Source organism: Chiloscyllium plagiosum, unplaced genomic scaffold (assembly GCF_037043375.1).
Source record: "Chiloscyllium plagiosum isolate Xiang-an unplaced genomic scaffold, Cpla_swu_hap1 HiC_scaffold_3, whole genome shotgun sequence".
Lineage (NCBI taxonomy): Eukaryota > Metazoa > Chordata > Chondrichthyes > Orectolobiformes > Hemiscylliidae > Chiloscyllium > Chiloscyllium plagiosum.
The window spans coordinates 1,968,053-2,040,141 of NW_028270141.1; positions in this window are offsets into that span (position 1 = coordinate 1,968,053).

The following is a 72,089-nucleotide window of genomic DNA, read 5'->3' on the forward strand; positions in this document are numbered from 1 at the left end:
TTAAATTCAGTTTTATTTTGTTTGTGTTTCATCCATAGTGTTTAAATAAATTCTGTCTTGTTTAAAGCTGAGTGGTTTGACCAGCTGCATCACTCCTGGAATATCCACTCTACACCTGCCTTTAAAAAAGTAATAAGCTAAGATCTGGGTTACCTTCTTGAAATGTTTTGAGGGGGTCTGACCTGGTCCATAACAAGCCTACTGTTGGATAACTCCACCTATGTATTGAATGGAAATGTTTGTTGACACAAAGTATTAATCACATACACAAAAATCTTTCCTTCAATAAATCCCTTACAAAATCAATTTCACTTCCTCAGATGTTTGTTTCATCTCAAATAGAAACAACAGGCTTATGCCAATAATGGCATAATCAACAGGCTAGCAACTTCATTTTCTGCATTATGCATCGTGATTAAAGCCCATGCTAGATAATAGTTGCTATGGAGAGGGACAGGTAAATAGCATTGGGAGATTTTGAGTTGACGTTGAGTTTCCATCGGATCTGTAAAGGGTCATTAGGATGACTGAGGACATATGAGACATTTGGAGACATGGGGTAGAAGCTGGGCAGATGGATATTAGTCAGCATGCTGTATTTGGGCCTCGGGATGGGCAGATAGGGATTGAGGACACAGGTGTAATGGGCCATGGGGTGGTTACAGGATTGTAGGTTGATATGGATGATGCATAAAAAGTAATGGGGTGAGGGCAATGAAGTGGAGAAGTATACTGATGATTTGTAGCTATTTAGTTCTCAGAACATAAATGTGAGCAGTGAATCACATGGTACTGAAGAATTATATATAATTCACATTATATTCTTGGTATTTACATGTGAATACTACAATAACAGACATTTGAGTGTCTGTAATTTAGCAAAGCAATGAAGTTATATTGTAGCACACATTCGTCCACATATCATGCTGCAAGAAGACAGAGGTCAGTAAGATGGAGTCTGAGAGCTGTGTACAATTGGGTCACATGCCAAAGTATGGTGCTGCCATCATGAGCATGTCTCTTAAAGGTATATTGTAGATCTGATGTGAGACATAATACATCAGGCAGGAGGAATGTTTTCAGAAGTAATGATTATTTTTAAAAGTTTGAATGCAGTCCCTAAGCCTACCTTTCACCCAGCTCTCCTTGAGAACTGGGCTGCCTGTTAGGCTCTTCCTGGGTGACCTGGGTCCACCTCCCAATCCAGCCATAAACCCCTTCAATATCTCAATCCACGCTGTTATTTTTAAAGACCTACTTCCGAGAAGCAGAGTTTTCCCAACTGTGTACCCAACCCAAGAAAGCAAATCAAAACTTACATCTTGCATGTTAAAGAAAAATAACGCTGATTACATGCCTATTATAGACTGCTTGTTAAACTTTAACAAGTTTATAGAAGTAAGAGAGATAATGAGGGAGAGACTGAAAATAGGGAAAGAATGAGAGAAGGAACTTGAGTACTGAGAGAGAGCTGGACAGAGAGAGAGTGCTTTGTTCATTTTAGTGTTTAACATCTTAAATTAAAATTGCCAATTAAATTAGTCGTCAACTTGGTAGTGGTCAAATGATTGTATTAACTGAACAGAATGGCTCAGTCCTAATTGATTATATGCATCCAACAGATTTTTTAAAAACACGTTCACTTAGGAAAGGAAACTGCCATCTTTTATTGGTTTGGTCTACATGTGACTCCAGACCCACAGTGATGTGTTTGACTCTTAACTGTCCTCCGAAATGGCCCAATGAGACTCTCTTTGGTTGGTATTGGGATCGTTGCTTTTCCGGATATACGTTAATGATTATAATCTCGGAGTGCATTGGACAATTCCAATATTTGCAGCATGATACAAAAATTGGAAGCATTGCAAACTATAACGAGGACTGTGTCAAACTTCAAACGGACATAGGCAAGTCTGTGGAGTGGGCAGAAAAATGGCAAATAAGGTTCAGTGTGAGGGTAGGAAGAACATGGACATTTTGGAAGGACAGACAACATAAATAGAGGTTACAGTACTTAAGGAGATGCAGAAACACTTGGAGCTCAGTGTATATGTGCAGAAGTAGGTCAGTGGAGGCAGCAGGGAAGGTGGAGAAAACAGTTAATAAAGTGGCAACCACATTCCGTGAAAGAACAAGTTTAACTTTTAAAAGTTCTTGAAGCAACCTTGCTCATGTGATGTATTGGCAAACAATACCGAGTAAGCCAAACTGACTAGTGCAGATTTGCCATTGTAAATTATCTCACACGAGATCAAGTCTGTGGCTCAGAGTGCAGTCACATGATAACTTCTACATGCTGTAAGCTTCTTTGGGCACCTTCCCAAAACAGTACTGATGATGTTAACATTGGGGGCTGTTCCAGACATCAACCTGTATCCTTGTGAAATCATTCCACTTAGGGCAGAATCATGCAGCCACTTTTATCTCAAGTGAATCTTCTGATCAGTGCACAGCTAAGCTATCACTTATTTTAAAAGCTCCAGTTTTTATTCATCAGTGTAACTTTTAATTCCCACGTGGCAGTTTTATTTAGTGATCAGCCATGAGTCTTTTTGGAGCATTACAGAATGGCTATTTTGTCAAATTAAATCAGTCAATGATAGAACAGCAGGTATTGACTTGAAATGCTGAATTACCCAGATGATTAATTTGGTAAATGAATATTGACAATGAACCTGGCTTGTTCTGTGAAAGATGGTGAAATGCTCAAACATACATATTGTTCATATACTCAGCTGCCAGGAGGCATCTGTCCTGCTGTGGTTCTGCTTTCTGCCACTCACACAGTGAAGAGACAATCGCTCTTGGGTGGATGACAGAAAATATTGGAAACAATATTATATGAGCATCTCAAAAATGCTTCACTCAAATGGAGCAAGACATTTCAGAAACCAATCATGTAACCAATTTGTGGTTCAACTTAAATTGACTTTCATTTGAAGGTCAATGTGCAACATGAGTGTATTGTAGTTCCTCGGAAGCTGTTGACACTATTAAAGGGCTATTTTCTGAACCGTCATAACAGTTACCCAAAATTTGGAAATCAAGTTGTTTCTATGACATGACGTTTGTACAATATTAAATGGTGTCTCAGAATAGATTGAGAAAGCAAATTGTACGAATTATTCATTGAAGAGACTTGACTCTCAAAGTGACTGTTTTTAGGCATTAGGAATAGAATGGTACTTACCTCTGAACCCTTACCCACCTGAGAACTGTAGCATTGATTGGCTCAGGAATCAGTTTAGGAGACAAGCTGGTGTAGGAAGGGGAAATAGATTGAGGGAAGGCCAGGCATAATTCATACACTCAGAACAACTTGGCAAGAGTCTACAATTGGCAACTTTAGCACTACCATAAGACACAGGAGCAGAAGTAGGCCATTCAGCCCATCAAGTCTGCTGTACCATTCAGTGAGCTTATGGCAAACCTAATAATCTTCAACTCCATTTTCCTGCATTTTCTGTAAAACCTTTGATTTCCTTTCTGATTAAAAATCTTAATCAGCCTTGAATATATACTTAAAACCCACCATCTATAGCCCTCTGCAGTATGATTCCTTGAGTTCATTACCAAAAATGTTAATTGATTACACGTGCTTTGGAGGTTTCCAGTGACCTCTAACAATTCAGCTGCCATGCATGTTGCCACTATTTGCAATCACTTCACTGATTTAAGGGCTGGTGAAGTCACTTCAGGTATTGGGTGTTAACTATAATTCGGGTTAGAATACCACATCTATCTATGCTCAGCAGAATGTAGGTATCCTATTCTAAGTTGGAGCTAGGTTTGTTTTCAGAAATTTATAGTGAGGTGATCAAATGGCACAATACCTTTGTGTTAAGGGTTCTGAATGTAACTTCAGTGGTAGGAGACTTTTAGAATTATTCAGCATTGAATTAGTAGTCATGTTGAAAAAGGTGGGTTGTTTAGGAAGAGCTAGTATAGATTTCTGAAAGGGAAATTGTGTTAAGTGAGCCTTCTGTAAGTCTTCTGAAGTAGTAACGAAGGGCTGACGAGGGTACTGTCATGGATGTAGTGTATACATGGACCTTTGAAAACAAGTTTGATATACTACCACCAAAGTGTGAGAAAAGGTTTAGCTCCTGGAATAAAAGGGTGAGTAGCAATGTGGTTACAAAACTGACTGATTTGGCTATAGAACTAGTCAACAGATTCTTTGGGCTGGAGGAGGGGTTGAATAATTTCTTCGGAATTGGTATTGATAATTCTGCTTTTCCTGATTGTAAGTTAATGATTCAGATCCTGGTCTACAGGGAACAATTTCACAAGTATATTATGAAATGTGGTAGAATTTGAAACTGTGAGGATGAAAATTGACGTGTTTGATAAAGTTCAATACAGTGACATAAGAGGTGATGCATTTTAGGGTGAATGAGGATATACAATCTAAAGTAGGGGTATGATACTGAGAGGGTGTAGAAACAAAAGGACCTGGGTGTATATGTGCATAGATCACTGAACATGGCAATTAATAAAGCTAACAGTAGCCTGGCATTTATTAAGAGGCATAGAATTAGGAGTAAGGAGGTTTTACTCAACTTATACAAACCCCTGTCAGAGCTTAGCTTAAGTATTGTATATAATTCAGGGTGCCACACTAAAGGAAATATGTGAATATATTGTAAAGAATACAAAAGGAGTTTACAAAAACTATTCTAGCGATGAGAAGATACAGTCATGAGGATGTCTTGAAGGGGTTTTCCTTGGGGAGAAGGCTAAAAGGAGAACTGATGGAAGTTTTCAAAATAGAGATGACTAGGAGGAACTACTCCCACACAAAATGATCAAAGACAAGAGGACACAAATTTAGTAATGTGAGAAAATGCTCTTTTGTGCAATGAGTGAATCAGGTCTAAAGGAAACTGTCTGGAAGTGTGACAGAGGTAGAGTCAGATGAGATATTCAAAAGGCAGTTGGATGACTCATTGTTGAGAAATGATATGCAGGGGGATCAGGAGAATAGCACCAAACCGTGTAGCTCAGTGGGAAGCCATTACAGGCATAATGGGCTGAATAGCCTCCTGTGTGTGCAGTAACAGTTTTGATTCTGTGATGGAGTTGGCTATTCTCACTGAACAAGAATTAAGAAAGAAATTGTAAGATTGCTTCACTGAACATGTCTAGTACTGCCTGATATGCCCTTGTGATGATTGCTACATTTTCCCAGTTAACTCAGGATCTGCTTTATCCCAATTAACATAAAAAGACTTAAATTTCAAATCACCTCCCTTTGAAACTATTGTAGACTTGTGACCTTTGCTATACAAATAACAACACTTAGATAATCAAATTGAAACTTTTGTTGCCTTCATGTTTTAGACCGAATAAGAATCACACTGAAGAAAATGCTCCATATCTAATCTGAGCCTAATCCCAGACTAAAGCAGAGCAATCAACCCAACTTTTATTATGTGAAAATGACAGAAAAAGGAATTGTTTGGAAAGAGAACCAATAAAGTGCAAGTTAAATACCTGTTGCAAATTTATAAGGGCAGCTTGTTCAATTTCGATTTGCTGCTGCTGTGCTGATGTCTTGAGTTCACCAACAGCCAAGTCATTGGGTGAAATGTTCTCTTATCCTTGCCCCTACTAAAATGTCTTTTTGGCAGATTGTTACACATTTCCCTTGGCTTCAACACTGTAGGTCAGTCTTGTGATTTAGTTCTTTTCATTGTGCTGTAGAATGGCATTGTTTGGATTGACCTGTGGAGAGGGATTGTGATAGTGATCGGCTGAATGGCTGCCATATGATGACTCTGATGCTGTATTTAATCATGCACTCCTGTCTGTCTGATTCTGCAGAAGGTCAGCCCATGGGAGTGAAAATAGAACCTCTTATACTCTGAACTGAATCCCATGTCTTTGAAGTGTGCCTGCACATGCATCTTTCCAATCTTTAATTTGATGAACTTAAAAACAGTTTTGTAAGACAAGAACAAACATGAATTGTCAAGCTGTTTTACAGACCGCAGGAGTTTAGTTGGAACATTGTAATCAAAGCTCGCTCACTTTATTGATCTTCAAATGCTTCCTTACAAGTATGCCCAATAATATACTGGCTTGTCCTGCATACAGTTCTGTGTGGAACTAGCTTAGATTCTCTAACATTGAACTGGTCCTAGCTTATACTGGTTTGATTGGTAACTAGATACCTCCTTTTACATATTTTTTCCTCTGTTGGCTTCTTCTAATGACCTGTCAGAGGTCATTCCTATTTCTGACATAGCAATTGTGTGATCAGGCAGCATCCAAGGAGCAGGAGAGTCGAACTTTTCGGGTATAAGGCGTTCATCAGGAATGAGGTGAAACTCACAAAGAACTTGTACCTGAAACGTCGATTCTCCTGCTGCTCGGATGCTGCCTGATCTGCTGTGCTTTTCCAGCAACACACTCTTTGACTCTGATTCCCAGTATCTGCAGCCCTCACTTTTTCCCAAGTTGTGTGATCAGTTTTAATGCTTCCCAATCAATAATTCGCCTTTTGGGTTCCAGACCAAATTTTTAAAAAAACTTTTACTGACCACAATACCAACAATAAAATGGGCATAAGCTTTGGCTTAACTTTAGTCCACAACTTTTGATGAGATTTCTGTTTGTAACTACAGGATGCAGCTGGAAGGAAAAAGAAAAAGCCAATGTGAATTAATTTTAATCGAAAGTCCACCACCTGCATGCAAATCATTTCCAAATCCTTTTATAGGAAAATGGCAAAAAAAGTCCTGAAAGGTGATAGTAGGCCTCGATTTTATGTGAAGTATGAGAATGTGGGCGCTTCACTTACAATGTACAATTGTACACTTTTCTGACCAAGTGGCGCATCATTTGGTTTCCCAGCCAACCATATGGTGCTATCTCCACGAGAAGGTCTGGCCATTTGTAAACATGTAGCTGCACCACACCCCTTCCCAGGAAGCTGCACTCCATCAGGGCTCTGATTCAGTGGTGGAGAATAGCTCTTGCTCTCTGTACATGCCTACAAGTCTATTATCATGCTCCTTTATTAATAGAGAGAATGTGAGGACTGCAGATGATGAAGATCAGACTCGAAAAGTGTGACACTGGAAAAGCACAGCAGGTCAGGCAGCATCTGAGAAGCAGGAGAATTGATGTTTCACACATAAGCCCTTCATTAGGAATGTGTAGGGGGAAGGGGGCTGAGAGATAAATAGGGGGTTGGGGGGGGCGGAGCGTAGCTGGGAAGGCGATAGATGCAGATGAGTGATTGTGAAAGGTCGGTGAGGAGGGTAGAGCGTATATGTGGGGAGGAAGACTGACAGGTAAGAGTTCAAGAGGGCAGTGCCACGCTGGAGGATTGGATCTGAGATGAGCTGGAGATTTGGAAACTAGTGAAGTCAATGATGCCGTGTGGTTGGAGAGTCCCTCCTGTTCTGATGGAGACTTGTTTGTCCAACTTGCCATCTTCACCTCGTCCCTCATGTACTCCTGCATAGTGTAGCATGGAAGGAATGAGGCTCAAACAGATGATATAGTATAATCATTACTTTGGGGCAACCTAATGTTTGGGCTCTTGGTTGGTATGTCAGTATTAATGTCCTAAATTCCTTACTTGAGCCATAAATAGTGAAAATCAATTTGTGGCTATCAGTAATCAATCCTGTTTAAACTCAAAGGTAGGCCCTCAGCTGTCTACTCCAGAGAAGATAGGGCAGGGCTGCCTGTAAGTATAGAGCAAATTCAGAAGTGGGCTCGAATACTCAATACAAACAATTACAAATTGGAACACTGCGCAGGAGGCCAAACAGCAAATGCAGATGCATTGAACTGGGTCCCAGTAGGGGGAGTACTGCTGTTGGAAGACTCTGTAATGGTTTTCAATTTTACAGATATACTTCCACTCATAGCTGGCCATGTTGTGGACAAAGAAAAATCTGGTCCTGGCAGAACTGAAACAGCTGGTGGTGGTGATGGGGGAAATGCTGTCACAACCAGAATCGAAACCATTTTGGATCGAGAGAGCCCATTGAGGATGGCATATTATTATTATGAGCCTCTCTCATTATCCTGAGCAAAGGTCACTGCCAGATACTGGCTGAATTTCTACCAGGGTCAACCACGTAGAATTTGCTGAGACATTATGTCTGGTGGCCAGGATTGGATGGAAATGTAGATGTGTTGTTGGGGCAATGCCCAGAATGCCAACACGGACAGAAATTACTGCCAGAAGCTCCCCCACATTGTGGGAATGGCCCGGTAAATCCTGGAATCGGTTCATGTGCAGGTCCTTTCATGGGCTCAATCTTCTTATTCGTTATGGATGACCAATCAAAGTGACTGGACATTCTCCCTCTCTTGGGCCCTTCGGCCCAACAAGTCCACACCGACCCTCTGAAGAGTAACCCACCCAGACCCATTTCCCTCTGACTAACGCACCTAACCTATGGGCAATTTAGCATGGCCAATTCACCTGACCTGCACATCTTTGGACTGTGGGAGGAAACCGGAGCACCCGGAGGAAACCCACGCAGACACGGGGAGAATGTGCAAACTCCACACAGACAGTTGCCTGAGGCTGGAATCAAACCTGGAACCCTGGTGCTGTGAGGCAGTAGTGGTAACCACTGAGCCACCATGCCGCCCTCTTGGAATCTGAGATGGGTGTGCCAGATGTCACCACCTTGATGCCTTTGCCACCTGAAGAGGAGAATTAATTTCTTCTGAGATGCTCCGGGTGCAAGAGGTGAGCTACTGTGTGTTGTACACGTGCCTGTATCAGAGGCAGGGTTGGAGGAATATGACCTGCTGCTAAAATGCTCCAGGAGGAGCTACAAAACAAAACATCCTCTGTCCTTGGACTCTGGGGGGATGTAGTGAATATAACGACATTATCCAGATGGACCTCCACAGAATATGAGCTTCCTGATTTGAACCAGATTAACTAATCAGGGAGCCCTGGCTGACAGATATTAGATTAGATTCCCTACAGTGTGGAAACAGGCCCTTCGGCCCAACAAGTCCACACTGACCCTCCAAAGACTAACCCACCCAGACCCATTGCCCTCTGACTAATGCGCCTAACACTATGGGCAATTTAGCGTGGCCAATTCACTTAACCTGCACATCTTTGGACTGTGGGAGGAAACAAGAGCACCCGGGGAAACCCACGCAGACACAGGGAGAATATACAAACTCTACACAGACAGTTGCCTGAGGCTGGAATTGAACCTAGGTCCCTGGTGCTGTGAGGCAGCAGTGATAACCACTGAGCCACAGTGCTACCCCAATATGCACATGAGTTTTGGACATCCTGTTCACTTGGAGGGAACTGGATCAGTGTCAAGGACTCTCCATGTGTAAATAAAGGGGGACTTGGTAATGTCTCTGGAGTTATTTCAGCAACCTCTTAACACTTGAGTCAATCAAGTGTTCTGTTGTCCTGGCTATATTCATAACTACAAGAGATCTTGAAATATGATGGTGTTTAGTTACAAGTCTGCCAGTAAAATTTAATATGTGGCACTCTGGAACAAATAAATATTTACACATTATTTTAATTTTTGTTGTTACCCCATATTTTCCTGCCTTAACATTCCCTACCTTCACCCTGCAAATGGGTTTCTGGGATTCTGGACAATGACTTCCAACAATAATGGGGAAGGCATTTAGAATTATTTCCTTTATTGATCAGAGCATCGTGTAGAGGAGTTGGGACATCATTGGTTAGGCCACTTTTGGAATATTGCACATAGTTCTGGTCTCCTTCCTATCAGAAGGACATTGTGAAACTTGAAAGGATTCAGAAAAGATTTACAAGGACGTTGCCAGGGTTGGAGGATTTGAACCATAGGGAGAGGTGGAATAGGCTGGGGCTGTTTTCCCTGGAGCATCGGGGGCTGAGGGGTGACCTTCTAGAGGTTTATAAAATCATGATGGGCATGGATAGGGTAAACAAGATCTTTCCTTGGGGTGGGGAAGTCCAGAACTAGAGGGTATAGGTTTAGTGTGAGAGGGAAAAGATATAAAAGGGACCCAAAGGGGCAATGCTTTCATGCAGGGAAGTGTGTGTGTGTGTGTGTGTGTGTGTGTGTGTGTGTGTGTGTGTGTGTGTGTGTGTGTGTGTGTGTGTGTGTGTGTAATGAGCAGCCAGACAAAGTGATGGAGGCTGGGACAATTATAGCATTTAAAAGGCGCTGGATGGGTACATGAATAGAAAGGGTTTAGAGGGATATGAGCCAAGTGCTGGCAAATAGGACTAGATTAGGTTAGGCTATCTGGTCAGCATTGATGAGTTGGACTGAAGGGCCTGTTTCCCTGTTGTACATCTCTGACTCTCTGATTCTAATTCTTTTTGGAATTTTGCAAATAATTGAAGGTCATTGATCACAGCACTGAGATAAAAAATATAAGGCTAGTGATAAAGTTTACTGGGGCATGTGTATTAAATATATAATTAAAATTAACCTTGTCAGGCAGAGAGGCGTAGACTAGAATATGAGAGTGAGAGTCATGTTTCCTTTACGCAGCTGAAGTCTGTCCGTACACTTGGTTTGTATTCTTCACAGAAACGTTGGCACATATTTCCATTGATTGTCTTCAGAAATAGAATATGATCAGCTGTGTGAAAGACTTTGACCAACCTGCGAAGGAAAGGTATTGGGTGGAAATTGTTAAAACAAAACATTTGGAACCAGTAAAAACCGAAAGGACTGAGTTTTTCCCAGCAATTTCTATTTTCTGATTTGGAACCAGGAGTTTTCCAAAACATACTCGTATTGTGCCACAGCTGATCTAATTCCCACAACCTTGCAGACTTTTGACTTATTTAATCAGCTCTAAACAATTCATTTTCTAAAGTTACCAGTTCGTTTATATCCCTTACATAACTAAGTGCTACTGGAGAGAACCAAAACACTTTGCAACCAAGAGTTTTTCAATGATGCTGATGTTCAGAACAGTGTGTGCTTTGTTATTTTTGTCATTTTGTTCAGTCTAAAGAGAGAGCAATAAATGGGCTTCTCTGCTTTTAGAACCCATTACTACATTGAACATGCAAAGATAAAAGCAAACTGACTGCAGAGTAGACCATTTTTACTGTCGCCCACTGGGTACCTTATGCCTCCCATTATTCCACTTTTCCGCACCAGCCACCACATCTCCTCGCATTTTGTACTTAATTGCAAGTACTTTTGTGAAGTGAGCTCACATAATATCAGAGAGGCAGCAGTGAAGAGTTGAATACCAATGATTTGACAATGACCCCATGTGTGAGTTACAAGGATCATATCGAACACTCTGCCACTAAGGCTGTTGTTTGGAGTTTCTGGTGAAACTGTTATTTGAAAAGTTCTTCAATTTAAGAGTTTGTAAGAACCTGTATTGTGGAAATTCAAGCTGCCTATGCCTCACCGAGGATGAAAATAGAATCAACTGAGAAGAATCTTCATATGCCATGAGCAGTGGAGATATTTCATTGCTCCTGGCAAAGACTGAGATCAAAAAAAACATTGAACTGATTTATTAGGAGGAATTGTACTCTCCACTGAAATGGCAGATATAAGTGTGTGCTGATTACAATTTCTTTTTGCCCTGGGATCATTTGCAGTTTACTATGGAGCATATCATTGATAAAATATTTTGTGCAAACAAGGAGAAGTATTCATTATAAGTTAGATTCACATTTTTGATTCCTTTGTGCTCTGGTGTTGTAATGTTGCTTGGAGCATACCTTTGCTGTTGGGCATTATTCCACCTGTACCATGTAGTTACATTGCTGTAGGCTGTACCTTCTGTTTCTGACCTGTGATAAGACTGATATTCAAACCTGTCCCAAGTTTAAAATTACTGTGATGTCCGTTAACATAATTTCTATCAAATGCAAATTGACTAGATCATCAGTTCCCCTTGGGAGTAGAGGGCATCTTTTCAATAGTGGTCTAAAGTGGGCATCTTTTTTCTAATAAAGGAAGGCTTCTGTATGAATATGCATTTGGATTTTTGCTGAGCCAATATTTTTGCCCTGCCTCTGATCATCATCTGGCAGTGACCTATAGTTTTGTCATAGCTGAGCACTGCTTGTGTCTGTGAGGCTACGGTTTTTCAGAATGTTGACTCTGACCCTTCTGTATCTGTTAATTTACCTAATTTGTGTATTGACTTGTCCTGTGTCTACAGAGAGATTGTATCTTAAAATGCAGATTGTATTGCTGTGCTCTGGTGGTGTGTCCTTCTCATTGTTGGATATCCTTGGATAGGAAGACTCTCAAATGTCAATGGTCCCTCAGATTATAATTTAATCTGACAAAGGCACCTCAATTATCCCAACAAGTGTTCTGTCTCTCATGAATACTGATTCCCCAATTGTATAGTCATAGTTCTTTACTAATTTGAAAAGACCATTAATGAAATTATCCATGGATTTCCTCTGAATGTTGAACTCTTCTCTTTAAATATTGTCCATCCAAGATTTCTTTTGTTCTCTGAATTAAAATAATCCAGTCAAAAGTTGTTAGAAGTATTTGCCCTTTTTTAATATTGTGGGGATTTATGACATCACCTGTTCCTATTAAATGCAATATTGTATTTACTGCATCAGCTTAAGATCAAGTATTTAGAACATAGAACATAGAACATAGAACATAGAACATAGAACAATACAGCACAGAACAGGCCCTTCGGCCCACGATGTTGTGCCGAACTTCTAACCTAGATTAAGTACCCATCCATGTACCTATCCAAATGCCGCTTAAAGGTCGCCAATGATTCCGACTCTACCACTCCCACGGGCAGCGCATTCCATGCCCCCACCACTCTCTGGGTAAAGAACCCACCCCTGACATCTCCCCTATACCTTCCACCCTTCACCTTAAATTTATGTCCCCTTGTAACACTCTGTTGTACCCGGGGAAAAAGTTTCTGACTGTCTACTCTATCTATTCCTCTGATCATCTTATAAACCTCTATCAAGTCACCCCTCATCCTTCGCCGTTCCAACGAGAAAAGGCCGAGAACTCTCAACCGATCCTCGTACGACTTCCTCTCCATTCCAGGCAACATCCTGGTAAATCTTCTCTGCACCCTCTCCAAAGCTTCCACATCTTTCCTAAAGTGAGGCGACCAGAACTGCACACAGTACTCCAACTGTGGCCTAACCAAAGTCCTGTACAGCTGCAACATCACTTCACGACTCTTGAATTCAATCCCTCTGCTAATGAACGATAATACTCCATAGGCCTTCTTACAAACTCTATCCACCTGAGTGGCAACCTTCAAAGATCTATGTACATAGACCCCAAGATCCCTCTGTTCCTCCACCTGACTAAGAACCCTACCATTAACCCTGTATTCCGCATTCTTATTTGTTCTTCCAAAATGGACAACCTCACACTTGGCAGGGTTGAACTCCATCTGCCACTCCTCAGCCCAGCCCTGCATCACATCTAAGTCCCTCTGCAGCCGACAACAGCCCTCCTCACTGTCCACAACTCCACCTATCTTCGTATCATCTGCAAATTTACTGACCCACCCTTCGACTCCCTCATCTAAGTCATTAATAAAAATTACAAACAGCAGAGGACCCAGAACTGATCCCTGCGGAACTCCACTTGTAACTGGGCTCCAGGCTGAATATTTACCATCTACCACCACTCTCTGCCTTCGACCGGTTAGCCAGTTTTCTATCCAATTGGCCAAATTTCCCTCTATCCCATGCCTCCTGACTTTCTGCATAAGCCTACCATGGGGAACCTTATCAAATGCTTTACTAAAATCCATGTACACTACATCCACTGCTCTACCCTCATCCACATGCTTGGTCACCTCCTCGAAGAATTCAATAAGACTTGTAAGGCAAGACCTACCCTTCACAAATCAGTGCTGGCTGTCCCTAATCAAGCAGTGTCTTTCCAGATACTCATAAATCCTATCCCTCAGTACCCTTTCCATTACTTTGCCTACCACAGAAGTAAGACTAACAGGCCTGTAATTCCCGGGGTTATCCCTATTCCCTTTTTTGAACAGGGGCACAACATTCGCTACTCTCCAGTCCCCTGGTACCACCCCCGTTGCCAGTGAAGTCGAGAAGATCATTGCCAACGGTACTGCAATTTCCTCTCTTGCTTCCCACATAATCCTAGGATATATCCCGTCAGGCCCGGGGGACTTGTCTATCCTCAAGTTGTTCAAAATGTCCAATACATCTTCCTTCCTAACAGGTATCTCTTCTAGCTTACCAGTCCATTTCACACTCTCCTCTTCTACAATACGGTCCCTCTCGTTCGTAAATACTGAAGAGAAGTACTTGTTCAAGACCTCTCCTATCTCTTCCGACTCAATACACAGTCTCCCACTACTGTCCTTGATCGGACCTACCCTCGTTCTCATCATTCTCAGGTTTCTCACATACGCATAAAATGCCTTGGGGTTATCCTTGATCCTATCCGCCAACGATTTTTCATGCCTTCTCTTAGCTCTCCTAATCCCTTTCTTCAGGTCCCTTCTGGCTATCCTGTATCCCTCCACTGCTCTGTCTGAATCCTGTTTCCTCAACCTTATGTAAGCCTCCTTCTTCCTCTTTACCAGACATTCAACCTCTCTCGTCAACCAAGGCTCCCTCACACGACCATTTCTTTCCTGCCTGATAGGTACATACATATCATGGACACGTCGTATCTGCTCTTTGAAAAAGTTCCACATTTCCACCACATCCTTCCCTGACAGCCTATGCTCCCAACGTATGCTCCTCAAATCCTGCCTTACAGCATCGTAATTTCCCTTCCCCCAATTATAAAATCTACCTTGTTGTGCGCACCTATCTCTCTCCATAACCAAGGTGAAAGTCACAGAATTGTGGTCACCATCACCAAAATGTTCACCCACTAACAAGCCCACCACTTGTCCCGGTTCATTACCGAGTACCAAATCCAATATGGCCTCCCCTCTGGTTGGACAATCTACATACTGCGTTAGAAAAGCTTCCTGGACACACTGCACAAACACCGCCCCATCCAATCTACTTGATCTAAAGAGCTTCCAATCAATATTTGGGAAGTTGAAGTCGCCCATGACTACGACCCTGTGGCTTCTGCACCTTTCCAAAATCTGTTTCCCAATCTGTTTCTCCACATCTCTGCTGCTATTGGGGGGCCTATAGTAAACACCCAACAAGGTGACTGCACCTTTCCTATTTCTGACTTCAGCCCATACTACCTCCAAAGGCAGATCCCCCTCAAACTTCCTTTCTGCAGCCGTTATACCATTTCTAATTAGCAATGCCACCCCCCCTCCTTTTTTCCCACCCTCCGTAATCTTACTGAAACACCTGTAACCAGGAACCTCCAACAGCCATTCCTGTCCCTCATCTATCCACGTTTCCGTGATGGCCACAACATCGTAGTCCCAGGTACCGATCCACGCCTTACGTTCACCCACCTTATTTCTGATACTCCTTGCGTTGAAGTATACGCACTTGAGCCCATCTCTGTGTCCGCAAGTAGTCCCTGTCAGTGCTACCTTCTCCACAGCCTCCCTACAGTCTTGGGCATCCTGACACACAGCTAGCTTACTTGCTGGACTACCAGTCCGGATCCCATCCCCCTGCCAAATTAGTTTAAACCCCCCCGAAGAGTGCTAGCAAACCTACCCCCCAGGATATTGGTGCCCTTCTGGTTCAGGTTTTGATTTTGAAACAATTCCATATTTTAAATATTATTTTCTCTTGGGATGTCCACTCCTTCGTCTTGTTTGGCCCAACTGACATTAAATCTTGATGGCAATATATGTTTCCTGTCATTCTTTTTTTAGTTCTTTTTGTACTTTTATTATCACTGCGAAGACATTTTAAAATCTTTAGTATCTCGATGCTTTGCTTTATTTAAACAAATTTAATGGTTCTGCAATGCTGATGACATTAAAGTTTATAATTTTGCATTAAAACAATGATAATTTAATCCCCTTTCCATAAATCATCACAGGACTATTGCACATCCTTGCCTGAAAATCTTTTGAACTATATTGCAGCAATATTCTTGCAACGAATATTTTAATTCTTTTTTGTGTAACAATGTATTTTGATTTTGTTAACTGGGGATTTTTCCAATTTCTATCCAATCAGAATAGTAGGTTCCTGCTTTCTGAATATGCTCTGACCTTTTGCAACGATACTGGAAGTTTCTCTTTTGTGGGCAAAATGAATGTTTTCCAACTTTTCCTGATCTAAATTGCAATGCTAATTCTTTGCACAATATTTAAAATGAATGTGTGTAGTTGTGGTCTTAACAAATATTTTTTGCAAAAATTGTGGTGTAAATTATGTATGTTGGCATCAGAATCCCAAAATTCTCTAATTACTCTCTTCCCTTTGACTCGAGGTGGTTAGGGTGGAGTTCTCCTACTGCTCCTTTAAAAACAAATTGTTTGGTGATGCTAAGTTATGGGGGGGGCTTTAAACTTGGACCTTCTGACCAAGAGGCATGGACACTTTTACTGTGCCACAGGAACCCCATGGAAACCTCCTTTTCTAAAAATATTTTTAATCCTCTTGTTTGGATATGTTATTATGCATTCTGAGGCAGGTGGAACTTGAATTTTTGACCTAGATGGATGGATATTAGGATTGTGCCGCCAGATCAAAAAATAATTTTGAAGAACCTGTTTCAACATGTTATGACAGATCTAGTTGGCAGGTGGAACCTCATCACTGACCTAATGGGCCAGAGGTAGGGGCACTACCACTGTATTACAAGAGCCCCATGGAATCCTACCTGTGATTAAGTCGAAGGGTTTACCTAATCAGCACTGGTGGGGGGTGAACCCCTCTTGAATCTTAACAAGAAAAGGCATTTGTCTTACACTACGTACACTCTTTTGTTATACGGTAGCTGGGGACACCAGTTACGTTGATTAGTCAGATATAATTACAAAGACTCTCGGGATCCAGAAATGATGCATCTGTCTTTACTGGGACCTTTTATGTTAGATGACTTCTTCTCCACCAAAGTATCATCAAACTGACAGGAGCTTAATGCGGTGTCCGTATCAACCATACCATAGACAACTCCCACTTTCCTTATTCAGTTGGTGAAATTTTGTCAACAATGTCAACATTTCTTTTGCAGTCTGCATCTTTAAGGATATTTATTAGAAAAATCCAAATACACATAAGGATTTTTATAGCACCTTTAGCATTGCAAATGATCTCAAAGCCTGATATTCAAAAGAGCAGCTAGCTTATGGACAGTTACAAGAAGTAGGAAACCACTCCTGAATTGTATTTAATCTTAAAACCAAAATTTGACTCCTCCATTTTTCTTACTCTGGTCTACTTTGTATCTCCTACTGTACCACTAGGGGTGAAGTTTACAGAAAATGTAAAACTCAGACATATCATAGCAATTACACAAACATGGCTCAGGGATGGGCAGGATTGGCAGCTTAATGTTCCATGATACAATTGCTACAGGAAGGATAGAAAGGGAGGCAAGAGAGGAGGGGGAGTGGCATTTTTGATAAGGGATAGCATTACAGCTGTGCTGAGGGAGGATATTCCTGGAAATACATCCAGGGAAGTTATTTGGGGGGAACTGAGAAATAAGAAAGGGATGATCACCTTATTGGGATTGTATTATAGATCCCCGAATAGTCAATAGACAATAGACAATAGACAATAGGTGCAAGAGTAGGCCATTCAGCCCTTCGAGCCTGCACCGCCATTCAATATAATCATGGCTGATCATTCCTAATCAGTATCCTGTTCCTGCCTTATCTCCATAACCCTTGATTCCACTATCTTTGAGAGCTCTATCCAACTCTTTCTTAAATGAATCCAGAGAGTGGGCCTCCACTGCCCCCTGTGGCAGAGCATTCCACACAGTCACCACTCTCTGGGTGAAGAAGTTTCTCCTGAGCTCTGTCCTAAATGGTCTACCCCGTATTTTTAAGCTGTGTCCTCTGGTTCGGCACTCACCCATCAGCGGAAATATGTTTCCTACTGCCAGAGTGTCCAATCCTTTCATAATCTTATACGTCTCAATCAGATCCCCTCTCAATCTTCGAAACTCAAGGGTATACAAGCCCAGTCGCTTCAGTCTTTCAGTGTATGGTCATCCTGCCATTCCAGGAATTGACCTCGTGAACCGACACTGCACTCCCTCAATAGCCAGAATGTCTTTTCTCAAATTTGGAGACAAGAACTGCACACAGTACTCCAGGTGTGGTCTCACCAGGGCCCTGTACAGCTGCAGAAGCACCTCTTTGCTTCTATACTCAATTCCTCTTGTTATGAAGGCCAGCATGCTATTAGCCTTCTTCACTACCTGCTGTACCTGCATGCTTGCCTTCATTGACTGGTGTACAAGAACACCCAGATCTCTCTGTACTGCCCCTTTACATAAATTGATTCCATTGAGGTAGTAGTCTGCCTTCCTGTTCTTGCTACCAAAGTGGATAACCATACATTTATCCATATTAAACTGCCTCTGCCATGCATCTGCCCACTTACCTAACTTGTCCAGGTCACCCTGTAATCTCCTAACATCCTCATCACTTTTCACCCTGCCACCCAGCTTTGTATCATCAGCAAATTTGCTAATGTTATTGCTGATACGATCTTCTATATCATTAACATATATTGTAAAAAGCTGTGGTCCCAGCACGGATCCCTGCGGTACCCCACTGGTCACTGCCTGCCATTCCGAAATGGAGCCGTTTATCACTACCCTTTGTTTCCTATTAGCCAACCAATTTTCAATCCAATCTAGTACTTTGCCCCCAATACCATGCACCCTAATTTTACTCACTAACCTCCTGTGTGGGACTTTATCAAAAGCTTTCTGAAAGTCCAGATACACTACATCTACTGGATTTCCCTCGTCCAACTTCATAGTTATATCCTCAAAAAATTCAAGAAGATTAGTCAAGCATGATTTCCCCTTCATAAAACCATGCTGACTCTGTCCTATCCTGTTACTACTATCCAGATGTGCAGTAATTTCATCCTTTATAATAGACTCCAGCATCTTTCCCACCACTGAGGTCAGACTAACTGGTGTATAATTTCCTGCTTTCTCTCGCCCACCTTTCTTAAAAAGTGGTATAACATTAGCCACCCTCCAATCCTCAGGAACCGACCCCGAATCTATTGAACTCTGGAAAATAATCACCAACGCATCCACGATTTCCCGAGCCACCTCCTTCAGTACCCTGGGATGCAGACCATCAGGCCCCGGAGACTTATCAATCTTCAGACCTAACAGCTTCTCCAACACCAAATCCTGGCAAATATAAATTCCCTTAAGTTCAGGTCCTTCAGCCACTGTTACCTCAGGGAGATTGCTTGTGTCTTCCCCAGTGAACACAGATCTGAAGTACCTATTTAATTCCTCTGCCATTTCTTTGTTCCTAGTTATATATTCCCCTGTTTCTGTCTTCAAGGGCTCAATTTTTGTCCTAACCATTTTTTTGCCTTGCACATACCTAAAAAAGCTTTTACTATCCTCCTTAATATTCTTGGCCAGTTTACCTTCGTACCTCATTTTTCCTCTGCGTATTTCCTTCTTAGTAATCCTCTGTTGCTCTTTAAAAGCTTCCCAGTCCTCAGTTTTCCCACTTATCTTAGCTATGTTATACTTTTCTCTTTTAACTTTATATGTTTCTTTACTTCCCTCGTCAGCCACGGCCGCCCATGCCTCCTCCTGGGATCTTTCTTCCTTTTAGGAATGAACTGATCCTGCAACTTCTGCATTATACACAGAAATATCTGCCATTGTTCCTCCACAGTCATCTCTGCTAAGGTATTGCACCATTGAACTTTGGCCAGCTCCTCCCTCATAGCTCCATAATTCCCTTTATTCAACAGAAGTACTGTCACTTCCGACTGTACCCTCTCCCTCTCAAATTGCAGATTGAAGCTTATTGTATTATGGTCACTACTTCCCAATGGCTCCTTCACTTCGAGGTCTCTGACCAATTCTGGTTCGTTACACAATACCAGATCCAGAATTGCCTTCTCCCTGGTCGGCTCCAGCACCAGCTGCTCTAAGAATCCATCTCTGAGGCACTCCACAAAGTCTCTTTCTTGAGGCCCAATACCATCCTGATTCTCCCAGTCTACTTGCATGTTAAAATCCCCCATAACAACTGTAGTGACATCTTTGCGACAGGCCAATTTCAGCTCCTGATTTAACTTACATCCGACATCCAGACTACTGTTTGGGGGCCTGTAGATAACTCCCAAGAGGGTCTTTTTACCCTTGGTATTTCGCAGCTCTATCCACACTGACTCTACATCTCCTGACTCTAGGTCCCCCCGCGCAAGGGACTGAATATCAAACCCTTACTAACAAGGCCACCCCACCCCCTCTGCCCGTCAGTCTGTCCTTACGATAGCACGTGTAGCCTTGAATATTCATTTCCCAGGCCCTGTCCACTTGAAGCCACGTCTCAGTTATCCCCACAATATCGTATCTGCCAATTTCCAAAAGAGCCTCAAGCTCATCCATCTTATGTCTAATGCTTCGTGCATTCATGTATAGTATTTTTAATTTGTTACTGCTCTCACCCTTCCCATCAACCCCTATTTCACTCAACCTTACAGCATGATGCCTTTCCGAGTTTTCTGCCTCATTAATACAGTTGTCTTTCTTGACTTCTCTTGTTCTAACTTTCCCTTCAATTTCCTTTTTAAACATCCAGCTTGTCCCCTCCCCCCCTCTACTTAGGGTGTTGCAGTCAGAGGGAAATTGAGAAACAAATTTGTAAGGAGATCTTAGCTATCTGTAAGAATAATAGGGTGGTCATGTTAGGAGATTTTAACTTCCCAAGGATAGACTGGGACTGCCATAATGTTAAGGGTTTAGATGGAGAGGAATTTGTTAAGTGTGTCACAAGAAACATTTCTGATTCAGTATGTGGATGTACCTACTAGAGAAGGTGCAAAACTTGACCTACTCTTGGGAAATAAGGAAGGGCAGGTGACTGAGGTGTCAGTGGGGGAGCACTTAGATTTAAAATAGTGGTGGAAACGGATAGACCAGATCTAAAAGTTGAAGTTCTAAATTGGAGAAAGGCCAATTTTGACAGTATTAGGCAAGAACTTTCGAAAGCTGATTGGAGGCAGATGTTCGCAGGTAAAGGGACAGCTGGAAAACGGGCAGCCTTCAGAAATGAGATAACAAGAATCCAGAGAAAGTATATTCCTGTTAGGTTGAAAGGGAAGGCTGGTAGGTATAGGGAATGCTGGATGACTAAAGAAATTGAGGGTTTGGTTAAGAAAAAGAAGGAAGCATATGTCAAGTATAGACAGGAGAGATCGAGTGAATCCTTAGAGTATAAAGGAAGTAAGAGTATACTTAAGAGGGAAATCAGGAAGGCAAAAAGGGGACATGAGATGGCTTTGGCAAATAGAATTAAGGAGAATCCAAAAGGTTTTTACAAATACATTAAGGATAAAAGGTAACTAGGGAGAGAATCAGGCTCCTCAAAGATCAAAGAACATGGAGTGCAGGTTCATAGCTCCTTGAGAGTGGAGTCACAGGTAGATAGGATAGGATAGGTATGCTTTCCTTTATTGGTCAGAGTATTGAGTACAGGAGTTGGGAGGTCATATTGCGGCTGTACAGGACATTGGTTACGCCACTGTTGGAATATTGCGTGCAATTCTGGTCTCCTTCCTATCAGAAAGATGTGAAACTTGAAAGGGTTCAGAAAAGATTTAACAAGAAAGTTGCCAGTGTTGGAGGATCTGAGCTACAGGGAGAGGCTGAACAGGTTGGGGCTGTTTTCCCTGGAGCGTCATGGCTAAGGGGTGACCTTATAGAGATTTACAAAATTATGAGGGGCATGGATAGGATAAATAGACAGTCTTTTCTCTGGGGGTGGGGGAGTCCAGAACTAGAGGGCATAGGTTTAGGGTGAGAGGGGAAAGATATAAAAGAGACATAAGGGGCAACGTTTTCACAGAGTGTGGTACGTGTATGGAATGAGCTGCCAGAGGATGTGGTGGAGGCTGGAACAATTGCAACATTTAAGAGGCATTTGGATGGGTATATGAATAGGAAGGGTTTGGAGGGATATGGGCTGGGTGCTGGCAGGTGGGACTAGATTGGGTTGGGATATCTGGTCGGCATGGACAGGTTGGACCGAAGGGTCTGTTTCCATGCTGTACATCTCTATGATTGTATGACTCTATAACTGCAATTGCTGGAAAAACTTACTAGGTCTGCCAGTGTGTGTGGAGAGAAAGGTAGGTAAAAACAATGACTGCCGATGCTGGAAACCAGAGTCTAGATTAGAGTGGTGCTGGAAAAAGCGCAGCAGTTCCGGCAGCATCCGAGGAGCAGTAAAATTGACGTTTCGGGCAAAAGCCCTGTGTGGAGAGAAAGCAGAGTTAACGGTTCAGATTCACTGACCCTACAGAACTTTTTAAAAAAATTTGTTATAGAACTTCCCTCTGGAATTCTCCTCTTATTCTCTCTGCCAAGCTGGGACAGCATGATGCATGATTGTGGTACAGAGGATTCAGAACAGGAATATCTTATTTAATCACATGATTCCACCAAAATTGTGGATTGTGTCCTCGTTATGAAGGTTTTGCTTGTGGAAGATCAATATGTATGTTTTTGGGTACTTAGACCATAAGACCATAAGACATAGGAGTGGAAGTAAGGCCATTCGGCCCATCGAGTCCACTCCGCCATTCAATCATGGCTGATGGGCATTTCAACTCCACTTACCCGCATTCTCCCCGCAGCCCTTAATTCCTTGTGACATCAAGAATTTATCAATTTCTGCCTTGAAGACATTTAGCATCCCGGCCTCCACTGCACTCTGTGGCAATGAATTCCACAGGCCCACCACTCTCTGGCTGAAGAAATGTCTCCGCATTTCTGTTCTGAATTTACCTCCCCTAATTATAAGGCTGTGTCCACGGGTCCTAGTCTCCTCGCCTAACGGAAAAATTTCCTAGCGTCCACCCTCTCCAAGCCATGTACTATCTTGTAAGTTTCTATTAGATCTCCCCTTAATCTTCTAAACTCCAATGAATACTTGGTTTATTCAGAGCTAAGGTTGTTTAATTAATATCTGGAACACATAAGATGCTTCGAATTTTATCTATTGTACTTATTTTGTGCACACTAAAATTATAACTTGTCACATAAGCTTCTTCTGACTGGGTGATGACCCGCTGTCATTTTGGAAATGAGTTCAATCAGAGAAGCAGATCTAGAGAAACCCCAAACAAAAACACAAGTTATTGGAAAAGCTCAGTAGGTCTGGCAGCATCTGTGAAGATAAATCACAGTTAATGTTTCAGGTCCAGTGACCCTTCCTCAGCAGTGGAGAAACCCCCTTGATTCCAGGGTGCCAGTTACTTGAGGTTGAAAGTTTCTGCTGCGTCTGTCTATTCTTTATATCCAGTTAGGCTGTTGCTTTACAATTTGATTCAACATGAATTACAATGTAAATATTGATGATGCAAGATTAATCAGAATGCTTGTGACATAAACTTTTACAATCCTGCACACTTTAGGAAACTTGGCAAAATTGAACTGTTTAAATGAAGATTTGAGGCCAGGTTTTAATATTTCTTTTAAGTCAGGGAAAAATACTCCACAAAATAAGTGGCTTAATTTAATGTCAAAGGGAGGAATATGAATGATTTGTAATTTTAATAATACACTAGAATATCTTGCTGTTTGACATTATTCATTTTAAAGTTGGATGCTCTGGCTGGTCTTCACACCTTCAAAGAGCTTTGTCTGTTATTGATTCCACCTGAGAGCAGCTTTTTCTGGGTGAGAATTAAGATCAAAGCTGGTTGGACTGCACTTTGTGTACAGAGCGTAGTGGATGCTCAAGGGTGGGTGAATGGTCATTACCAAACCAGGTTACTTGTTTTAGTCAATTTTATGATTGTTTCATTCGCAAACAACATGTCAAATGCACATCACCATCGAGAGGGTACCTCAAAGGACGGGGTTGGTTGGCAGAACAGTGCGGTGTATAGACTAGACCCGGGGAAAGACAGTGAGAGTACAGAGCAGTACGAAGCAGTGGGAGAGTCAGGGGAGACCAGAAAGAACTTCTCACAATAAAAGTGTGAGCTGGAGGAGAGATGTTGAGACAGATTTGCAGACAGTTTCAAAGAAAACAAAGCCATGGCATCATATGGATGAAAATAAATTATGATTAGTGAATATTTTTGTCTTTCTCCAAGGGTTTTAATTTCAAATTTATGTTGGAATTAGTAAGTGAATTAAAAACAGCATAAGCACAAACAGGTCCAGAGGTATTATTAAAATTAACAGTTTAAACAGGCACTAACCAGGTTGTTAAAGAGGGAACAGGGTGGTTTTAGTTCCATCATTTAGCTGATAGGAGATTAAGTCATTTTGTTCTGAATGCTGCTCAGAGAGGAGGCAGCAATTTTAACAAAAGTGGAGAACGAGACTGTGTCCCAAACAAACATATCAAGCTGCACACGTCTGATCTCTGGGTTTCGGACCTTGAGCAGTGACTGGGATTGCTGTTGAGCATCCAAGAGGCAGGGGATCCTGCAGAAAGGGAGCTGACCACACTGCAGGTTCAAAGCATATTGGCACAGAGGAAATGGGTGACTGTCAGGCAGTTCAAGAAAAACCAGACAGCTAATGCAGGAGACTCCTGAGTCTATTGTGACTGTTAATCGATATTCCACTTTGGAAATGAACAAAGGCTGTATGTGCTCAATGGGGGTGGCTGCAGCCAGAGACTAGTCCATGGGGAAGACAGGAAGAAGAATGGCCCATCAATAGTATCAGGCAATTCCATAGGCAGGGATCAGACAGTGTTGCTGCAGCATGAAATGTCCATGCCACACACTGGTGTGTTGTTTCCTGGTGGCAGGGTCGAAAATGTCACCAAATGGGCTGCAAGACATCCCTCCAGAGGAGCGAGAATCAGTCTGAACTTATCAGTCTGAACGTTGATATCAATGATGTAAGTAAGGTAAAGAGGGATGAAGTTCTGAGAACATTTCTGGAAAATGGGAAGGTAATTAAAAAGCAAGATCTTCACAATAATCTCAGAATTTTTCCTGGTGTCACGTGCTAGTCAGCATTCAAACAGGATTGAAGATCTGGCTAGTGAGCTGGTGTAGGAAGGAAAGCATCAGATGTTTGAATCATTGGTACAGTTTCTGGGGTATGTATGACCTGCATAAACTCGATAACTATATCTTAAGGGGAAAGGGACGAATATCCTTACAAGAAGATTTACTTGGGGTAGATTTAAACTGGGAACCTGAGGGCTAGCCCAAATTGGAAAGGAGCTAACCTTCAACCAAGAAATAAAAAAGCTATGAGGGAGAACAGAAGATCGGAGAAACAAGATTGAGCATTGAGTATGCCTCGAATACAGTATGATGTCAAAAAGAGAAGGTCAAAGGCATTCAGCCTGAAGGTATGCAGCATTTGAGATTGATGATAGAAAGGCCCTTGAGGTAATTGGCATTATTGAAACATGGCTGCACGGTGACCAGGATTGTGACCTCGAAGATCTAAGGCTATCTGAAGTTTTTGGAAGGACAGCAGGAAGGAAAAAGAGATGGAGTTATGAGATGGGATCAATTCCTTAGTAAGACAGAATCTCCAATTAGACAATGTGTGCAGTATGTTTACAATTGTCTAAGAGCTTGATTGGACCCACCTAGAGTGCTATGTGTGGGTTTAGCTCAGAAACGATATTATTGTTACAGAGAGTATGCAATGAGTTTATCTGACTTCCCCTCTGGGATGGTGGGACTGCCCAATGAAATGAGCTTGAGAAAACTTGGTGTGGATTCTCTGGAGTTTCAGAAAATGAGAGATGATCTCCTCAAGACATACCAAATCCTGGAAAGGGTAGAGAGGGTCATTGCAGGTCGGATCTGTTCCTTGGGTTGGGGAGTCTCAGGAAGCAGAATTTAGAAAGAATGGGGATGTAATTTCAGACCAGGAGGAGGAGAAAACATTTGACTTGCAGGGTGATGAATCTCTACCCCAGAGGATGGTTGGTGCTTAGACTCTGACAATATGTAAAGTGGAAGATAAGCAAAACTTTATCACCAATGGTATAAAGGATTTGGGTAGAAGTCATTGAGTGTTCAATCAGTCATGATCATATAAAATGTTGGAGCATGCTCAATGGACTGAATAATTAAGGATGACATTGTAGGTTTGGACAAAGAGGATTTTCTTGAGTGGGCAAGGACAGAGACGTTTTGGCAAGAGCTGAGAAGCAAGATAAAAGTCACGCTATTTGGGATATTCCATTGATAAGAGAAAGTGAGGACTGCAGATGTTGGAGAGTCACAGGCAAAACGTGTGGTGCTGGAAAAGCACAGCAGGCCAGGCAGCATCTGAGGAGCAGGAGAATTGACATTTCAGGCATAAACCCTTTAGGATTTCTATTGCTATCCAAATAATAACAAATCTGCAGAAGAATTACAAATAGTGGTGAAGTGGGGCTAGGTCTGTCCCAGTTGAGTCAAGATTAGTGTAGTGCTGGAAAAGCACAGCAGGTCAGGCAGCATCCAAGGAGCAGGAAAATCGACATTTCAGGCAAAAGCCCTTCATCAGAAATGAGGCTGGGAGCCTTGGGAATGGAGAGATAAATGGGAGGGGGTGGGGCTAGGGGGAAGGTAGCAAAACATACAATAGCTGGGTGAGGGTGAAGGTGATAGGTTGGAGGGGAGGGTGGAGCAGATAGGTAGGAAGGAAGATTGACAGGTAGGACAGGTCATGAGGGCGGTACTCAGCTGGAAGGTTGGAACTGGGGTAAGGTAGGGAGAGGGGAAATGAGGAAACTGGTGAAGTCCACATTGATGTCCTGGGGTTGAAGGGTTCTGAGGCGGAAGATGAGACCTTCCTCCAGGCATCGGGTGGTGAGGGAGCGGCGGTGAAGGAGGCCCAGGACCTGCATGTCCTCAGCAGAGTGGGAAGGGGATTGATATGTTGGGCCATGGGCCAGTGGGGTTGATTGGTGCGGGTGTCCCAGAGATGTTCCCTAAAGTGCTCTGCTAGGAGGTGTCCAGTCTCCCCAATGTAGAGGAGACCACATCGGGAGCAACGGATACAATAAATGATATTGGTGGATGTTCAGGTGAAACTTTGGATGTGGAAGGCTCCTTTAGGGCCTTGGATAGAAGTGAGGGAGGAGGTGTGGGCACAGGTTTTGCAATTCCTGCGGCGGCAGGGGAAGGTGCCAGGACAGGATGGTTGGTTGTAGGGGGGCGTGGACCTGACCAGGTAGTCACAGAGGGAACGGTCTTTGCAGAAGGCGGAAAGGGGTGGGGAGGGAAATATATCCCTGGTGGGGGGGTCCATTTGGAGGTGGCGGAAATGTCAGCGGATGATGCAGTTTATGCGAAAGTTGGTAGGGTGGAAGGTGAGGACCGGGGGGGGTTCTGTCCTTGTTGCAGTTGGAGGGGTGATGTTCGAGGGGGGAGCTGCGGGATGTGGATAAGATGCACTGAAGGGCATTATTAACACATGGGAGGATAAATTGCAGTCTTTAAAGAAGGAGGCCATCTGGTGTGTTCTGTAGTGGAACTGGTCATCCTGGGAGCAGATATGGCAGAGGAATTAGGAGTACGGGATGGCATATTTGCAGGAGGTAGGGTGGGAAGGGGTGTAATCCAGGTAGCTGTGGGAGTCAGTAGGTTTTTAAAAAATGTCAGTGTTGAGTCAGTCATCATTGATGGAGAGGTCCGGGAAGTGGAGGGAGGTGTCAGAGATGGTCCATGTGAATTTAAGGTCGGGGTGGAATGTGTTGGTGAAGTTGATGAACTGTTCAAACCTCCTCGCAGGAGCACGAGGTGGCGCTGATCCAGTCATCAATGTAGCGGAGGAAGAGGTGAGGAGTGGTGCCAGTGTAATTACGGAAGATGGACTGTTCTACGTAGCCAACAAAGACAGGCATAGCTGGGGCCCATACGGGTGCCCATGGCTACCCCTTTCATCTGGAGGAAGTGGGAGGATTCGAAGGAGAAATTATTAAAGATGAGAACCAGTTCAGCCAAACAAATGAAAGTGTCAATGGAAGGGTATTGGTGGGGACATCGGCAGAGGAGGGCTTGGAAGCCCTGGTCATGGTGGATGGAGTTATATAGGGACTGGATATCCATGGTGAAGATGAGGTGTGGGGGTCAGGGAAACTGAAGTCTTGGAGGAAGTGGAGGGTATGGGTGGTGTCCTGAAAGTATGTGGGGAGCGTATCTTGACTCTAATTTCCACCAGTACCCATTTCTGCTGTTCTGTCCCCGTTGATACTTCTGTAATTAAGTTCAAAGTGAAGGGCACAGAGGGGGTTAGAATTTCTAAACTACGTTCATAAGAACTTCTTTAGTTAGCTTGTTCTCAGCCCAACTAGGAAAGAGGCCTTTGCTGAACCTGGTGCTTGGAAATGAACAGTACAGGCCCTTTGGCTGTCATTGTTGGACAATGAACCATGTGTCTGTGGGGGAGTATTGGGAATGGTGATCATTGTACCATTAGATTTAGGGTAGTAATAGAGATAAGCATAGGGCAGTCCATAAGGTCAATCCAATGAGGCAAGATGTAGTCAGGTAAAAATAGAAACAAAAACAGGAAATAAATAGTGGAACAGTGAGTGATACTTCAAGTATAGGCTAGGTACACTTCAATCAAGAGGGAATGGGCAGGAAACTAGAAATGTGGCATCTTAGATGATCAGATCATCAAAAGTATGATGAAACCAAAAAATAGAGAAAATGATGCATTTCTGAGGAATTGCGCAAACGAGAATGAAATCCCAAAATGACAAGTTGAGAGAGGGGGGTAAAGGAGGAAGTGAGATTGGCAGAGAGAGAGATGAGAATAGAAAAGTTGGTATAGAAGCAGAGGAGTGAGTTTGACTGGCTGGCAGGGATGCAATAAGCTGAAGCCTCTCTTTCTATCCCATGACTGTCTCTGTGATCCATTGTATAATATTGCTGCAACAGAAATGCATGTGTCTAATTTGATTTTTCTCACTCCAGAATGAGAGGAGGATTGTTAACGTGCCACCTTTAAGTTGCATATTGTGGTAAGATTTATATCAAAGCTGTTCTTTAAGTGTTGGGATGTGGTATTGCAAACAACTGTTAATAAGAAAGAAAATATAATGCCGATGTTTTAACGGTTTCATTATTAGCTTTGAATTTGAATCTTGCTGTATATCTACCTCCTTACAAAATGTGTGTAGGATTTATGTCACACTGAGAGATCTTGGAAAGAAAGAAGCAGTCTCTTATATACATGATTTTGCTTTCCCATCAACACAACCTTTTCCAAGAATATACTGAAATCATAAAATTTTTGAAATACTTGCCTAACAGTTGAATTTTGAGAACATAAGGTGCATTACAGATCAATACTTTCAATGCTATTCTTCAGTACCTAATTTGGGTTATATTTATAATATGCATTTTATGTCAGTAATGCAGTCTAAGATTTTATACAGGTTCGAGCTCCTTGGTTATACCAGAGAGCGAGAGAGAGAGAGAGAGAGAACATTAGACAGTGGTCTTTTTCCCCCTTTGAGACTTTGTGGTGCTGACCCAAGTTTTAATCGATTCTTTAACAAATGAATGTGCCAGCCTGCAATAGCCTCTTGCCTCAGGATTTGGGGTCGGCCATTTTGGACCAAGATGAGGAGAAATTTCTTTGCTCAGAAGATAATGAACCTGTGGAGTTCTGTGTCACAGAAGACCATGGAGGCCACGTCACTGAATGTTTAAGAAATAAATAGATTTCTGGAGGCTATTGCTAACAGGGATGGATGGATGGATGAAGTTGCGTGCTTTTCTCTGGCCGCAAAACTTGCACTGTTTTGCCTATTGATGCAGCTGCACTGCAAGAATCACGATGGTGCAAAGAGCCAATCACTGAATCAATTGTATTACCTCGCAATCCTTACAGTTGAGATTTGAATAAAATTATTTATTAATAATTTTGCATGTTTTGTCTGTCCACCAAGTCACATGGAAAGTTCTAGTATGTTCACTGGATATATCATTGTCGAGGAGTTGAGTGAAAAGAGTAAGACTCATAATCTCATTGTACTGTTCTTTTTTATATGACACTGAAACAATGTTTATGAGTTACTTCTTGAAATTCTCAGCAATTATGGCCAGTTAAGATGACCAGGTCTTGGAGAGGGACAAAAGTTTTGCTGGTATTGCTACAGTTTTGTGGATTTCCTAGTGGTATTATCACTAGACTATTAATCCAGAGAAGAAAGTGAGGGCTGCAGATGCTGGAGATCAGAGCTGAAAATGTGTTGCTGGAAAAGCGCAGCAGGTCAGGCAGCATCCAGGGAACAGGAGAATCGACGTTTCGGGCATAAGCCCTGAAGAAGGGCTTATGCCCGAAACGTCGATTCTCCTGTTCCCTGGATGCTGCCTGACCTGCTGCGCTTTTCCAGAAACACATATTCAGCTATTAATCCAGAGAGCCCAGTAATGATCTGGGGACTTTGGCTTGAATCCCACCATGGCAGGTGATAGAATTTGGATTCGATTTTAAAAATCTGGAACTAAGATTCTAATGATGATCATGAATCTATTGTTGGTCATTGGGAAAGTCCCACCTGGTTCACTAAGTATCCTTCACGGAAGGAAACTACCACCCTTACCTGGTCTGGCTTACTTATGACTGCAGACTCTCAGTAATGTGGTTGACTCTTAACTGCCCTCTGGGCAATGAGGGATGGGTCATAAATGCTGTCCTGGCCAGTTATAGCCAAATCCTTTGAACAGTTGTAAACTTATTGAAGCATTTCATTAATCTTGATTCTAGACAACTTTGAAAAATGTAAAAACTTGTTTTGCAATCATTTCCTCAATTTGTTAATTTGCGATGGATTTGCCTGCAGTGTATACTTGAGTGAATCTGTGGAGATGGTGTAATGAATAAACTGTATTTGACTGAATCCAGTAAGTGTGTCAGACATTGGAAGTGACATAGATTGAGTATGGGTTATAATTTGAAATGTGAAATACACATCTTTGTCAATTGTAAATGCACAGTCAATGCAAGAAATGTAATCGTGTATCATGATTTAGAGAAAATGTTTTCAGTGAAAGAGTGATTGCTGAATGGAATGAACTGACTGTGTAGACCACTGAAGAGACTAATGGTTATTAAATTTTGGAAGTGTCAGGTTGATTACAAAAACATGGAGTCAAAATGGAATGTTTGGTTCAAATGATTGAAAGGTGGGAATGAAAAGGGAAAAAACTTGCATTGATATAGTGCCTTTCACAATCTCACACTGTCTCAAAGTACTTTACAAGTAATGAATTTTCGATGTGATACACCCAGAAAGAATACTGGAGAAACTCAGTAGGTCTGGCAGCATCTGTGGAGGGAGAAACTGGTTCCAATCCTCTGGCACCTCTCTGGTGGCCATAGAAAGTTTGAGTAACATCTGAGCCACTGCAAGCTCCTCTCTTGGCTGTCACAGAAGCCTGGCAGTTGGAATATTGTGTTCACTGTTGTAATATAGAAAATGCAGCAGTCAATTTGTATACAGCAGGCTCCCACTAAAAACAATGCAATAGTGACAGGATCTAATGTCTTTTTCTGATGTTGATTTGAGGGTAAATATTAACCTTTTCTACTTGCTCATCATTCCTGGAGTTTCTAATTGGAACCCCAGCAATTTGGCTAACAGCAACTTGAATGCTAAAACTGCCCCAAGCCGAAGTCATGACTGACCATATCTGTGTAGCATGATATTTCTGGCTTTTATTCCTGCATTCTCCAGTATGTGAAATGTTCATTTCTGCTCTGTCTTCCATTGTGTAGATCAGTAGGATGGCTTATCCTTTTGACACCTCTTGACCACTTGACCATTTTCTCAATGTCAGATTGAGAACCAGTGTTGAGTCATAAAGCTGTCTTTCAGTTGTACATTGGGAATCCTGAAGCTGTCATTGTCTGAAAGACAGCAGTTCGGTTCCATTGCCACGGATTCAGTCCTCTCGGACAGCCACGCGATAAGGCTGAACTAGATCTTGTTAAATTGTTGTCTTGCTTATCTCAGAAACAAGCTGGAAATCCCACCATCTTCCCAAAATCAAGCCAGTTTATTTCCACCTCTACAATACTACCTGTCTCTGATTCCATTGCTCAGACTGCTAATATAGTTTGCCCATGCCTGGAATGTGCTGCCAAGGGAGGTGGTAGAAGCAGAGATTATAGCAAAGTTTAAGAAGCATTTAGACTGACACATGAGCAGGCAGAGAATTGAGGGATATTGACCATGTGCAGGCAGATGAGAAAAGTGTTTTTGTCAGCATGGACATGGTGGGTTGCAAGGCCTGTTCCTGTGTTGTACTGATCCATGCTCGATGTAGACTTGGTTTTCTTCTATTGTTCACTCTTTTAAAAACTTCAGGCTTCTTTTAAAACCCAGCTGTTTGTGTTCTTTATCTAAACTTTCACCTGCTCTCTTATTGTTCGTGCAGTCGCTAGCTTTTCAAATCTTCCCATAACCTTGCACTTCTCACTTCTACTCTCATCTTTTTCTTCCTGGGTTAAAGATGTTAAATTTGCAATTTACTTGAAAAAAGCTTTCATTAAATATCTTGTTGTGCCTCAAACATTTTGCAGTACCTGATAATGTTTTTGTATGAAGTAATTTGAAATGCAGGAATTATGTTACACACATGTGTAAACAAGACTTCCAGTAACACAGTAAGGTGAGTGAACTTTCAGTTATTATTTGTGACTGAGGAGATGAAAGAGCCAACCTTATCCAACGTACTAACCTTCAACATCCTTCAAATGGTTGCTATTAACTCAAATCAGCCTAAAATTTACAACAATGAATTTGACCATCTGCATTGACTCTAGATTATAGATGTGAAACTTGTAGTGGGTGACAGTGAAGAATGAATCAAAATAAGGCACCTAAAGATTTGAAAGAAATTTTGAAAAAAATCTGCAAACTGTTAGGATTGGGCAGATGAAGTTAGGATTGGGCAGATGAAGTTTGTTGCAGATACAGTAATGTGTTACGTATTGAAAAACATGTGGGCAACTTTCAATTATTGATATACTAAATCATTAAAGAGAGGATAGAAGTTGTTGGTAAATTTTCCACATAACAGGGCACGGGTGCAACAAACAGCAAGTCAAATGGAATAATTAAACTTGTTACCAGATCAGCACGGCGCAAGCCAATGGCGGTTACACTAAAACCATCATGTTTTCTCAGACTTTACCTTCAGTATTGCATCCTGTTTTATGTAACCAAGATACAGAACTAACACCTAGATTCCCAACATGAACTTTACTTTCCCTAATACACCCCAATAATTTAGAGTTATTCAGTCATGAAGATGACTGAACAGGGAGCTTGAAGAAATATGAAGCCATCTCAAAAAAGCTAGAATTTATTTATTATGACAGGCATAACATCAAGTGCCACTGATTTAGTGATTGAATAGTCACGTTTATTCTTTGTCAACTGGAAGGTTGACTTATTGTTTTGTGGATTGACTTCCATAATTTTTATCTCCACTATTTTTATAGATCAAAAATCCCATTCCTGACTTGGTCAAACGTCAACTCATAGCATTTTTCCAAAATAGTAATAAACCACAAGATTTTCCAGATACCTGCACCTTTTGTTTTAATTTCTGGGGGACCTATGGCATAAGAAACAGTGGAGAAACAGTGTAATTGGCTGTTGCTAGAGCTGTTAGTGAGAGGTCAGGGAATCCCTATGGAACTTGTATCACTTCATATTTAGCAGCATTACTGGAGACGTGAGCACTCTAGTCTTATTGGGATTGTGAGATGGTTCTTGGCTTTGGCAGCATTGGGGTTAAACAGTGCTGGATGGCAAGAGGAGAGGTCACTGTGTGCATTCAGCCTCCAGTATCTTCAGTGCAACAACGTGTAGGGGATTGGTCAGGGTGAAGAAATTCTATGACCAAGCTGGAGTATAAATGGAGACCTTGATTTGGTACAATTGGGGCTTCCTTATTAATTTTGGTTATTGTTGTACTACTGGCGTCTGTCAGAATCGATGGGCCTGACAACACAATATAGTGACAATCCTGTTTGGGAGCATTGGTTTGTGAGTTAAGGTCTTTCTGCAATAATGTGCATTTAGCTAATGCAAATTCGCTATAACACGAGTGACAAATTGGGGACACTGTTTCTACAGTGCAAAGTTTTAAAGCGTGTGTTAGTTATAATGTGATTCTGTCCCCCATTAGTTTAATTGGTGCTGCTATTATGTGATTTTCTTATAACACAAGTCTGCACGAGAGTGGGACTTCGGTGTTATAGCAGAACTGACCATATTGTGGGATCTCTGAATACTGAATATAATTACTGAACCTAACATTTTGTCATTCACTTTTAGATGTTGATCTGATCATAGCTTGAAAAAAAATCTAATGACGAGTGACTTGCATAACTCTGTGCATTGTACCCCACAGTCATCTCAAACAAATAGTGAGCTATAACTGCAGTTCTGGAGTACTAAGTAACTTTTTCAGCTGAAAGATCAGTATATGCTTTCTGTTCTGCAACAGCTATAGCAATAACAACCAATGTTTACATTTTTTGCTGATATTTGTATATCGCTGACATAGCCAGCTGTGGCCCATCTTCATTGCCTCTGATCTGCATTGTTAGTGTGGAGTTAAGTGTAGGCTTAACTGGGGAAGGATAGCAGATTTCCTTTTCCAAAGGACTTGAGTGAACCAAGTTGGCTTTATGACCATCGGCTATAGTTTATGGTTCTCATTACACACCACCCTTAACACAATAAGATGCTTCATAGGGCTGTTAAAAGGTAAAACACACCAAGTCATTAAAGGAATAGTGGCAATGCTGAGTGAAGGTATGGAGAACGTACTTTCTGCTTAAGCTCGTGGTGCCAGGTTAGATGTATAAATTGGAGCATTAGAAGACCTGGACTTTAGAAAGAGGTAGAAAATCTGGGGTCTGAAGGGATCTGGGTACCTTGAATTACAAAATGTTATTGTGCAGTAAGTGATTATAGAACATAGAAGAATACAGCGCAGTACAGGCCCTTCGGCCCTCGATGTTGCGCCGATCCAAGCCCACCTAACCTTCACTAGCCCACTATCCTCCATATGCCTATCCAATGCCCGCTTAAATGCCCATAATGAGGGAGAGTCCACCACTGCTACTGGCAGGGCATTCCATGAACTCACGACTCGCTGAGTAAAGAACCTACCCCTAACATCTGTCCTATACCTACCCCCCCTTAATTTAAAGCTATGCCCCCTTGTAATAGCTGACTCCATACGAGGAAAAAGATTCTCACTGTCGACCCTATCTAAACCCCTAATCATCTTATACACCTCTATCAAGTCACCCCTAAACCTTCTTTTCTCCAATGAAAACAACCCCAAGTGCCTCAGCCTTTCCTCATATGATCTTTCTACCATACCAGGCAACATCCTGGTAAACCTCCTCTGCACCCGTTCCAGTGCCTCCACATCCTTCCTATAGTATGGCGACCAAAACTGCACACAATACTCCAGATGTGGCCGCACCAGAGTCTTATACAACTGCAACATGACCTCAGTACTCCGGAACTCAATTCCTCTACCAATAAAAGCCAGTACGCCATATGCCTTCTTCACCGCACTATTTACCTGGGTGGCAACTTTCAAAGATTTGTGTACATGGACACCAAGATCCCTCTGCTCATCCACACTACCAAGTATCTGACCGTTAGCCCAGTACCCCATCTTTTTATTACTCTTACCAAAGTGAATCACCTCACACTTAGCTACATTGAACTCCATTTGCCACCTTTCTGCCCAGTTCTGCAGCTTATCTATATCCCGCTGTAACCTGCCACATCCTTCCTCACTGTCTACAACTCCTCCGACTTTCGTATCATCCGCAAACTTGCTCACCCAACTTTCTAACCCCTCCTCCAGGTCATTTATAAAAATGACAAACAGCAATGGTCCCAAAACAGATCCTTGTGGAACACCGCTAGTGACGGCACTCCAAGATGAACCTTTGCCATCAACTACTACCCTCTGTCTTCTTCCAGCCAGCCAACTCCTAATCCAAACCTCCAACTCACCCTCAATGCCATACCTCCGTATTTTTTGCAGTAGTCTACCATGGGGAACCTTATCAAACGCCTTACTAAAATTCATATACACCACATCTACTGCTTTCCCCTCGTCCACCTCCTTAGTCACCTTCTCAAAGAATTCAATAAGGTTTGTGAGGCACGAGCTGCCCTTCACAAAACCATGCTGACTATCCTTGATCACATTATTCCTATCCAGATGTTCATAAATCCTATCCCTTACAATTCTCTCTAAGATTTTGCCCACAACAGAAGTGAGACTCACCGGCCTATAGTTACTAGGGTTATCCCTACTCCCCTTCTTGAACAAGGGAACCACATTTGTTAGCCTCCAATCTTCTGGCACTACTCCTGTAGACAACGAGGACATAAAAATTAAGGCCAATGGCTCTGCAATCTCCTCCCTTGCTTCCCAGAGAATCCTAGGATAAATGCCATCAGGCCCAGGGGACTTATCTATTTTCACCCTTTCCAGAATTTCCAACACCTCTTCTCTACATACCTCAAAGCCATCCATTCTACTTGATTAGGAAAGCAAATGGAATATTGGTCTTTATTGCAAGGGGAATGGAGTCTAGAACTAGGAAAGTGTTGATGTAATCGCATCAGGAAATATTATTTACGACAGGCACTAGAAAGATTCCTAAGACGGGGGGCTTATCTTTGAGGAACAGGCTGGATCTCCATCCATTGGAGTTCAGAGGAATAAGAAAGTGTTTTACTTCCAGACATGTGATCTCAAGGGACATCTGCAGGGTGCATGCTGAAAGGATGTTTCTCTCTTGTGGGAGAAACTAGAACTTGGACTACCATGTGATAAATAAAGGGCCTTCCATTTAAGGTGGAGATGAGAGGAGTTCTTCTGTTTGAGGGCCATCAGTCTGTGGAACTTTCTTGCCTAAAGAGTGGTGTTTTATATATAGAAAGCAAAGGCAGGTAGGTTTTTGACGAACAGGGAGTTGAAGGGTATTGGAGTTCGGCAAGAATGTTGCCACAATCAATTCAGCCATGATCTCAGTAAATGGGAGAGCAGGCTTGAGGGGCTAAATGGCCTACTCCTGCTAACAGACATGTTGATATTTCCATATTGCATATTGTGTACTCAGTTAGTTTTGGATGAAACTGTGCTGGGTTTGATTTATAGAACATAGAACATTATAGCACTGTTCAGGCCCTTCAGCCCTCGATGGTTTCACAGGTTAGTGCAACAATCTGAAGCACATCTAACCTACACTATTCATTCTTATCTATAACCAAGGAACTCTTATTGACTTTCAGTGGGATGTTACTCATGCCGCCCCCCCCCCCTACCCACACATTAACAGTGCAGAGGTGGAACGAGTGGAGAGTGTCAAGCTCCTGGGAGTGGTCATCCACAACAAGCATTCTTGGATTCTTCATGTGGACGCACTAGTTACAAAGGCCCAACAACGTCTCTTCTTCCTCAGGCAGCTGAAGAAATTTGGCGTGATGGTGAATACCCTTGCCAACTTTTATAGGTGCGCCATCGCGAGCTTTCTGTCTGGATGTATCACTACCTGGTATGGCAACTGTACCATTCAAGATCAGAGACAGTTACAGAGAGTGGTGAATTCGCCCCGGACAATCACAAAAGGCCAACCTCCCATCTATAGAATCCATCTACCAGGCCCAAGTCAAGGAAAGGCCGCCAGCATTCTCAAAGATCCATTCCCCCCGGCAACGTTTTTCTACAACCTCTACCATCGGGGAGAAGGTACAGAAGCCTGAACACACGCACCAGCCGGTTTCGAAACAGTTTCTACCCTACTGTTAGAATACTGAATGGACTCACAAACTCTTAACATTCGCCTGTACCTGTGTTTTTGTTTTTGCTACTGTTTCCCTATTATTTACTATCTATGCTACTTAACTCTGTGATCTACCTGTATTGCTCACAAGACAAAGCTTTTCACTGTGCCTTGGTACACGTGACATGAATTCAATGCAATTTAATTCAGTTCAATATGCCTATCCAATGACCATTTAAATGCCCATAAAGTTGGTGAGTCTACTATTGTTGCAGCCAATGTGTTCCATGCACCTCCTGCTCAGAGTAAAGAAACTTCCTCTGACATCTGTCCTATATCTATCACCCCTCAATTTATACCTATATCTCCTCATGCTAGCCATCGCCATCCATTGAAAAAGGCTCTCCCTGTGCACCCTATCTCACCCTCTGATTATCTCAATTGTCTCAATTAAGTTACCTCTCAACCTTCTTCTCTCCAATGAAAACAACCTCAAGTCCCTCAGCCTTTCCTCATAAGACCTTCCCTCCATACTGGACAACATCCTAGTAAATCTCCAGAGCACCCTTTCCAAAGCTTCCACATCCTTCCTATAATGCAGTGACCAGAATTGTATGCAATACTCCAAATGCGGCCGCACCAGAGTTTTGTACAGCTGTAGCTCAATCCCTCTACCAATAAAAGCTAACACACTGTACACCTTCTTAACAACCCCATCAACCTGGGTGGCAACTTTCAGGGATCTAGGTACAAGGACACAGATCTCTCTGCTCATCTACACTACCAAGAATCTTACCATTAGCCCAATACTCTGTATACCTGTTGCTCCTGCCAAAGTGAATCGCCTCCCACTTTTCTACATTAAACTCCATTTGCCACCTCTTAGCCCAGCTCTGCAGCTTATCTTTGTCCCTCTAAATAATATCTTATAACCAATAATATCCTTCTGCACTATCCACAATTTTCCTGACATTAGTGTCAACTGCAAATTTACTAATCCACCCTTCTACGCTCTCATCCAAATCATTTATAAAAATGACAAACAGCAGTGGACCCATAACAGATCCTTGCGGTACACCACTTGTGACTGAACTCCTAGATGAACATTTCCCTTCAATGACCACCCTCTCTTCTTTCAGCTAGTCAATTTCTGATCCAAATCATTAAATCACCCTCAATCCCATGCCTCCGTATTTTGTGCAATAGTCTATCGTGGGGAACCTTATCAAATACATTACTGAAATCCATATACACCAAATTAACCGCTTTACCCTCATCTACCTGCTTGGTCACCTTCTCAAAGACTTCAATAAGGTTTATGAGGCATGATTTGTTTGCAATTTGTCTTTTATGTTACTTGAACTTGTAGCACCATGTGATGTAACAAAAATGTAACCATTATTATTGATGCAGGAATAAAGTATGTTGAACTGTGTAATGCTACCTCTTTCCAGTTTTCCTCTGGTAGATTAGAAAATAAATCTTTCTAATACGTCTTATCTACAAGATACTAGCTCAGAGACAGTAGCTTACTGATTAATAATCCAGCTGAGAATTCAAAGGATGTTGCATTCTATCTGAGTGGCGTTGAAGTGATTTCTGACATGAAAATTGAGAGTAGGTTACTGCCTATGATTCACAAACAGGTATACAGCTCTCCTTGTGTAAGTATAAAAAATGCTGCAGTATAATTTTTAAAATTTTAGGACATTTCAGGGTAGTCAGGTTGTGAGATAAACTCTGCAGGAAACTGACTATGTGGACAGTCCATTTGGGAACTGTCCCCTGTCCCAAGTGGACAGTTTGAGGTATTTTCTAATTCACAGACATCAGGGGCAGGTGGGAACTTGAACCCGGGTCTTCTGGCATGACTTCACCAGTGGAGCCCCATCTCTGTACTGGTATAAGCTGATCAATGCTTGATTTGATGACAGGGCTGCAATTAAGGGAGCTGGTGTATCAACAAATCGGAAATTGAAGTTTGACATGATTGAATTGCAAGCTTCACTTGCAGATGTTATATTTATTTAGCAATTGTTTTCACCACATAATCGCATAGTGGGTGGGTTGTGTGTGCAGTGGGTAGATGGGTTGGGCGTATCTGTGGGTTGTGTGTACTGGGAGGGTTCACACAAGCTGGTATACAACAAAACAATTTCTCTCTGATTGTGCTTTGAATGCAATCTTGTTTCCTGAGGTGATGCTTCATTCTGCGGTGGTGAAAGGTTCCTCTTTTCCTTAATCCACTTTTTGATTCATTTTAATTGCCCAAAGCTGAATTATAGGAATCAGTGATCCGATAACAGTAAATGAGGTTTGAGTGACTTAAATGCTTAGCAGAAGAATTGGCTCTATTTCTGCCTTCTTACTAAGCTCTAAGTTGATTTTACACGTAGTGTTTAGGGATACCCTTTCTTTCAAAAATCAGGCTCATTGCTAAACTCAAATTATTTCAAGTAACTTCATTCTTCGACTTCCCGTATTCTGAATGTCCTACCGAATCTCCTCATCTGTTGATTTCTTCCTCTCTTCATATCTTGCAGTACATAGTTCTCTCAATTCGTGCTCTTTCAGACATCTCTCTTCAGTACATTATTTATAGCAAACTGTACTCCTTCAACTTGAGTTATAATCAATAATTATTGAATTTTAATTTTTCTGTTTTTATTTTAATTTTAAAAAATTACGTGAGATTAATCATTTCAAAAGGAAATGGGATTGGCACTTGCAGGGAAATGGGCGTGCCTGGATTACTCTAGTGAAATCCAGCAAGTACATAACAGGTCAAATGGCTTTGTTCTGTGCCATAATGACATGAGATGGGTCTCGCTGGGGCTGCCACATTTATTACCCCTCCCCTTGAAATGTTTTAGTTAGTCCTACAGTGCTGTTTGGAAGAGCATTTTGACCAGTATAATGAAGTACTGATTTCATCAGAACAGTGTATGACTTGGATGAGATGAAGTTGTCTTGAGCCTATTGCCCATGTCCATCTCGATGGAATAGGTTGTGGGTTGGAAGGTGTTATTGAAAGTTGCTCAGTGGGTTGTCATGGGAAACAGGAGCAGGAGTGGACCATTCGACCCCTTGAGCCTGTTCCACCGTTAAATATGATTATGACTGATCAAGTTCAATACCCTACTCCTACCCTCCCCCATATCCCCTGATCCCTTTAGTCTTAAGAACTATATCTACCTCATTCTTGAAAACAATGTTTTGGCCTCAACCACTTTCTGTAGGAGCAAATTCCACAGGCTCCCCACTCTCTGCAGGAAGAAATATCTCTTCATCTCAGTCGTAAAATCTATGATTGCTGGTTCTTGTCTCCCCTACCCATTGGGATCATCTTTCCTGCATCCAACCTGTCTAGTTGTGTTAAAATTTTGTAGGATTCTGTGATATATCACCCACCCCCACCTTTCTAAACTCCAGTGAATACAATCGTAACCAACTCATACGAACATCCTGTTACCCAGAAATCTATTTGATGAACCTTCACTGCACACCCTCTGTAGCAAGAACACCCTTCCTCAGATAAGGAGATCAAAACTGCACACAGTATTCTAGATGTGGCCTCACCAATTCCCCTTGTAATTGCAGCTAGGCATCCCTGTTACCGTACTGGAATCATCCTCTTGCTATGAAGGCCAACGTACAGTGTACCACCTTTTACTGTCTGCTGCACCTGCATGCTATCAGTGACTGGAACATTTCCCTCTCAATTACATCCATTTAAATAATAATCCACCTTCCTATTTTTGCTCCCAAAGTGGGTAACTTTGATTTATTCACATTGTACTGCATCTGCCATGCATTAGTCCACTCAGTCAGCCTGTCCAAACCATACAACACAAGGTTATAGTCCAACAGGTTTAATTGGAAGCACACTTTTTAACTTTGTACACCTCAGTCCAAAACCGGCATCTCCAAATCATGTCCAAACCATGTTGCACTTGCGGATGGTGCACATTGCAGCCAGTGTATGCTGGTGGTGGAGGAAGTGAATGTTCAGTGTGATCAATTAGAGGAGCTGCTTTGTCCTGGATTGTATTGATCTTTCTGCATTGTTGGAGCTGTACTCAGCTGGGCAAGTCGACAGTATACCATCACACACTTCGTACTTGTAACAGGCTTTGGGGAGTTGAGACGTTTTTCTATAACAGTTACGTAACTGGTTGGGTTAGGTTTTACAAGCTCCCTAGTTGATAATGCTATTGAATATCAAAAGGACATTATTGTTCACAGGGTGAACATGCTCTTTCTCAGCAAAGAGGACATCACTTTTGCTCATTTCACTGATCTTATCTGAATATTAGGTACTGCTCTCGGTAATTATAAGTCTCCTATTAACTTGTGTTTTGTTTTGCATGACTGCTTCTGCTATGAGTCTGGATCCATTTCTATCCTGGCCCTGGGGAAAAATAAGCATAGTGGGAGTTCCTCCACCACATACTGCAACTCTTCATGACAATCCACTTCAAGATCATAGAGGAAGGCCAGTAGATCTTGGCTTTGCCATCATTACCCATATCTCACGAATGAATGAAGAATCCTCTGAATGGACATGATTTTATTTCATTCTCGTAGGTACAGGTACTTTGTCCCTAATCATTCTCTAGATATTGTTAATCAACTTAGGGATGTTATTTATACTCCTGCCCTCTGAGGAGATGGTACTTGAACCCCTGGTTCTAAGTACACTACCACTGCACCAGAAGAGTCCCCTCCCAATCAAACTCTAAACAACAGTAAATTACATTGCAATGTAGGTTGCTGCCTTGCATTTTAAACTAGACAAAATCAGCACAGAGTGACACAAGATCACTTAATTAATTGAAGTGATCTGTATTGGAATTGCTCCATTTGAGTTAGACTAACTTGTCGGGAAATGTATTGTATGACTTACAGGCAAAATACTTAACTTTAAAGTTTTCTAATATAGGAACGGTAAACATGTTAATGTGATTTTGAGTCTAATTTCTTTTTCATTGAAAGATGAAGTCACTTATTACCCAGTTCCTGGAATGTGCTAAATATTAGTCTAGAATAAAATCCGACATGCATTTCATCTTTCAATGTCATTGCAAAATGCCTTAATTCTTTATTTGGTTTTAGTATCAGTGAATTAGAGTTGGAAGCATCATACACTGCCTGAGTAAATGGTGAGGATGAACCTACTCATTGTTCTGTTATCTTAATGAATAGGGAAGGTGCTGACCAAATGGTACAATTGTGGGACTGTTAATCCAGAGACCCAGTAATGTTCTGAGGACCCAGGTTTGAATCTTGCCATGTCAGATACTGGAATTTGAAATCAATAAAAGATCAATTCAGTTAAGAGTTTAATAATGACCGTGAATCCATTGTTGATTACCAGAAACCCATCTGGCTCAGTAATGTCCTTTAGGGAAGGAAACTGCCACCTGGAGGGGGGGGGGGGGGTGGCGAGAAATGAGCCAGGCCAGGTGGTCGAAGTTGCAGTGGGGGATTTCTTTGGGAATAGTGACCACAATTCTGTACGTTTTAGAATACTTGTAGACAATGGTAAGAGTGGCCCTAAGGGAAGAAACTAGGCCAAGGCCAATTATATCAAAATTCAGCAGGAGCCGGGAAATGTGGATTGGGGCAGCTATTTAAAGGGAAGCCCACATTTTGATATGTGGGAGGTTTTCAAAGATAGGTTGGAGATGGTGCAGGATAGGCATGTATCTTTGAAAACCAGGGATAGGAAAGACAAGATTCGTAAACCATGGGTTACGGAAGAAATTGTGTGACTATCCAAGAGGAAAAGGGAAGCTTACATAAGGTCCAGGCAGCTAAGAACAGAACAGGCCCTGGAGGAATATCAGGAGAGGAGGACCAGTCTTAAGCGAGGAATCAAGTGAGCTAAAAGGGGTCAGAAAATAGCTTTGGTAAGCAGAATTAAGGCTAATCCCAAGGCCTTTTATTCAAATATAAGAAGCAAGAGGGTAACTAGAGAAAGGGTTGGTCCACTAAAAGATAAGGAAGGAAGGTTGTATGACGAACCTGAGAAAATGGGTGAGATTCTCGATGTTCACTGAGGAGAGGGACATGATGAATGTTGAGACTAGAGATAGAAGTTTGATTAGTCTAGATCACATTGACATAAGGAGGGAAGGTGTGTTGGGTAGGCTAGAGGATAATAAGGTGGACAAATCCCCAGGACCAGATGAGAAGTATCCCAGGTTGCTGAGGGAGGTGAGACAGGAAATGGCTGAGGCCCTGACCCATACCTTTGTAGCATCCTCAAACACAGGTGAGGTGTCGGAGGACTGGAGGGTTGCTCATGTTGACCCCCTGTACAAGGAGGGTAGTAGGGATATTCCAGGTAACTACAGACCAGTGAGCCTGATGTCAGTGGTGGGAAAGTTGCTGGAGAAAGTACTGAGGGAAAAAATCTATTTATATTTGGAAAAGAATGGGCTTATTAGTGATAGGAAACATGGTTTTGTGTGGGGGAGATCGTGCCTTACCAACTTAATAGAGTTCTTTGAGGAAGTGACCAAGTTAATAGATGAAGGAAGGGCTGTTGATGTCATATACATGGACTTTAGTAAGGTGTTTGATAAGGTTCCCCATGGTAGACTAATGGAGAAAGTGAAGTCACATGGTGTGCAGGGTGTTCTAGCTAGGTGGATAAAGAACTGGTTGAGCAACAGGAGACAGAGAGTAGTAGTTGAAGGGAGTTTCTCGAAGTGGAGAAAGGTGACCAGTGGTGTTCCACAGGGGTCAGTGCTGGGCCACTGTTGTTTGTGATATACATAAATGATCTGGAAGAGGCCACTGTTGGTATGATCAGCAAGTTTGTAGCTGACACGAAGGTTGGTGGAGTAGCAAAAAACATAGGTGACTGTCAAAGAATACAGGAGGATATAGACAGACTGGAGAGTTGGGTGGAGACGTGGCAGATGGAGTTCAATCCAGGCAAATGTGAGGTGATGCATTTTGGGAAATCTAATTCTAGAGCGAACTATACAGTAAATTGAAGAGCCTTGGGAAAAGTGGATGAGCAGAGAGATCTGGGAGTTCAGGTCCATTGTACCCTGAAGGTGGCTGCACAGGTGGATAGAGTGATCAAGAAGCCATATAGTATGCTTGTCTTCAGCGGACCGGGTATTGAGTATAAGAGCTGGCAAGTCATGTTAACATTGTACAAGACATTGGTTTGGCCACATTTAGAATACTGTGTACAGTTCTGGTCGCCACATTACCAAAAGGATGTGGAAGCTTTGGAGAGGGTGCAGAGAAGGTTTACGAGGATGTTGCCTGGTATGGAAGGTGCTAGCTATGAAGAGAGGTTGAGTAGGTTAGGTTTGTTTTCATTAGAAAAAAGGAGATTGAGGGGGGAACCTGATTGAGGTTTATAAAATCATGAAGGGTATAAACAGGGTGGATAGAGACAAGCTTTTTCCCAGGGTGAAGGATTCAATAACGAGAGGTCACACATTCAAGGTGAGAGGTGTAAAGTTTAAGGGGGATACACATGGCAATTACTTTCCACACAGGGTGGTGGGCGTTGCCAGCTGAGGTAGTAGAGGCAGGCACGGTAGATTCATTTAAGGTGCCTCTGGACAGATGCATGAGTAGGTGGGGAGCAGAGGGATACAGATCCTTAGGAATTGGGTGATAGGTTTCGACAGATGGATTTGGATTGGCTTAGGCTTGGAGGGCTGAAGGGCCTGTTCCTGTATAAATTTGTTCTTTGTTCTTCACTTGGTGTGACCTACATGTGACACCAGATCCACAGCAATGTGGTTGTCTCTTAAATTGCCCTCTGGGCAATTAGGGATAGGCAATAAATGCTGGCCTAGCCAGTGACACCGGGTCCTGTGAATGAACAACAGAAAGGATTGTTTGAAGAGAGTGAATCCAATTTCTTGTCTCCTGGATTACAGTAAAGTTTGAATATGTTATCAACCTTTAAGCGCAGAAGAAAAGACCATGTGATCTTGGCTTTCACCACAATTCTGTTCTAAAGATGGTGATGAGCATCTTCCTTTTGTGTAGCTGAGTGTATGCAAATTACTGGAAAAGGTTACTAAACTAAATGTGCTTAAAATACTCAGCAAGTCTGGCCACATCTGTCAAGAGACCTTTTTTTTTCTCTGCAGTTTATGCTGCCCGACATAAGTTTTCCAGCAGATCCTGTTTTATTTGTGATATTGAATATCTGCACTCTCCTCTTCATTTCGTAAACAAAATACTGCCTTGGATTTTCTGCTTGGAGTTGGAATGAGTTTGAGCTCCTTAAGTAGCAACAGTACATCAAAATAAAACACACAAATCCAGCCAAAAGAAAAGAGTAAAAACAAATGGTTGTGATTGCTACAAATCTGAACTTTAAAATACAAGTCAAATAACCAATGAAAAGGAGTGAGCAGTATTCTTGTGGAAAGTGAATCTAGAAATTAATAATGAAAAATAAGGAGATGGCAGATGAATTGAACATATATTTTGTATATACCTTCATTGTGGAAAATACAAGTAACATCCCAGATAAACATGTAAATCAGGAAAGTAAAAGGAGATAGGAACTTGAGGAAATGTTATAATCACCATGGAAGAGGTCCTGAGCAAAATGTTGGATCCATGGGCTTATAGGTCTCCAGTTTGTGATAGATTTCATCTTTAAAGTCTTGAAAGAAGTGACTTGTTCTGAAGAAGGGTCACTGACTCTGTTTTCTCTTCACAGATGCTGTCAGACCTGCTGAATTTCTCCAGCAATTTCTGTTTTTGTTTGTGACTTCCAGTAGCTTTGTTTTCTAACTAGTGAGATAGCTGATGAATCAGCTTTTCATTTTCCAATGCTTCCCAGATTCTGGGAAAGTTGCGCTTGTCTGAAAATTGATGAACGTGACTCCTTTATTCAAAAAGGGATGGTGAAAGAAGGTAAGAAATTACAAGTTTGTTAGCTTATTACAGGGAAGATGTTGTTAAATACATTATGGTATGGTATGAAATATTGCAGGTGATCAAGCAGGTTTTGTGAAAGGGAAGTTGTTTGATCAGTCTATTGAAGTTCTCTAAGGTGGTAACGTGCTGTGATGAAGGAGATCCAGTGAAGGTACTTAACTTAGATTTCCAGAAGGTATTTGATAAAGTGCCACATTAATGGTTATGCTGTAAAATAAACGCTCCTGTTGTAACAGAAAATAGTTTGTCATTGCTGTAAGATTTCCTGGCTGACAGAAAACTAAGAGAAGGGATAAATGAGTTATTTTATGTTTGGCAAGATATAACAAGTTGGTGTGCTACACGTGTCAATGTTGGGACCACAATGTTTTATAACTGATACCAATGATTTGGATAAATGCACCAGTGGTGCAGTTGCTAAATTTATTGGGGCATAAAGATTAGTGGAAAGTAAGTTGTGGAAAGGACATGAGAAAACTACAAAAGGATGGAGACCAATTGAGTGAGTGGGCAAAGATCTGGCAAGTAGAGAGTTATTTAGGAAAATGTGAAATTGTTCATGTTGGCTGGAAAAATAAAGACACATTCGTTAAATGAGAAGAAATTGCAGGACTCTGAGATGCAGAGGAATCTGGATATTTTAGACTGAATCACAAATGATTAGTATGCAGGTACAGCAAGTAATCAGGAAAGCTAACAGATTCTTACCGTCTATGGTGGGAGGGGTGCTGAATACAGGAGTAGGAGGGTTATGCTTCAGATATACAGTTGATGTAACTATATCTGAAGTATTGTTTATGATACTGATCTCCTTATGTAAGGAAGGATTCAAATGTGTTGCAAGCAATTCAGAGAACTGGACTGATTCTTGAAATGGGCAGGTTGTCTTATGAGGAAAAGTTGGGGGTAGCTTTCCATCTACTGAAGCTTGATAAGAGGCAACTTATAAAATAATAGAATTTTACAATACAGCAGGAGACCATTTGGCCCATCATAACTGAACTGTCCCTTGCAAGTGCTACCTAACTAATCCCATTCTCCAGTCCTATTTCCATCACCCTCTAAATACATCCCTTTCAAATATATATCCAGCATTCTTTGAAACCGCCAATGGAGTCTGCCTAAACCACTCTCCCAGACAGTGCATTCCAAATCCTAACAGCTCTCTAAGTAAAGAGGTTTCTCCTCATCTCACTCCCAGCTTTCTCACTGACAATCTTGTAACTGTAGCCCTTAGTTACTGACATACCAACTAGAAGAAACAGAATATCCTTCTTTACCTGGTCAAAATTGATCAGAATTTTGCACAACTCAATAAGGTTACATCATAAACTCCTCTGCTCTGAGGTGGACAACTTGATTAAAACAGAAGATGCTGAAGAATCTTTCTGATCAGGTAGAAATGGTTAGAATGTTTCCAGTTGTCGGAGAATCCAGAATGTGGAGTCACTGTTTCAAAATGTGGGGTCATTCATTTCAACAAAGATGAACTCTTTCTCAAAAGGTGATGGAATCAAGATCTTTAAGGCATCGATAGACAGATCCTTGATAAAGAAGGGAGTGGAAGGTTTCCTCTACATTGGGGAAACAAAGCAAAGACTGACTGCTTTGCAGAGCACCTATGTTCTGTCCGCAAAAAAGACCCTGAGCTTCCAGTTGCCTGGCACTTGAATACCCCACCCTGTTCCCAAGCCAATATCTCTGCCTCAGGCTTGCTGCAGTGCTCTTGTGAAACTCAGAGCAAGTTGGAAGAACAACATCGCATTTTCCACTTGGGGAAATGCAGCCCTCCAGACTCAATATCAAGTTCAATAATTTTAGGGCCCAAACTCCTCCATGTCCGAGTCCCCTACTGCACACACCAGGACTTGTTATCACATCCTGGCACTTTCCCCTGCCACCGCAGGAACTGTAAAACCTGTGCCCACACCTCCTCCCTCACCTCTATCCAAGGCCCTAAAGGAGCCTTCCACATCCATCAAAGTTTTACCTGCACATCCACTAATATCATTTATTGTATCCGTTGCTCCCGATGCGGTCTCCTCTACATTGGGGAGACTGGACGCCTCCTAGCAGAGCGCCTTAGGGAACATCTCCGGGACACCCGCACCAATCAACCACACCGCCCCATGGCCCAACATTTCAACTCCCCCTCCCACTCTGCCAAGGACATGGAGGTCCTGGGCCTCCTTCACTGCCGCTCCCTCACCACCAGACTCCTGGAGGAAGAACGCCTCAGCTTCCGCCTCGGAACACTTCAACCCCAGGGCATCAATGTGGACTTCAACAGCTCCCTCATTTCCCCTTTCCCCCACTTCATCCTAGTTTCAAACTTCCAGCTCAGCACTGTCCCCATGACTTGTCCGGACTTGTCTGACCTGCCTAGTTCCTTTTCCACCTATCCACTCCACCCTCTCCTCCCTGACCTATCACCTTCATCCCCTCCCCCACTCACCTATTGGACTCTATGCTACTCTCTCCCCACCCCCACCCTCCTCTCATTTATCTCTCCACGCTTCAGGCTCACTGCCTTTATTCCTGATGAAGGGCTTTTGCCCGAAACGTCGATTTTGCTGCTCGTTGGATGCTGCCTGAACTGCTGTGCTTTTCCAGCACCACTAGTCCAGAATCTGGTTTCCAGCATCTGCAGTCATTGGTTTTACCTTGTTATCACATAGTCTGCCATTACACACTACCTATTATTAGTCACTATCAGTCTCCATTTAACACCTATTCACTCTCACAGCCAGATCGTTAATCGCTCCTTTGTCTGTCCAACTGTTCTTCTCTCTCTTTTTGGATCTATCCCCACCTATCGTTTACTCCTTACCCTCTTTACCCCCCACCCTATCTTCTGCATATAAACCAACATTTTCCTAGCTGCCATCAGTTCTGAGAAAGGGCCACCAGACCCAAAACATTAATTTTGACATTCCTTCACAGATGCTGCCAGATCTGCTGAGCTTTTCCAGCAACTTCTGTTTGTGTTTCTGATTTCCAGCATCTGCAGTTCTTTTAGTTATGGAGTGAAAGGTCAATTGGATAAAAGAAAATTTGAGGTGCAATTAGATGAGCCAATCCTTTGAATTGTTGGAGAAGTCTGAATCACAGAAGGTTGGTCTGCAGGTACAACAAGTAATTCGGAAGGCAAATGTAATTTTAGCCTTCATTGCTGAAGGGGTTGAGTTTAAAAGCAGGGAGGTTATGTTAGAGCTGTACAGGATGCTGGTGAGGCCACACCTGGAGTACTGTGTGCAGCTTTGCTCTCCTTACTTGCGAAAGGATGTCCTGGCACTGGAGGGGATGCAGAGGAGGTTCACTATGTTGATTCTGGAGATGAGGGGGTTGGCTTATGAGGAGACACTGAGTCGGCTGGGATTATATTCATTGGAATTTAGAAGAACGAGGGGGGAGCTTATAGAAACATATAAACTTATGAAGGGAATAGATAAGATAGAAGTAAAGAGATGTTTCCATTGGCAGGTGAAAGTGGGACAAGAGGGCATAGCCTCAGATCAGAGGGAACAGATTTAGGACTGAATTGAGAAGGAACTTCTTCACCCAGAGGGTTATGAATCGATGGAACTCCCTGCCCAGGGAAGTAGAATAAATTACATCAGTAGCATTTTTAAAGCTAAGGTAGATTTTTTTTGAAAAATAAAGAAATTAAGAGATACGCTGAGCAGGCGGGTGAGTGAAGCTGAGTCCACAAAAAGATCAGCCGAGATCTTATTGAATGGCAGAGCAGAGTTGAAGGGCCGAAGGGCCTACTCCTGTTCCTGGTCCTTATGGCCAAGTGACCGTGTGTTTGTTAAATGGCAAATTTGAAAACCTTCTGTTTGAGTTTCGAGCATTCTCTTTTTAAAATTGAACTTTGTGAATAATTAGCTTGCACACCCAAAATAAAGTCAAAGATCACACAACACCAGGTTATAGTCCAAAAGGTTTAATTGGAAGCACACTAGCTTTTGGAGCAACACTCCTTCATGAGGTGGTACCAATCACCTGATGAAGGAGCGTCGCTCCGAAAGCTAGTGCTTCTGATTAAACCTGTTGGACTATAACCTGGTGTTGAGTGATTTTTTTAACTTTGTACGCCCCAGTCCAATACCGGCATCTCCAAATCATATCCAAAATATGCATTTTTAAAATTAATTCATTTGTAACTATAAGCTGGATACATTTTTTTAAATACAGAGTTATTTGAGAAGAATGCTAGCAAATCATTCTCCCTTTTACAACCTCCCAGGGAATGATGTTTTATTCCAAACCACGCAGACAGTCTGGGACCACAGTGGCTGTTATTGTGCTCTTGTAAATGGCAATGCAGAACTACCCCAACAATTCGAGGAGAAAGTGAGGTCTGCAGATGCTGGAGATCAAAGTTGAAACTTTATTGCTGGAACAGCACAGCAGGTCAGGCAGCATCCAGGGAAGGGCCTGAGGAAGGACCTGTGCCCGAAACGTCGAATCTCCTGTTCCCTGGATGCTGCCTGACCTGCTGTGCTGTTCCAGCAATAAAGTTTCAACTACCCCAACAATTCACCAAGTGCAAATCCATTTTAACATTGAAATGAGCATGAGCCCACATTTCCACATTGGCAAAACAAATAATTCTGTGTGTAATTGGTAATGTTTGCATACTATTTAAAGATGAATGCCCCTGTATTTTAAAGTACTTGTCAAAATGCAAGTATCATATCCACTGCATCCAAGCTGACCCAGCTCATGACCCAGAAGCAGCAGATGCTGTTGGCATTCGCTCTTGCGTTCAGCATGACTGATCTACAGCAACATCAAACCAAGGTTTCCAAAAGGCCATCTTGACATCAATGATTTTAATGTGAAAGGAGTCAAATGAACTTTTTACATTTCTATTGAGGAATTCATATGACACAGAAGAATGTCTGGCCTCAGAGGCTGTAATTTCATTGTGCATTTTGCACAAAATAAAATCAAATCTACTTGCACGTAGACCCATGCTCCTCCTAACTCATAGAATGTGGAGTATTTCTGAACATGGACAGAGCATCAGTCACTGGCTGCTGAGGTCTCACTCAGACCCCCACATTCAGGAGCTCAAAATTGATAACACAGGTTGGAGAACCAGGAAGGCCTTCCTTGAATTGCCAGCTGGCCAGTGGGAAATAGTTAGAGGGAACATCAAGAGGTTCTTTATCCTTACCCTTATCCACACTATAGGAGTGCAGAAGGTGAGAGAGAGCTGGGGGTAACTGTCCAAACTCCTGAAGACCATGGAGAACCTGTTCTTGCTCCAGACAATGGGGTCAGTGTCATGGAGGATCTCCAGGAGGTGAAGAGCCACCAAGCCTTGCTCTTTGCCTCAGAGGCCTCCAAGATAATCTTTCAGCTCAGAGTCCACTCCGTGGAGCAGAATGGGACGTGCTCACGTTTCTTCTTCCAGAAGGTGCACAAATAGAGTTCTATGCTCAGCAGCCTGAAGGAAGAAGATGGCTCAGTAACATCTCAGGCTGACATTATGCCTACTGACAGCACTGCCTCCCAGTCGTTCCTGTCCTCTATCACTGAGGTCTTAGATGACAGAACACGGGAGAGGCTGGACCAGCCGCTATCTCTGGACGAGCTGACCAAGTCCTTCGAAAAGAACAAAACTCCCGGAAGCGACAACTTACTGGTCGAGTTCTATTCCGCTCTGTGGGACTTGATTGGCCAGGACCTGCTGGAGGTGTATGTCAGTATACTTCGGGCAGGTACCAAGAGTGAATCCAAGAGGAAAGGCATCATCACCCTCATCTACAAGCAGAAAGGGGAGAGGGAGGAAATCAGAAATTGGCGACAAATTTCACGGTTAAATGTGGATTACCAAATCCTGTCAAAGGTCATCGCCAATGGATTAGGTCTGCTCTGGGATCGGTGATTCACCCTGACCAAATCTGTGCTGTACCGGGCAGGAAGATCGCTGAGAGTCTTGCATTCCTCAGGGATATGATCGCCTATGTGCAGGAGAGTAGGTTAGACACCTGCCTCATCAACCTGGACCAGGAGAAAGCCTTTGACAGGATATCACACAGGTATATAAGAGATGTTCTCTCCAAAATGGGCTTTGGGGAGGGAATCTACAATTGGATCAGACTGCTCTACACCAACATTGTCAGTGCAGTCTCAATCAATGGGTGGGAATCAGATAGCTTCCCAGTCAGATCTGGAGTCAGGCAGGGCTGCCCTCTCTCTCCTGCCTTGTTTGTGTGTTGCATAGAGCCATTTGCCGAGTCCATCAGGAAGGATGTGAGCCTGAGAGGGGCGACTATTCCTTTCCATCCCACCCTTCCCCCATCTCCATTGCCCCCCAAAAAGCAATTTCAATGATATTCGGGCAAAATTGCTCAGTGGATAATATGCTCTGGTTTCTGCCTTTAATGCCAGCATATCATAGATGTTAGTCTCAACCAGTTTTGAACCCCTCCCTGTGACATAAGAAATGAATGTAGGCACTGAATTTTGGAAAGGCTGCAGGCCCTGATGACATTCCAGCTATGGTGCTGTGGAGTAATGCTGCTGAACTCGCTTCACCCCTCACCAAGCCCCTCTTGTGCAGTGACAGCACTGGTATCCACCTGATAATGGGAACAATTGCTGAGGTATGTTCTGGAAAGGAGGAAAAATGCAATCTGGCCATTTACAATCCATTACGCTCCTCTCAATCATCAGCAAAGTGACAAACAGAGTCATTGCAATTACTATCAAGTGGCACTTACCCAGCAATGTCTTGCTCATTCATGTTCCTCCAGGGTTGTTGGCTCCTGACCTTATTGGAGCTTTGTCCCAAATGTGGGTAAAAGAGCTTAACTTGGGGACACAGTGAAAGTGACTGCCTTTAACATCAAAACAGCACTTGACTAGACATGGTATCAAGGCGGCAAAAATGAGGACTGCTGATGCTGGAAATCAGAGTCTAGATCAGAGTGGTGCTGGAAAAACACAGCAGGTCAGGCAGCATCCGAGGAGCAGGAAAATCAATGTTTCGGGCAAAAACCCTTCAAGAAGCCCAAGCGAAACTGGAGTCAATGGGATTTGGGAGAAACCTCTTCACTGATTAGATTCATACTTAGAGGAAGATGGCTGATGAAAGTTAAATATCTCAGATTGTCTCTGCACAGTTAGTTACTCGGTCTGTTCAGAGATGTTATTACACACCTTGAGACTAGATGGGAGACCCATGTTCAAATCCCGACTCTGAGATAAGACATTACCATTGTACCACTAGAGTCCTTCACCACTCAGTTTAAATCAACCCTGTTTGGTCATGTGAGACGTTGCTAGCACAGGGACTTGAACCTGTGCCTCCTCACTCAGATAGGGAAACCACCACTGCACCACAACAGCCTTCCTACTCCGAACGGATATTTTCAAATTAACCTGTTCCAAGATGTTATGACCTCTGGAGAAAGTGGGGCTTGAACCCAGGCTTACTGTTAAATCTACTTAAGGCTGCTGCCTGTTTAAGTTAGAGTGTATTGTTTGTATTTATCTTCTTGTGTTTTGAACAGTAAAATGCTTTTGTTTTAAAATTACAGCAGTTTAAGAAGGCAGCTCACCCCCACCTTCTCCACGGCAACTGGGGATGGGCAATAAATACTAACCAGCCAGTGACACCCATATCCCACCAGTTAAATCATAAAAACTTAACAGTGAACCCTGTGGCTATATTCTTTTAATGAAAGCTGGGATTTTAGACTGTAGAAAGAAATAATAAATGTTACTGTTCTCTACTGAGATCGTAATAATATTCAACATATTTTAAGTATTGTTCTGTGCATAATTGAAAGGGGGATTTGAAGACACCCTGCCGCCTCTCACCTTCTCTTGTGAATACTTGAAAGAAATTTTCAGAATATTTAATATGTTGCATTGTTCTTCAATTTGGTCTAATTTACTTTTTTGTGCTGCTATTTGCTGAATATTTTCTGGAGTAGATATCCACCAATAAATGTGCCATAAATTAGTAAAGTCATAACATAGACAGTATTAGGGTGCTGCTGCTTAGAATGAGAATACTGGCTTGTGGGTGTCAGAAGGGTCAGCCTTGGGCTGGGGGAGGATGATGATGACATGAAAAGGACAGCCTTATATGAAGGAAGAACGAAAGTGACTGTAGGTAAGCAAACCTGAAAATGGAGATACTTACACGGTAGTAAGTATTCCAGATACTTAGTTACTTCCACTAGCGATAAGAGATGACATAAGCAATAGACCCTCTCAAATCGAATTAACCAAAATTAAAATGAAAATCAATGAGCTGAAAGTTCTCACCAGTTTAAAGTGGTCAATTCCTAAAATTCCCATACTTCAAAGGTCTTTACCCCAGAAAACTGTAAAAGATTTAACAGGTTCATGAGTCATTAATGATTAATGTAAGCCATCATTGGACACTGTATAGTAGAACAGAGGGAGATTAAAATGAAATCCAGTGATCAGGGAAACTGTGGGAAACCTGGTTTCAACCCAATTATTGATTATTGGGCACCAACATGAGGATTATCTGCATAATAAGTTGAGAACTGTTTGTTATTGTAGGTTCAAAAAGGGAATATTCTGTATGGCTTATCCTCCTTTACTTGCTCTGAGTAAAAAATTCAAGTGGACTGTGATTAAACTCTGACACAGAATAATCAAACTTCCAAAAAGTATCTGACAAAGTTCCACATGAATTTTTTTTAATCTAAACACCAATTTCTTAGGATTCAAGGAAGGTACAAAAAATTCTGTGAAAGATTAAAAAACTTTGTGACAGCTTTCTATTTGATACATAAAAGTCTGAGGTGGGAGCTACAAAGGTAAAATACTAACGTGTTGCTGGGAAACTAAACAAAAATGAGGCTCTGAGTTTCCATTTTCTTTCACTCATATTCATGGAATCAATGTTAGGGGCTATTGTATATTCTGTACAGATTGGAACAGCCAGCAATGGAATGAGAGAAAAATTAGCATTCTTTTTGATTTGTATTTTTTTGACCTGTGGATAGTCTTTGCAATTTCTAGTATCAGTGCAGCATTTATTCAATTTAAAGGTTTTGGATTAAAAGTACAGTGTAACTGAGGAAATAGTGCCTTTGTCATTTATTATAGATTAGGCCAGCATCACTATAGCACCAAACAAATGGATTATTGTGCTTATCTGGGCAATATAAGTGAAACGTAAGAGCTGCTCCAAAAATGGAGTTAATGGAGTAAAAATGGTTCCAGCAGTTTTTGGACAGTTTTGGGGAAAATGAAGACCAGTAACTAAACTAAGGGTACAAAAACAAACAGAGGATAACAAAGAGAGAAATAAGGAAGGAGAGGATCAAATATGAAGGTAAGCTAGCCAGTAATATTAGAAGTGATAGTAAAAGTTTTTTTCAGTACATAAGAATCAAATGAGAAGCAAAAGTAGAAATTGGGCCAATTCACATTGATGCTGGAAGGCTAGTGATAGGAGATGAGGAAATAGCTGAAGAATTTAATATGTATTTTGCGTCAGTCTTCATAGTGGAAGTGTGGGCATGAGTAATATCCCAATAATTAAGGGAAGTCAGGGGGAAGAGTTGAGTATGGTAGCCATTACAAAAGCGAGAGTGCTAGGAAAGCTAAAAGGTCTAAAAATTGATAAATCTCCTGGCCCTGATGGGCTACATCCTAGAGTTATAAGGGAGGTGGCTGAGGAAATAGCGGAGGCGCTGACTGTGATCTTTCAAAAATCACTGGAGTCAGGGAAAGTCCCAGATGATTGGAAAATCACTGTTGTAACCTCCTTGTTCAAGAAAGGATCAAGACAAATGATGGAAATTATAGACCGATTAGCCTAACCTCGGTTGTAGGTAAAATTCTAGAATCAATCGTTAAGGATGAGACTTCTAAATTCTTGGAAGTGCAGGGTCGGATTAGAACTAGTCAGCATGGATTTAGTAAGGGGTGGTCGTGCCTGACAAGCCTGTTAGAATTCTTTGAAGTGGTAACAAGTAGGTTAGACCAGGAAAACCCAGTGAATGTCATCTAACTAGGCTTCCAAAAGGCCTTTGGTAAGGTGCCTCATGGGAAGCTGCTGAGTAAGGTGAGGGTCCATGGTGTTTGAGGTGAGCTACTGGCTTGGATTGAGGATTGGCTGTCTGACAGAAGGCAGAGAGTTGGGATAAAAGGTTCTTTTTCGGAATGGCAGCTAGTGACAAGTGGGGTCCCGCAGGGTTCAGTGTTGGGGCCGCAGCTGTTCACTTTATATATTAATGATCTGGATGAAGGGACTGGGGCATTCTGGCAAAGTTGCCAATGATACAAAGTTAGGTGGACAGGCAGGTAGTATTGATGAGGTGGGGAGGCTGCAGAAAGATTTGGACAGTTTAGGAGAGTGGTCCAGGAAATGGCGATGAAATTCAATGTGAGCAAATGTGAGGTCTTGCACTTCGGAAAAAAGATTCCAGGCATGGACTATTTTCTAAATAGTGAGAAAATTCATAAAGCCAAAGTACAAAGGGATCTGGGAGAGCTAGTCCAGGATTCTCTAAAGGTTGATTTGCAGGTTGAGTCTGTGGTTAAGAAAATAAATGTAATGTTGTCATTTATTAGATTTAGATTAGATTACAGTGTGGAAACAGGCCCTTCGGCCCAACAAGTCCACACCGACCCGCCGAAGCGAAACTCACCCCACCCCATACCCCTACATTTACCCCTTACCTAACACTACGGGCAATTTAGTATGGCCAATTCACCTGACCCTACACATCTTTGGACTGTGGGAGGAAACCGGAGCACCCGGAGGAAACCCACGCAGACGCGGTGAGAACGTGCAAACTCCACACAGTCAGTCGCCTGAGGCGGGAATTGAATGCGGGTCTCAGGCGCTGTGAGGCAGCAGTGCTAACCACTGTGCCACCGTGCCGCCCACTATCTCAAGTTGTTTTATCTCAAGAGGGTTGGAATATAAAATCAATTATGTGCTTCTGAGAATTTATAAAGCTCTAGTTAGGCCCCATTTAGAATACTGTGTCCAGTTTTGGGCCCCACACCTCAGGAAGGACATACTGGCACTGGACCGTGTCCAGCGGAGATTCACACGGATGATCCCTGGAATGGTAGGCCAACATACAATGAATGGCTGATGATCCTGGGATTGTATTCATTAGAGTTTAGAAGTTTGAGGGGAGATCTAATAGGAACTTACAAGATAATGCGTGGTTTAGAAAGGATGGACGCTGGGAAGTTGTTTTCGTTAGATGGGGAGACTAGGACCCGTAGGCATAAGCTTAGAATTAGAGGGGGTCAATTTAGAATGGAAATGAAGAGAGATTTCTTCAGCCAGAGAGTGGTGGGTCTGTGGAATTCATTGTCATGGAGCGAGCGCAGTGGAGGCTGGGACATAGAGTATCTTCAAGGCAGAGATTGATAAATTCTTGATCTCACGAGGAATTAAAGGATATGGGGACAGTGCGGGTAAGTCGAGTTGAAATGACCATCAGCCATGATTAAGTGGCGGAGTGATCTTGATGGGTTAAGCCTTAATTCCACTCCAAGGTCTTATAGTCTTATTGTTTAAACAATGTGCATCAGACAGTCTAGATTGGAATTTGCATAAGGCAGGTTTACGTAAGTCTGGGATCCAGTGTTTTTCAGCACATAATTGAATGCAAGATAGTTAGCCCTTTGTTACCTTAGTACATATTATTATGTTAAAAATTCTATATAAATACAAGTCATTGTAGTATACTGTTTAACTCTTCTAAAATGACCAGTAGTGGAAAATTGGATGTGTGGTGTTTTGATGAGTATTAGATTAGATTACTTACAGTGTGGAAACAGGCCCTTCGGCCCAACAAGTCCACACCGACCCGCCGAAGCGCAACCCACCCATACCCCTACATTTACCCCTTATTACCTAACACTAAGGGCAATTTAGCATGGCCAATTTACCTAACCTGCACATCTTTGGACTGTGGGAGGAAACCAGAGCACCCGGAGGAAACCCACGCAGACACGGGGAGAACGTGCAAACTCCACACAGTCAGTCGCCTGAGTCGGGAATTGAACCCGGGTCTCTGGCGCCTCTGGCGCTGTGAGGCAGCAGTGCTAACCACTGTGCCACTGTGCCGCCCAAGTGATCCAAGTGCGTAAAAGATGAGGAAAATTAACACTTGATCCAAAGAGGTGGCTGTAAAATGTGCCAGCAGTTTACTTAATAGAAATTTAAAGATATGATTGATTCATGCATTGAGTAAAGCACTTTGAAATGTTGCACTGTGATAGTGAACAAGTGTTATTGTTCATCCTTAACAATAAGAAAAGAGTTCAAAAGAAATCCTTTAACAACAAATTATTGAACTGTTTTCATTTAAAATTGGAAGTGAATAATGGGAGAAAGGGTCAGGTGTTTTTGGTGGCCATAAATTGTCAGAGCGCTGCAAAATGTTTCCAGTTTCTTCCTCTGTGTACATCCACCTCTCGAATGTTGCATGTAGTAGATATTTCAAATTCAACATTTGCCTTCAGATATAATTGTCAGGGATTCTATATTTCAAGAGGTGTTCTTATGATGCTGCAAGAAATGTGATTTTCTTTAATTTATTCTGTCCACTTAAAATTACAGCAACTGAAGAATGTAAAAATGCGCAGACCAGTTGGATAAAGTGATTTCATTTCATTACAATGAAAACTATTGGAGATTTTTCAGTCGAGTTTGAACCTGGTGTGATGACCTGTGTGCTTTTGGGTGGTGAATGCTCCAAGAACCAGGTTTTTGAGTGTTGCTGAGGAAACACCCATTTTATCCAAACTTTTCCTTATCATCAGAAGATAATTTAATAATATTTTATGGTTGGCACTGCTGCCCCAGGGACCCAGGTTCGATTCCAGCTTTGAGTGACTGTGCAAACTCCACACAGCTATGGGTTTCCTCCAGATGCTCTGGTTTTCTCCTGTAGTCCAAAGATGTACAGGTTAGATGAATTGGCCATGCTAAATTGCCCATAGTGTTCAGGGATGTGCAGGCAAGGTTGATTAGTCATGCTAAATGCAGGGTTACAGAGATTGGATGGAATGCTCTTTGATTCTATTCTATGATCATAATTCAGAAGAATATATATTTAAGAGTAAAAGCTGTATTTGCAATGTGTGGGAATAATGATTGGTTGGTAAGAGGACTTTGATAGAGATATTGCCTTGGAGAATGCAACAGTTAATAATAATTGATGATTGCCAAGTTTTGTTTAAACTTTAACCTCAGCAAGTTGACTGACTGGTTAAAGCATCGCTCCAAGAAATGAAGAACTAATTGGTGGTTGTAATACATGTACATTGGGTCCTATATATTAATATTTGATTTTAATTTTATTATTACATGTACTCAAGTACAAAAGTATGAGAGTGTAGTGGCAAGTGTATAGTGTCACCAGATAAGGTGCCTTAGGTACAAGTACCTAGTCGTAAGGTAGAAAGAAAGAACAAAGTTAAAACTTAAGCATTGCAGTGATTACAGTACAGCGATACCTTCTTAGTTATTGTTACACACTTTACTATAATTACATTTGTTCCAATACAAATGCCAGTTTTCCCCTTATATTATTCTTGTGACTTGTCGATGAGTGCAACGTAGAAAGCTTGTCAGCAATTCTCAAGTTCTGAACAAGGTTTCTCTGTAAGATAATTTCTTGTATAAAGTCAATTTGATTTCAGTAACTAATCATGTGACCAAGCTGACTGTGACATCAACATTACTAAAACAAAAAAGGATAAGCAAGGAGTTAATTATAGGGTGAGTAAATTCCTGCTCCTGGTTCTGATGTTAAGCAGTTTAGTTTAGTTTGAACTGGATACAGAGAACTTCCTAGCAGAATTAAGTGAACATTGTGACAAAATGCTTTTAACACCTCTTCATAACTGAAGCACTGTACTAACAAAGAGTTGAATTTCTGGGATATATAAGCTGAGGGGGAGAGAGCATGTTCCGATATGCACAATTCCAGTTTTAAAGAACATCAGAGGCTCAGATCACCTCTGAACTGAGATGACTATGCCCAGGATGTTAGTGCCATCTGTGTTGAACCAGGAGTCTGTGGGACAGTTGCAAGAAATTTGAAGGCCGACCTCAGTGAAAGTAAGACAGGCCGAAAAATCTTTGAAACCGTGTTCAGACCAAATGGTTAATGTTCCAATTTCTGATAGATATCTGACTTGTTTGCTCGTAATGGACGGAAGTTTATACTAAGATGTTCAGTTTTGAATTTAAGTAATTGTATTCATTGTACTTTTAATATCTTTAACGTAACTGATTTTGACAGAGTGTAGTTTAGTGGTCTCAATATTTTTAAGCACAAGTTTTGAATTTTGTTTATTCATTTGTTTGCAATACAACTGCTAAACTAACTAACTAACTTTACCTGCAATGATAGTCCATCTGGACCAAATGAAACAAGCTGGCAAAACCTGTGAAGAGCATACACTTTTCTCCCAGAAAAGAAAATCTCTCTCTAGGCAACATCAACTGTCAGAGACTCTGCAATCGAGCAGTTAATCATGGTCTACATGTTGGAGACCATGGGTGTGGCTCTTGTTTTTATGTTCTTTGATTTGAGAACAGAATGTTTGAACTTTGTATCTTCCTTTATTTCAATAAATAGCTGGGTTTTCAAACTGCCAAAACAAAGGAGCATTACTGGTCTTATCGAAATGAACATTATTTTGTTGCACCCTCCACCTTCCAAATATCTTCTGGTGATGTAAATTTCATTTAATGCAATATTGGAAAAATAGTGAAGATTATTTGCAAACTGTTCTGATTATGAACTTAGAAAATTTTGTTATACATTCATAAAATACAGGAGCAGAAAGAGGCCATTTGGCCCATTGAGTCTGCTGCGCCATGCAATCATGGCTGATATGCTCCTCACCCCCCATTTTCCTGCCTTCTTTCCACATCCCTTTGACCCAGTATCAATTAAAAATATATATAACTCCTCCTTAAATTTAGTCACTCTCCCAGTTTCAATGCACTTTGGAGTAGTGAATTCCACAGATTCACAACTCTTTGGGAGAAGTAGTTTCTGTTATAAATTTTCTGCCCCTTAACCTATGACTATGACCTTGCATCCTAAAATGCCCTACAAAAGGAAGCATCTGGTCCACATCTATTTCATCCACACCTTTTATCGAATACCTCAATTTGATCTCCTCTCATTCTTCTAAATTCCACAGTGTATAGGCCTAAACTGTTCACACTCTCTTCATATAAACTCATCATCTCTGGGATCAATCTAGTGAACCTCCAATGCCACTACATCTTTCCTCAAATAAGGGGACCAAAACTGCATAGAATAGTCCAGGTGCAATCTCACCAAAGTCTTGTATAGTTGCAACAATAGTTCCTCACCTTTATTTTCTATTCCTTTGGCCATAAAAAGCCAACACTCCATTTGCTTTCTTTATTATCTGCTGTACTTGCATGCTAATTTTCTGTGACTCATGAACGAGGGCACCCAGACCCCTCTGCACCAGAGCACCTCAAAGTCTCTCTCCATTTAGATAATAGGTCGCCTTCCCATTATTCCAACCAAAATACAAGACCTCACACTTATCCACGTTAAACTCCATCTGCCACATCTTAGCCCACTCTCCTAACCTATCTATATCTATTTATAAGGGTCTTATTTCCTGACTGCAATTTACCACCCTGCATGTTTTTGTGTCATCCGTAAATTTACTTACAATGCCTTCTGTCTCTGTATCCAAGTTGTAAATGTAGATTGTAAATAGCTTGGGTCCAAGGACCAAGCCCTGTAGCACCTCACTAGTTATATCTTGTCATCCAGAAAAAAACCATTTATCCCAAATCTGTCATCTGTCCATCAGCCAGTCACCTAGCCAAGCTAATAAAATACCCCTACTCCCATATGATCCAACCTTGTGAATTAACCTTTTGTGCAGCACCTTATCAAATACCTTTTGGAAGTCCATATGTATTGCATCTACAGGATCCTCATTATTCAATTCACTTGTTGCATCTTCAAAAAACGCTAGCAAGTTAGTCAGAAATGATTTGCCCTTCATAAAACCATGGTGACTCTGATGGATAGCGTTTTGACTTTCCAAATGTCCTGATGTTGCTTCCTTGATAATTGTTTCTAACACTTTCCCAACAACAGATGTTAGGCTAACTGTTCTGTAATTTCCCACATTTTGCCTTCCTCCCTTTTTGAATGGGGAATTACATTAGCAAAAGTGCCACTGTTCATTAATCTGACAATAGGGAGCTGTCTTTGTGAAGAAAGAGATACGACAGCAAGGCATACACACATTTTGTTTGAACTATTTAGCATTAGTTTGTGTGTAACTTGAAAACTAAATGGACCAACTTTGAACCCAACACCCATAGCCAGTACCCTAGATTGGGTATATCATGGGTTGGATCTAGATGAATGTCTTTTACTCTATCCTAGTCTCAAATGCAAACACTTGGCAAATATATTTCAGTTGCGTTCCAGGTAGTTCCTCTGTATGAACTTGTCAAATTAGATGCAATGTTTTGGCTGTATTTGGTGAATGAACAGCTGTTAGACTAACTAAGTCTTTTTTAATATTGGGATTTTCCAAACTGAGAGGTCAAAATTGCTGGAACATGTTGAGGATGGTAATGTTCCTGCTGGATCCTTAATTGCTGCCAACTTGATGAGAGAGAAGTTGGATTCTGAAGTAAATTATCAGCAGCTGATTATCAGCTTCACAAATATATCATGCTATTGCAGGGAGAGCAGACAGGTAAAGGAATACAGCAAAACTCCGATAAAGCAGTCACAATAGTAAACCTGTTCATATAAGTGGAAAATTACATACCTATTGTACAAGGTAATGATTAAGAAGTGAGAACATAGTATTTTAGCTGTGAGGTCAGTTTAATTTACTATAAAAGATGAGCCACTCCTGGTGAAATGAAGACTTTTTGGTTCAGGACAAGCCATATATCTGACGTTTGTGGCCAGTGACAAATCTGTGTGGTTCTTCCCACTGGATTACACACAATCTGGAAGATTAACACTTTTCAAGCATGCAGTTGAAGGGAATTGGCTGTGGAATCGGAAGTTAACATAAGTGAGTATTTGATAGCATCTATAGAAGCAACAAGGCATCCAGCACAAAAGTTATTTTGAAGATTCAGACAAGGAAGGGAGAAGCCCAGGAGGCTGGCTGTACATCATCATGCCCTCACAGTGAAAGGAGCAGAATGTAAGGAGGCAGAATCTCAGCATGTGGGGCAGGGCCTCTGACTGACAGCATATATGACCAGAGTGAGGGTGTCTCATGAGTATTTGGATTGGAACTTCGACTGTTCCCTTGATTGATTAACAACCTAGATGATGCAACTATGTCATACTCACAGATGGAAAGGCATTGTAAATGTTGTATCTGGATGTATATTTTATAAAGGCATCAATAGATTAAGAAAATTGTGGAAAATAGACTTCACTTGTAGGCACATGAATCCATTTGCACTGGGACAGAACAGGGACAGAACCACTATAAATGCCGGAGGAAAGATCACAGAAGCGCTTCACAGGAGGCTCCCAAGCACTGAGGATGTCACCTAGACAGGGGACGAAACGTCTGCAACACAAATTCCCAGCTCGGCGAACAGAACCACAACAGAACAGGGTAATTTGTAAATAGTGAAAAGCGACAAAGTGTTGAACCACTTTGACCCACAGAGACTTGGGTGGTCTGGGTTGGCCAGGTCCAAGAATCATTGTTTTATAAACCTGTTCAGGATATTCAAACTTGAAGTTAGTAAAGTGCTAGCCTTTATGTCCAGAGGTCCAGAATAAAATGAGGTAGAATTATACTTCAGCTATAGAGAGGCCTGGTAAGACCACAGCTGGAGAACTGCCTCTGTATGGACACCACACTGGAGGACAAATATATTTATCTTATAGGGAACTATGTAATTTCACCAGAATGATGACCGGGTTAGAGAAAGTTTGTGAGAAGATTTGTAGCTCGGGTGCTCGTTGTTGTGGTTCTGTTTGCCGAGCTGGGAATTTGTGTTGCAGACGTTTCGTCCCCTGTCCAGGTGACGTCCTCAGTGCTTGGGAGCCTCCTGTGAAGCCTGAGGCTCCCAAGCACTGAGGATGTCACCTAGACAGGGGACGAAACGTCTGCAACACAAATTCCCAGCTCGGCAAACAGAGCCACAACAGGGTTAGAGAAAGTCAGCAGTCTGGCAGCATCCATAAGGGGACCACTGACCCCTTTGACAAGTTTTGAAGAGTCACGACCCAAAACATTAGTTCTGTTTATCTTGCCAGGGATGCTGCTGACCTGCTGAGCTGCTCCAGCACTATCTATTTTTGTTTCAGATTTCCAGCATCCGTATATAGAGGATATAGAGAAGCTGCAGAGCTGGGCAGAAAGGTGGCAGATGGAATTCAATGTAGCTAAGTGCGAGGTGATTCACTTTGGGAAGAATAACAAAAAGATGGGGTACTGGGCTAATGGTCGGATACTTGGTAGTGTGGATGAGCAGAGGGATCTTGGTGTCCATGTACACAGATCTCTGAAAGTTGCCACCCAGGTAAATAGTGCGGTGAGGAAGGCATATGGCGTACTGGCTTTTATTGGTAGAGGAATTGAGTTCCGGAGTCCTGAGGTCATGATGCAGTTGTATAAGACTCTGGTACGGCCGCATCTGGAATATTGTGTGCAGTTTTGGTCGCCATACTATAGGAAGGATGTGGAGGCATTGGAACGGGTGCAGAGGAGGTTTACCAGGATGTTGCCTGGTATGGAAGGAAAATCGTATGAGGAAAGACTGAGGCACTTGGGGCTGTTTTCACTAGAGAAAAGAAGGTTTAGGGGTGACTTGATTGAGGTGTACAAGATGATTAGGGGGTTAGATAGGGTCGACAGTATGAACCTTTTCCCGCGTATTGAGTCGGGTATTACAAGGGGGCATAGCTTTAAATTAAGGGGGGGTAGATATAGGACAGATGTTAGGGGTAGGTTCTTCACTCAGCGAGTCGTTAGTTCATGGAATGCCCTGCCAGTAACAGTGGTGGACTCTCCCTCTTTATGGGCATTTAAGAGGGTATTGGATAGGTATATGGAGGATAGTGGGTTAGTGTAGTTTAGGTGGGCTTGGATCGGCGCAACATCGAGGGCCCAAGGGCCTGTACTGCGCTGTATTCTTCTATGTTCTATGTTCTATGTTCTATATCTCTGTTTTATTTTGCTAGAATGATACTTGGACTCCAATGTTGAAATCACACGGAGTGATTTGTACAAACTAAGATTGCATCCCTAGCATTTAGAAAGTTTAAGGATAATTTGTATTGAAGTTTTCAAGTAATTAAAGGAATAAATAGTTTCTCCCTAATCTATCTTATTTCCACTAGTTCCAGAGTCTAGGTCGAGGGAATGTAGTAAAAAAAATTAGCCAGACTTTCCAGAGATTAATTTTGGAAACATCTTCACATAAAGAATGGAAGTTTGCAATTCTTCACAGAAGACAACTGATGCTAGATAAATGGTTCACTATTGAAATTGGTTAATTGTTTTATTAGCAAATGTATCAATGGATGTGTGAGGACTGATGCACAGCCTTGGGTATTAGCTTAATTGTTAGCTCATTGAATGGCAAAACAGGCTCAAGAATATTATCAGGTTTATTGAGGTTACACCAATGCACATATCTGTAGCAACCTGCAATACCTATTATGCCCACCTCCATAACTTTAACAAAACAATCCTGGAAATTTAAGAAACACATTGTCAGAATTAGTGTAGTTTAGAGTTTGTTGGTTGGCATAGGGCCGAAGGGCCTGATTCTATGCTGTATAACTCTATAATTCATATCTCCCCATTCATCACCATATGACTGAAAACGTGACTTGCCAGGAACCCGCTAGTAAATAACACAGAAAAATCAGAAACAGAAACAGAAGTTGCTGGAAAAGCTCAGCAGGTCTGGCAGCATCTGTAAAGAGAAATCAGTTAACCTTTCAGGTCTGGTGACCCTTCCTCAGAACTGTTGTGAGAAAAATGGTGAAAAAAAAAATTACTTACTAGAGGTTTACTAGCTTCACAATTTGTAACACACCTATAAGTTAATTTTGCACAATTACAAATCTTTGCTTTTTTTGATTGTCCAACACTTCTATTTGATGCAGTCCTCCGACTTCTGTCGTGGTGGAGGTCAACTGTTCAAGGTTCTGCTTTTATCATTGTGATGCTTTTGGTTAGCTTCCTCTGAGAAAATTTGGTATCTGCTGAGCCTGCTGATTTAATTCCAATTGGTGTCAAACATTTAGCTGACCAAAGGGAGTGACAACTGACCTAATCGACTGACAAACACACTAACCCTTTCATACTGATTCCAGTGAAGGACTGTTACAGCTAAGCACTTATTGTGGAGTTGAATTCCAGTCTTGGATTTGAAATGACTAGGTGATCTATTCTGGCAGGTGGGACTAAATTGGGTTGGGATATCTGGCTGGCATGGATGGGTTGGACTGAGGGGTCTGTTTCCATGCTGAACGTCTCTATGACTCAATGACTTCATCCACAAATTGTTTACAGTTTACTATAAAAGTAAATATGGTAAGCTACAAGTTTTCATGTTCTCAGTGGATTAAAGAATCGATTGGAAGCAAACATCAACTTGGAAGAGATACAAAATAACAATCCTAGAAAGCTGCATTTGTGAAATTGAAATTGACAAGCAGGAAAAGCTTATCTGATCTGCCAGGCTGTTGTGCATCTCTTGGTGCAGGAGTATTGCCACTGGACACATCCTACTTCCCCTCTGCAGACTTGTCAGTTCCTGGGAAATTAGAAAAAGAGAAAATATTGGTGCCAATTAGAGAGAAAAGTAATGTGTGATGAAATTTCTTCTTTGACTCTCTAAGGCAGTTAGGACCAGTCTGGGAGATCTCCCAGACCAAGTGTTACCAAGAGAAGACACTTCCTTTCGATACAAGGTAATCTCTGCCTCAGGCATGAACTGGTCCTGATTCCTTCTGAAGCCATGTGCATCAGCTGTGTATGTATACTAGTGTTCACTGCCCTCGGACGAAAAAACTTCTCAACCAGTTTGTTTGAATCTTCCAAGTGGAGGAATCAAACTTGTATCTGTGAGCCGTCCCCAGTGTCTTAAACTAAATTAATGCATTATTGAGGATCCTGTCCAACTTGTGAATTATTTTACAAATCTTGATGTGGAAATGCTGGTGTTGGACTGGGGTGGACAAAGTTAAAAATCACGTGACACCAGGTTATAGTCCAACAGGTTTATTTGGAAGCACTAGCTTTCAGAGCACTGCTCCTTCATCAAAAGATCCAAGATTTACAAATATTGATCAGGTTGCTTTTCAGCCTACACCAACTTAAAGTAAGCAGATTGAAATTCTTAAGCCCATCTAAGGAGCTGAGATTTCTTAAGCTTGGTATCATTCTTTTACCACTCCCCTGATCCTTTTCCAAGGTCTATTTATTTATTTTCATTTCTCATTCATTTTTACTGAGTATCTGCAGCTCATAACTGGCACCTGCCCACCACGAGTGTGCATCCATGGCCGCAATCAATTTTCCAGTCGAAAGGCTATTTACGTAATTTTGACCTTTATGGGGGCAAGTGCCAGGAGGGATTGGTAATGTCGGATTCTAGCTGCCAGCTTCTTTGTCTTCAATGGAAGGTTATTTATTTGAAATTTGTGCACAGGCATGGACATTTGATTCAATGTTTGGTTTTTAAATATCCCTGGTGATGCCATTGCAATGCTGGATGCCAGGGATAAACAGGTGTCCAGTTGCAAATGCTAATAATGGTACATTTGTTGGTTGATGTATTTTTGCCATTTAAATATGACCACAATAAGGCCAGAGGCACAGTTTACCACCTGTCACTGAATGTATTGCAGGGCTATAGAACTGGCTAGAGACTCAGCAAACCTCAGCTCCAACCTATTTTTCACTTCTTACCGCTTCGGTCTCAAATTAGCTGAGTGAGGGTAGAAAGCATGATTCTAATAACAGTTATGTGTTATGTATTATAAATGTAATTAAATGCCAATCCTAACTTAGAGATATCACAATTGTCTGAGCAAAGCAGAGTCTGTGATTACTTCAATAAGAGAATTAGTAACTTTTTGAAGGAGGACACTGGGCTGTGGGAAATGAGTGGATGTTGGATTAGACTCTGTGATGGTGGAGAAAATATACAAGTGAAATGGCAACATTTTGGTTTTGTGACACTGGCTCTGGGTTTCTGTGTGAAACCCTCTCATGTTATTTCCCTTTTTATCCTCGAGACCACTTGGATAGAGGATGGCTATTGGCTCTCTGCCAATCTTCAACTAACTATTAGAAAGTAGATTATTGCATTCAGCAGTGTTGCCCTTTCGTCAAAGAAAATCTCTTCCTCAAAACTTTGGCTAAATTCAGAAGCTTAGGTCTCATAGCAAATAATGTACTAGATCACTGTGCTTTGACTTTCACTATTTGTCTTTGCTGGGATTGCAAATTTGCAAATAAGAAGGTCCAAAAGACATGATGCTAAGAATTCAACAAAGAAGGGACATAGAAATAATAACACTAAATTTAAGCAAGAAATTTAGACCAGGGCCTGTTGTAGCATTTTAAAGGTGTGTGGGAGCAACATCATACGCAAATTAAGCAAGAAAAGGATGCGAGCATAAGAGATACAGTTAGTAAGTTTGCAGATGACGCCAAAATTGGAGGTGTAGTGGACAGCGAAGAGGGTTACTCAGATTACAACAGGATCTGGACCAGATGGGCCAATGGGCTGAGAAGTGGCAGATGGAGTTTAATTCAGATAAATGCGAGGTGCTGCATTTTGGGAAAGCAAATCTTAGCAGAACTTATACACTTAATGGTAAGGTCCTAGGGAGTGTTGCTGAACAAAGAGACCTTGGAGTGCAGGTTCATAGCTCCTTGAAAGTGGAGTCGCAGGTAGATAGGATAGTGAAGAAGGTGTTTAGTATGCTTTCCTTTATTGGTCAGAGTATTGAGTACAGGAGTTGGGAGGTCATGTTGCAGCTGTACAGGACATTGGTTAGGCCACTGTTGGAATATTGCATGCAATTCTGGTCTCCTTCCTATCGGAAAGATGTTGTGAAACTTGAAAGGGTTCAGAAAAGATTTACAAGGATGTTGCCAGGTTTGGAGGATTTGAGCTATAGGGAGAGGCTGAACAGGCTGGGGCTGTTTTCCCTGGAGCGTCGGAGGCTGAGGGGTGACCTTATAGAGGTTTACAAAATTATGAGGGGCATGAATAGGGTAAATAGGCAAAGTCTTTTCCCTGGGGTGGGGGAGTCCAGAACTAGAGGGCATAGGTTTAGGTAAAAACAATGACTGCAGACGCTGGAAACCAGATTCTGTATTAGTGGTGCCCATCCCTTTCCGCCTTCCGCAAAGACCGTTCCCTCCGTGACTACCTGGTCAGGTCCACGCCCCCCTACAACCCACCCTCCCATCCTGGCACCTTCCCCTGCCACCGCAGGAACTGTAAAACCTGCGCCCACACCTCCTCCCTCACCTCTATCCAAGGCCCTAAAGGAGCCTTCCACATCTATCAAAGTTTTACCTGCACATCCACTAATATCATTTATTGTATCCGTTGCTCCTGATGCGGTCTCCTCTACATTGGGGAGACTGGGCGCCTCCGAGCAGAGCACTCTAGGGAACATCTCCGGGACACCTGCACCAATCAACCACACCGCCCCGTGGCCCAACATTTCAACTCCCCCTCCCACTCTGCCAAGGACATGGAGGTCCTGGGCCTCCTTCACTGCCGCTCCCTCACCACCAGACGCCTGGAGGAAGAAGGCCTCATCTTTCACCTCAGAACACTTCAACCCCAGGGCATCAATGTGGACTTCAACAGTTTCCTCATTTCCCCTTCCCCCACCTCACTCTAGTTCCAAACTTCCAGCTCAGCACTGTCCCCATGACTTGTCCGGACTTGTCTGACCTGCCTATCTCCTTTTCCACCTATCCACTCCACCCTCTCCTCCCTGACCTATCACCTTCATCCCCTCCCCCACTCACCCATTATACTCTATGCTACTTTCTCCCCACCCCACCCTCCTCTAGCTTATCTCTCCACCCTTCAGGCTCACTGCCTTTATTCCTGATGAAGGGCTTTATTCCTGATGCTGCCTGAACTGCTGTGCTCTTCCAGCACCAATAATCCAGGCATAGGTTTAGGGTGAGAGGGGAAATATATGAAAGAGACCTAAGGGGCAACTTTTTCACACAGAGGGTGGTATGTGTATGGAATGAGCTGCCAGAGGAAGTGGTGGAGGCTGGTACAATTGCAACATTTAAGAGGCATTTGGATGGGTATATGAATAGGAAGGGTTTGGAGGGATATGGGCCGGGTGCTGGCAGATGGGACTAGATTGGGTTGGGATATCTGGTCAGCATGGACAAGTTGGACTGAAGGGTCTGTTTCCGTGCTGCACATCTCTATGACTCTATGCCTTTTTAAAAATCAAGGTTAGCTTCATGAGATCATCTTTCCATTCTTGAGCTCCAGATTTGATTTTGTTTCCTACAATTACCTACTGTCATGACAGCCAGAAATAACAAAGATAATGTTAAAAACAAGGCAATATTTTCATGTATTTGAGAGTTCATGTGGTTGGTGCCTATCATTAAATTACTGAAAGGATTTATGAGCTAGCAGTACACAATACTGTGCAGTGTTTTCAGTTTGTTCTGGATTTAAGGATTATTGTTTGTTGAGAGGAAAACCACAAAATTGATGCCTTCATGCACCACATCTACAATAAAGTAGTTTTGTCCTTACATAATGCAGGTATGATGGACAGCTTCCCTATCAGGATTTAGATTCTCTCCTGTCAAAAATCACAGAGCCTCTGGAGCACTGTGAAATCAGTTCGTGTTGTCAAAACTCGTTACAAAATGAATTTCTTCTGGTACTTCATGCTTAACTTCCAACTAGAATTTGTCCAAATTTTCATCCCTCCTGAAAATGGGCGTATGTGTTATTCCATTTATTTACGTGGGTATTTTCTCAGTGAGAGTTTGCAGATTTGCTTTTTGTTCATGCTGAGAGGATGTCTTCGGGACCATAAGCCTCGGAGTTCTCATTCTAGAGACTTGAGCACATTATCAGAGCTATTTTGTGAATAGTGACTACATTACAAAAATACTTCATTGATTTGGGGTACACTGAGGTTGTGAAAGCTGCATTGTGCAATGCTCAGTTGAAGACTGTACATTTTAGAAAGACGTTTCTCTGTTAGTAAAATTGCT